We start from the raw sequence: 59,591 nt of genomic DNA, 5'->3' as shown, positions 1-59,591 counted from the left end.
AACTGTGATCGATGTGGACGAGAGCAAGATGGAGCCCCCAAAGCATTTCACATGAGACCTGTTAGGATCGCCCATGAGCCTTTCTCCTGTTTGAACAAAGTAGACCCTCAGGGAAACTCTTCCATTCCCTAACCCCCTCCCTTCCATTCTTTTCTTAGCAATCCGAACCTGACTATATCCTTCTGTTCCATAGACGCTGGAGTCTGGGTGTGTGTCTCTGTCTTTCCCGATGGCCTCTATCTCTGCTTTGCGTGGCAGTTCCGGGTGTTGGTAGGTAGAGCGTATGCCCTCATTTCTGTGAATCATGATGAGGGTAAAGCCGTTATTACCCTGAGTCCCTCCAATCACCTCCCCCCACCCCCCAGAATCTGCTGAGTTCCCGAAACTGCTCCCTTCTGCTCCGTCTTCATTATTGTCTAGGTTGAGACTTCCTTTGAAGTAGAACCCAACCACCAGGAATGTATCTTTTATAAAGTATATTCCTTTTAATTTTGAATTAAGTCGCTCATGTATTAGTAAACCTTTTGATTCTGAAGAATGACTGGCCTCCCAGACCATAGTAATCATTAATCCAGTAAACCGGATGTTGTTTGATTTACAAACAACTCCCCCACTCCAGAGAGTGTTTAGTAACTTCTAAACTAAAGGCTCATTCATCTCTTGCTTAGGTTTGGGACAGAAAGACACTTCTGTGGCTTTTTTGGTTTTGCACCCAGTGGGGCCGAGGGCCTCAGGTGCGTAATCAGGGTTTACGTTCATTCATTCATCCAACAAACATTTTTGAGCATCTACCACGTGCCACGCCCTGGCTCTCCCCACCTTGGCCTGAACCCACGAGCAGTGCTCAGGGACAGCAGTGAGAAGTTGAGTTGGTTAGAAGGACGCAAGTCACAGTGGAGCATGGGGCGGAGACCACCTGGCTGGACAGCTGTCTTCTCTTACCTCCCAGCTGCCCATAAAGCCACGAGCTCTGGAACGCACACCTTACACTTCCAGGGGTGGGGGGGGGGGTCGAGGGAGGGTTTCTTAAAGTGCTGTTTACAAACCTGGAGTTTATAAACCTGAAGTTCTGCCTTCTAGGGTCAAAACTGAAATCTCTGCTTTGGGTGGAACCAATCCGGTAAACCTTTTCAGTGTTGTAGCTAGAAGGCACATACCTGCTGTTCCAGGAATCCCTAAGGGAAAGTCATGTGAATGCAAATGTTTCTGAGATGTTACACATGGATCTCTTGTTTGTGTGCTTTTTTTTTTAGTGTTTTTATTCCTTTTCCCTTTGGGGGGAAGGGCGAGTGGGGTCAGTGGTGGTGTTGGTTCACTGGGCATGTCACAGGGAAAGTCAGAGAACTTGACCATGCTGGTTTCCTTCAGGGTAGGGGTAGTCGTGACACATGAGCCCGCAGGGACTGTGCGCAATCCGGGTGTTTTGCTTACTGATTGAAAGGCCAACTTCGGGAAACACTGAATTAGCTCTGCAGAGAGTATTACGATGGTAAAGGGATCTGGTTTCGCTGGCTGGGAGTGGGAGATAGGGAGTGCAAAACATGTCAGTCAGGGATGCCAACTGAGTAAAACAAAGAAGCCCTCCTCCCTGGCAGCAGGCCAGAGGCTGAGGGGAGACCCGGACAGAAGGGAGTCTCCTGCGACACCAGGAGTAGAGATAAACTGCTCCCCAGTGTCTGCCTAATGCTCACAATCACCTTTTGTTATTCTCAAACCTTGTCTTGAGAAGGGAGATGAAGGAGCCATAGCACAAGACTATAGTACCCAAGAGAGCGACTGCTACAGAGACAAGAGGCCCAGGGGCCGCTGGAGGGAGTCCGTCAGAAGCAAGCAGACCAGCGGGGGTTCCAGGTCCATGTCCTCCGGAAAACCCTGGGAGGGAACTGGGTCTCCTGCAGTCACGCAGGAGGGGAGCTTGGTCAAAAAAATGAGATTTTATTTTATTATTTTTTTATGGAAATGTATGCACTTTTAATTAAAAATTTTTTTTAGTTCAAGTATAATTAACATACAGCATTACGGTCATTTCAGGTGTACAATATAATGATTCAGCAATTCTCTACATGACTCTGTGCTCGTTATAAGTGTGCTCTTAACCCCCACCAACTATTTCACCCATCCCCCCCACCTCCCCTCTGTCAACCCCCAGTTTGTTCTCTGTACTTAAGAGTCTGGCTTTTGTTTGTCTTTTTTTCTTCTTCTTTGTTTGTTTCTTAAATTCCACATATGAATGAAATCCTGTGGTATTTATCTTTCTCTGACTTATTTCACTTAGCCTTATACCTTCTAGATCCATCCATGTTGTTGCAAATGGCAGGATTTCATCCTTTTTTATGGATAATTAGTATTCCTCACCTATGGGTGGACACTTCGGCTGCTTCCATAATTTGGCTATTGTAAATAATGCTGCAATAAACATAAGGGTGCATGTATTCCCTTTTTTTTTTGAGAGAGAGAAAGAGTGCAATTGTGGGGGAAGGGGCAGAGGGAGAGAGAGAATTTTAAGCAGGCTCCACATAGTGCAGGGCTCCATCTCACGACATTGAGATCATGACCTGATCCAAAATCAAGAGTCAGACGCAGGTTGCCTGGGTGGCTCAGTTAAGCATCTGCCTTTGGCTCAGGTCACCATCCCAGGGTCCTGAGATTGAGCCCTGGATAGGGAAGCCTGCTTCTCCCTCTCCTTCTGCCCCTCCCCCCACTCATGCTCTCTCTCAATCTGCATTCTCTCCCTCTCAAATTAAAAAAAAAAAAAGAGTCTGACACTTAACTGACTGAGCCACCCAGGTGCCCCACATGTATCCCTTTGAATTAGTGTTTTTGGGTTTTGGGGGGGTAAATACCCAGTAGTTGAATTACTGGATGATATGGCAATTCTATTTTAAATTTTTTAATGAAGTTTTAAAATTTTAATTCCAGTATAGACAACATCCAGTGTTATTTTAGTTTTGGGTATACAATATAGTGAGTCAACAGTTCTATACATGACTCAGAGCTCACAATGATAAGGGCACCCCTTCATCCCCATCCCCTATTTCACCCATCCTCCACCCACCTCCCCTCTGGTAACCACCGGTTTGTTCTCTACGGTTAAGAGTCTCTTGGTTTGTCTCTCTCTGTCTCTCTCCTTTGCTCATTTGTTTTGTTTCTTAAATTCCACATATGAGTGAAATCCTATGGTATTTGTCTTTGTCTGACGGACTTATTTCACTTACTATAATACTCTCTAGCTCCATCCCTGTCATCGCAAATGGTAAGATTTCATTCTTTTTTATGGCTTATTTTTTAATTTTTTGAGCAAACTCCATCCTCTTTTCCACAGCGGCCGCAGCAGCTCGCATTCCCACCAACAGGGCACAAGGGCCAAAAAAGCAAGATCTTAGAGGGAAGGCTGCTTTCTGAATCTGTGGGACTTGAATGCTCATGCCACACATGTGGTCCGGCCCAACATGAGGGCAGTGGGAGCAGAACGCTCTGCCTTCTGACGATCATAGACCATTCTGACCTGCACGCTGTTCCTACCGAAACTTCTTTTGTCACTTGAGCAAAACAGTAAATGGCCATACAAACTCGGGGAAAGCTCTGTAAGCCATGCAAGGTTCTGTTCTCTCGAACGGTCTCCTCCCAGCGTGGTTGAGACCACCTGTCAGTTAGGCAGAGCCTGGGAATAGAAGACAACTGTTTGGGGGCACCTGGGTGGCTCAGTCGTTAAGCGTCTGCCTCCGGCTCAGGTCATGGTCCCAGGGTCCTGGGATCGAGCCCCGCATCGGGCTCCCTGCTCCGCGGGAAGCCTGTTTCTCCCTCTCCCTCTCCCCCTGCTTGTGATCCTGCTCTCACTGTGTCTCTTTCTGTCAAATAAATAAATAAAATCTTTAAAAAAAAAAAAAAAGAAGACAACTGTTCGTGGACCTCACGGCTGCTTCTTGGCACAGAGGAAGTGGTTTGGGTTTGGTTTGGTTTTGCTGGATTATGGTGGGTATTTTTTTTTTTAATATTTTGCTGACTCAGATTATTCAGTTTGCTAGGTTAAATATAAAAGATTAATTTTTATGTTTGCTTTCAGACGTATTGCTTAAAGTTCACCCCCAAAGTTAAGGCATATCTGAGTCTGTAGCCACGTGGGGGATGCTTTGGGAATGAATACATTCGGGTACTTGCGCTTCTGCTTCAAAAGAAAGGTTTTCGAGAAAATCAGCGGAGGCCACAACAGGCTTCGTTCACCTTTGCCCGAACCCACGAGCAGGGGCCAGGGTGGCAGTGAGGAGTTCTGAGTTAAAAAGACAAGGCTACTGCGGCCCCCATGTCATAGCAGCAGAACCCTCTCTCCAGGCACGATGTCATCGAGCTGCCTGTGTCTGCACGGGATAAACCTGGAGCAGCTCTGGGTGAGGCGAGGCCCAGGGGGCAGCAGGGGGCTGGGGGTGGAGGGCGGCGTCTGCTGGACGGGAAGCCTCTCAGAGGAGCTCTGCCAACTGTTGATAAGAATGCAATACTACCGACTAACAACAATAGTAATAGTGACATTCACGGAGCGTGCACCCCGCTCTAGGCGCTGTTTTAAATGCTTTAGGACCTCCCTTGACCCCGTGCTCCATGTGTTTCTTACCTTCACCGCAGACTCTGTGGCCCCTGAAACAGCTGCTCCCGCTCGACACGCTTGATCCAGGGCTTTAAGTGGGTAAATGTTTATAGCAGTAATATCTCCACTTGGTGAAATAAGAACTTTGAGATCAAGAGCTGCTTTATTTTATTTTTTTTAAGAGCTTCTTGATAATGAACCCCTAGTTAGGGGAAGAGAGTATTTAAGGCTCAAAGATGCATAATGATGACAATGTGCAGGGCCAAAGACCGCATCATCCGCGGGGCCCACCAAGCAAAGGCAGAGTCTGTACATAATCCTGACAGCGGCCCGCGGCTGGTAGGTGAGTAGGAGTAGAGATTGGTGGGGAGGATGAATTTTTGAAGCTGATCTGTACCACCTTTGGGATGGAAGTGCTCTGCAGGATCTCACACTGAGCTGTGTTTATCCACATGCAGTAACGACTCATAGAACCAAAGCAATAAGGTGTGTCCTCTTTACGGGAGGTGGAGAAAAGCTCAGTCTGGGGAGGGACGAGGGAGTCACAGGACATCAGAATCTCTTTGGTAGGAATCAGCCTTTCAGGATTGATGTGGCAGAGAGCATCAACTCGACTACTACTCTGCAAGGCTGGGCTCAGGAGGGGTGGGGTGGGGGAGGCTCACTCAGTCTTGTCCGTCAAGAACATATACCCACACTCCAAGCATGAGGACCCTGGCAGTTACATAATATTAAGAAAAGTGTAGAGGGGCGCCTGGGAGGCTCAGTTGGTTAAGCGACTGCCTTCGGCTCAGGTCATGATCCTGGAGTCCCGGGATCGAGTCCCGCATCAGGCTCCCTGCTCATCGGGAAGCCTGCTTCTCCCTCTCCCACTCCCCCTGCTTGTGTTCCCTCTCTCACTGTGTCTCTCTCTGTCAAATAAATAAATAAATAAAATCTTTAAAAAAAAAAGTGTAGAAAGATGCATATGTATCGTGATCTGTCATCCTCCAAATATGGGGAAATAATCTGGGAGAAACTTCTTGAAGTCTTTTTCTCTAGATATTCCCAGAGCTGCAAGTAGACCTGTCTTAGGGCTCTCTTAGTTGCAAAGGATGGAAAACTCAACAAAATAGCATAAGCAAAGTGAGGAATTTGCTGGTTTAAGTGACTGTCAAATCCTGGAGTAAATGAGGACAGCTGGATTTAGGGCTTCATGACATTGGCTTTAAAGTAACGTGATGGGCCGTTTTCTCCAGAACCATGTGATTATTGTGGATTAGGAAGTGAAGGACTCAGATAGCCAGAAAGAGCAAATAACCGCAGTAGATCCTTGCTTGTTTTCTTCCGGTGGGACCCAGAACATGCTCTGATGCCCAAAAGCTGATCGGTCGGTCCAGACTCATGGCTGGTCTTCCTTAGAGGAGCTTCATATGTAGTGAGACACATGGGTAAACACTTAGGTTACTCCATTAAAAATGTGTGTTTGGGGTCTACAGTTTTTGCGGCTTCAGTTCAATGCTGCATTGTAGAGAATCTACTGTTGCAGATCAGGCTCCCTGGGATGCAGACTCTGAGGCAGAGGTTTGCCCACTACGGGAAGATGAGGCAGCAGGACCAGACAGACAGTTCAGCCGTGATGCAGCCACAGCAAAGGCCTGAGCCAGCCTCTGGGGAGCTGGGGAGCTGGGGAGCTGCAACGGCCTTGCAGGGTTGTCCTTTAATATAGGGCCTCTCTATTTATTCGCTGGTGGTTGCAGGCTGTGAAGGACGAGGGGAGAGGGTCTCAGTTGGGAGCTGCCAACCGTCAACAGTCCTAGCAGTGGGAAAGTGGGAAATTCATCCTTCAGACTTGAAGACCGTGGCAAGTGGACAGGACACCACAGATGTAGGCCACCCACTGCAGTTTCTACCACACTTAACATTTTCTGGGCGCCCTGATGGTTTCTGGGGAGTCAACGATAAAAAGGCCCCCCCCCCAGAAGTTCAGCGAGTGGAGAATTGCCTGCCCCCTGCATTTGCTATCAATGCGATTCTGCTGGCAAATAGGAAAACGACTTCTGTTTGGGGGATGTTTGGATTTTACTCAACAGCGGTGTCAGAGTCGCAGATGAGATCTCCTCTAAAGCCAAGGAACTAGGCTCTGCGAAAATGTAACTTCGAAAAAATAGAACTTTCCGTCTGTTTAGATTGCCAGTTCTGCTGTTGGCACGCATCGGTACTCAGTCATTTAGTGTTCAAACCGAGGCATTTCCCAGTATTTTCTTTCTTTTGCCCACGGATGATACCTAAGTGACACGGAAGAGGGTGGAGTCCGGTCTATTTCCTCTCCCCCATTGCTTGCACCTGCTGCCGGTGAACTCTTCCAGCCGCGGTGCGACTGTCGCCGGCACCTTGTGGAGCAACCTGTGGGTCCTTCATTTCCCATAGGTGCAGTTCACACCACTGTCCACAGGGGGCACCCTCCTCAAGACTCTGAAACTCCTTCCAGCCATCACGTCGCTCCAGCTGTTCTCTTGGCTTATTTGCCGCCGCCGCAGGCCAGAGGAGACTTGGGTCTGTCATCACACCCTTCCTGGCGTGCAGCCATCCATACTTGCTGCTTCCTTACCTTTGTGGCAGGGGAACATCTAGAGTGTTGTCAAGTGACAAAAGTCTCTGCTGGGAATCATGCACGAGTTCTTCTATTCTCAGTTCCCCTATTCTGGGGAGGGGGAGGGGGGCGCAGAACCTAGCATATTTGTCACCCGGAATAGGTCATATTTTAAGCCCTTCATCCTCTATATGGCAAAATAATTTTCAGTAATAATCATGAAATAAGCAAATAATATTCATAGCCAGAATAGACAGGGAAAAAAAATTTTAATTGAATTTCGAATATATAACCAAGCAAGTTAAACAATTGAATAAAATAAAACAACTAATACAAAGTACCACTAATACAATGCACCTCCTTATACCTTTGCTCAATAGTTTTTATTCTACCTTGTATTTTGAACTTGATCCTTTGGTTACTGCCTGATATGATATTTTATATAAATAACTGTCCAGTAAGTAAATTGAAATAAAACCCACACACAACAAAATAGAAACATCAGCAAAAGATACAATAGAAGCAACCTCTATTGTTCCACTTAAATAACATTTTGTTTTCTTAATTTGTTCTTTAGTTTTAAAAGAGGTAAGCACTTAAAAAAATGTGAGTTCCAGGGCGCCTGGGTGGCTCAGTTGGTTAAGCGACTGCTTTCGACTCAGGTCATGATCCTGGAGTCCCGGGATCAAGTCCCGCATCGGGCTCCCTGCTCGGCAGGGAGCCTGCTTCTCCCTCTGACCCTCCCCCTACAGAGACTACAGAGATGTCTCTCTCATTCTCTCTGTCTCAAATAAATAAATAAAATCTTTTAAAAAAAAATGTGAGTTCCAAGTGGAAAATATTCTTCAAATTCAGTAAAATATTTCATTACATAAAATGAAATGTTCACCTGCCAGACAAAAATGTGACATCTATCTCACAGTTGGCATTGTTTTACTGGTGTAAATTTTAAACACAGATAAGACTCCAGGTGGTCACAGAAAATTACATAATTTAAGTAATTCAAGTTCAAGTTCATTATCTTTCCAATCACTACGCTTTCATCATTTATTTGAACCCACTATGGAAAGGCAGGAACACATCGCACCACAGGGATTGAAGATATGCTAGTGCCCAAAGTGAGCTGGTATGATTCTGAATCCTTAAGAACTTCTTCTTGAAAGGAATGAGCGTGGCTGAGTCCACAGATACCTGGAATCAACTGTAGAGCGGTCAGTGCTCCAAGTCAATGTCCATGTGGATACAGTATCTGTTAAGTGATAAGTAACAAAACTGAGCTAACTTTAAGCCTACATATATATATTATTAAAACTTAGCAGTAATCACATCAATTGTTTTGAACTTGGACCGACAAAGTATTCTTTGGGCGGGTAGGAAGAGTTTATCACTTATGTTATTTAAAATTGTTGATGCATGGTGATAATAAAACAGAGATTGACTTAGTAAGTTTTATTGATTGTTTTCAAATTCTCTCCATGAATGCACCTCCTTATACCCTCGACTTCCTGCTAAGCGAGAGATCGTTCTATTTTGGATGGTGGGACATGTACTCTGACCAGAATTCTTGATGAGCTCCTACTCTCCTGTTGCTTCCTCTCAGACAGTCCTCCCCCAGCTCAGAAGGTCTTTAGCTAGTCTTTGGGTTGAAGGGATGGTATCGAGGACAGGACTAGCTAAATAAGTTGTTTCCCTAACTCTTTCTTATACTTGGACAAAGATTTCTGAACCCAAAGTAAATAATTTGCTGGTTTATCTTAACACGTTCCCTCCCATGACATGATAACTCATGTCTAGTTTAATGACCCATTTCTAGCTGCTTGACCTGAAAAGAAAGGCCTTAGGGAGGATGATCATAAAAGCAAAACTGAGGCACTTTTAGTAGTAAAAGTGGATGCTGAATAATTATGCCAAAATAACAGGTGTGAGCTGGACAAACCAGGATGCACGATCACTCTAGTGCATGCGTGAAGATGTCAACGGAAGAGTGGTGTGTGTGTGTGTGTGTGTGTGTAGAAAAAATAAAACATGAGTTGTTAGTTAAAAATATTATCTTGTTTTGCATAAAAATATAACATATAACACTGCTAAATACTCCAGGCCTTTTAAATACATTTTTGGTGACATAGTTCTAGCATTCCATGTATTATTATTTTTTATTTTTAAAAAGATTTATTTATTTTAGAGAGTACAGGGGGGAGGGACAGAGGGAGAGGGAGATAGAATCTCAAGCAGACTCCCTGCTGAGCATGGAGCCCGATGCAGGGCTCAATCCCACCCCTGAGATCATGACCTAAGCTAAAATCAAGAGTTGGTTGTTCAACTGACTACACTACCCAGACACCCCTTAAAGTCTTTATCTAGTAAGTTCATCCTTTGGGCTTCCTTAGGGATGGTTTTTGTTGGTTTATATTATTCCTTTGAATGGGTCATACTTTCCTGTTTCTTTGTGTTTCTTGTTCTTTTTTTGCTGCAAACTTAACATTTGAATCTTAACATAGTTAACACCGGAAGTCAGATTTTCTGCCTTTTCCGGGGCCAGTGCTTAAAAAAACCCAAAAAACTGTTACAGGGTGTTTCTGTGATAGAGATCAGCTCAAGATGAAATCTTAAGGTCTTTTGGTTCTTTTCTGAGCCTGAACTTTACCTGAGCATGAGTGGTGATGTCTAGATTTCCCTGTATATGTGATTGCTTTTCTTAGAATAAGATTTAAAACAATTTTTTAAAGTAATCTCTACAGCCAACATGCGGCTTGAACTTACAACCCCAAGATCAAGAGTCGCACACTCTACTGACCGAGCCAGCTGGGAACCCCTATGTGGTTGCTTTCAATTGTCCTAGTTCCTAAATGTATAGCTCCCAAAAGGGAAAAATGGTGGGGGTGGGGGGGAGAAAAAAGGAACAACAGGTGCTCTCTCTATATATCTCTTGCGAGCTGCTTCAGCCTGTGGGGTCTGTGGTGATGGCAGCCTGCCTCTATGTATGCACCTCTGTGATCAGACGTAGCAATTGAACACAGATCCTTGATATCTGAAGGACAAGGTCCTTTTTGCCCACCCTGGTTCCCCATAGCCTGTTCTAGGAATGTGGGCATGGCTACCTACCGGGGTGGGTGTTCCGGATGGTAGCCAATGTTGTGCTAGTGGCTGAAATTGACTAAAATGAAAGACAATTTATCAGCCAAGACTTCATTTGGAAGCTATAAGCTTTGAATAGACTCTGTATATTTTTTATAGATATTATTTATTTATTTGAGAGAGAGAGAGAATGAGTGGTGGGGAGGGGCAGAGGGAGGGAGAGAGAGAAAGAAGCAGACTCCCCGCCGAGCAGGAAGCGGGATGTGGGGCTACATCCCTGGACCAGGAGATCATGACCTGAGCCAGTACTTCTGTTGTCCAGATGAAAAGATGGATTCCAGGTGCTTTCTACTCTCCCATCTTCCATGATGTCACTTCCTACGTAATTCTTTTTCAATCTTTGTACCACTGACAAATGCCCATGTAGAACTCTGGGATACTCTCCTCTGGAAACCTCAGAATCCGTGGACTGGCCACCACCCTTCAAGGTGAACAACTATAGGTTCTGCCTGTTCCTTCTCACAATAGGACCTCAAACATTTCATTAGGAGGAGGGATGTGGCTGGATAAGCCAATAATATTAGGGATGATTTCTTTGCAATTTCCTTTGTGTCTTCCCCACATTCTTACGGTTTATCTATCTGCTTTTTTTGTTTTGTTTTGTCTCTTGGAGGGCATTTTGCAGATGAAAGATAGAAGAAGCTTGTTAAGACCAGTTGACTTTGCTTTGAAAACTTAAGTACCCAAGTAAAACTAGAGGTTCTCTGGAAGAGATAATGAGAGAGAGGAAAGAAGTTGAGTGTTTGGGGAGGGTGGAAAGTGGGACAGGGTCTGCAGGTTGTGGGGGGCAAGGATTCAGTCCTGAGGTCTGGTAACACCCCAGGGAAGCAGCAGGCCCATAACAGAGCAGCTGCTTAGGTAGAGGGGGCAGCCAGACCGGAAGCCCCCATTTCCAGTGCCTCATGTGGTGGTGAATGTCAATGTTGTAGCAACCAAGTGTGTCCAAGGCCAGTAGTAACCTGGTGGTCTTTTTGAACAGATAACTAATAATCCCTGACTTTTTCACACCCCATCACTGTGGTACCACACCTGTCCATGGGATATAGAATAGTTCTGGTAGGGATGGGTCATAAAAACAATCCACAAAACTAACTGACCTGTGATTTACTGCCAACTTGGAGGAAATGGGGACTTAAATTAAAATTATGTTGCCCTAGAGAAAATAAAACTACAAGACTACACGTCTACTTGTGCATTGAGCTATATACCATTCAAATCTCTGTTTAGGCCTATATTTTTATTGCATCTTCATCTGGGGAGTGTTTACCCCACTGCTTGGTAGTTACTACGTGATCCACAAATGGCTGCCGAATTAGTGAAGACTCATTTCAAAGTGCTCGATAATGACAGCAAATTGTGTTTTTAGCAGCCTTCCAGCAGGAACTATTTTATAATTCTGCTATTGATTCATGAATTTCTATTTAACTGCACTCTCACCAGCCTTGACAATGAGCACACTTTAATTTTTGGTCTTTTGAAGATAAAAGTTGATACTCCATTTTAGTTTATATGTCTTTAATTTCCAGCGGGTTTATATGGTTTTCCATAAATGTATTAGCCATGTGGGCTTTTTGCTTTTGAAAATTTAATGTTCCGCCTTTTACCCATTTTCTATTAAACTACTTATAGTCTTTTCGGGGGGTAGATATTAAAGGTGTATTTTGAAAATTGTTTATTTTGTCATCTGCTTTTTTATTTTTGACATGATATTTTGAAATTTTACATACTGCTTGTTTAAACTTTGAATACAGAAAATTACAAAGAAGAAAGTAACAATCAAAAGTCCATGAATAAAAGTTAATTGTCTTGGGCTCCTGGGTGGCTCAGATGGTTAAGCGTCTGCCTTCGGCTCAGGTCATGATCCCAGAGTGCTGGGATCAAGTCCCGCATAGGGCTCCCTGCTCAGCCGGGAGCCTGCGTCTCCCTCTCCCTCTGCCTCTCTCCCTGCTCATGCTCTCTCTCTCTCTGTAACTCTGTGTCTCAAATGAATAAATAAAATCTTAAAAAAGAAAGTTAATTGTCTTTTTATCACTTTGGTGAATATTTTTCTGATTTTCTCTGATAAGTTGTTAAGCTTTTGTCCAAAAGAGACTTTAAATGTGTATTATTCGAACTGACCTCTCTTTAAATTTCTGGCATTTGCTTTACTATTCAGAACATTTTTTATTCCAGGGGCACCTGGGTGGCTCAATCGTTAAGCGTCTGCCTTCCGCTCAGGTCATGATCCCAGGGTCCTGGGATCGAGCCCCGCATCGGGCTCCCTGCTCCACGGGAAGCTTGCTTCTGTCCCTCTCCCACTTCCCCTGCTTGTGTTCCCTCTCTCGCTGTGTCTCTCTCTATCAAATAAATAAAATCTTAAAAAAAAAAAAGAACATTTTTTATTCCAAGATTTTGTAGCCAAGTTTTTTTAAAAAGATTTATTTATTTATTTGAGAGAGAGAGAGAGCAGGGAGCAGGGGCAGAGGGAGAAAGATAGAGTCCCAAACAGACCCGGAGCTAAGCAGGTAGCCCGACGCTGTGTCCATCTCGTGACTCTGAGATCATGACCTGAGCCGAAGGCAGATGCTTAACCAACTGAGCCACCCTCAAATTCTTCTAAAAGTATGTGTTTTTTCATTGTAATTACTATTAATTGGGAGAAGAATTGTTATTTTTAGTCCTATTCAACCTTCCCATCCAGAAGCGCACTAGTTATCTACAATTATAAAAATATTCTGTCTTTTTAAAATATTATGGTTTTCTTCACCTTTCTTATTGTGATTAATTATAGGTATTTTATACTTAGTAATTTAGTACCATAAATGTAAAAAAATCATTTTTTCCATTTTTATTTATTTATATTACAAATTTTTCCAGTATTTGGGAGTTATCTGTTTTCTCCTTTATTTTTCTCTTGAATCAGCTCCTAGAATTCTTTAAAACTATGTCACTTTAATGGAAATATCTTTCTGCTTTGCTTTTCTTGGGCCTCTTTCCTGGTAAAAATCCAATGAGACCAACAAACAAGTACAAAAATTAGAGGACATCAAATCAGCATATATGTCCTGCATTCTTTAGAACAAGCTGATTCTTGACCCACCAGGTTCGATAAAAACCATGACCCCTACCCCAAGGGTTTGAGTAAATTTTGTGAAGAAAAAGACCAGGCCCCCAGGGCAGGATCTGCAAAGGCAGCTTCCATAGTTTCATCTCTCACCTTTGGACGCCAAGGGATCTGGATGCCAAAGGGATTTGGGAGAGGCAGGGGCAGTATACAAAAGTTTAAAAATCCTTTCCAATTCTTGATCATTTAAAAATGTCTTTAAAAAAAAAAAGCCTACATTTACCACTCTTTACCCTCTTTTCTCAACAGTTGCATTCCCAGCAGAAACCAGCCAGTCTGGATCTCACGGGCAGCCCAACGGGACTCTTCCCCTGAGATGCACGGTCATCTGTGGGAGGGGCTCCTGTCCTCTCCCTGATTCTGCTCAGATTCTTCAGTGACCAGGGCAGTCCTCAGACCTCGTGGTGTTTGATTTTATATGTCAACCTGGCTAGGCTGTGGTGTTCAGATGTTTGATCAAACACCAATCTAGATGTTTCTGTGAAGGTAGTTTTTAGATATTATTAATAAATAAATCAGTAGATTTTGGGTAAAGCACATTACCCTCCATAACGTGTGTGTGGGGGGTGGAGGTGGGGTGGAGAGCTCATCCAGTCCGTTGAAGGCCTTAAAGGAAAGAGACAGGCCCCCCCAGAGGAAGAAGGAACTCGGCTTCCAGATTGCCTTCAGCCTGAGAAACTCGTCTCTTCCTTCAAATCCTCCCTGGATCTCCACGCTGCTGCCCGTTCACAGATTTCAAATGTGCCAGCCTCCACAATCTCGTGAGCCAATTCCTTAAAATAAATGTCTCTTTGTATATGTACATATCCTACTGGTTCTGTTTCCCTGGAAAATCAGAATCAGATTAATACAGGCCCACAGGAATCAGCAGTCCCAGAGAGCTGACTGCACTCCCCGAGCTGGAGGCTGCTAGGATCGGAGGGATGCGAGCCTGGTGTTTGGATCTGTGAGTGTTCGTGAAACACCTTCAAGGTGTGTTTGTCACCCTAAGGCACCCAATTTTGGCCTCTTCACCACTAAACTTATGGTGCAGGCTGGGAAGAGGTAGTCTGTGTGACCTAGGGAGCTGCAGGGGAGTCTGAGGTCAGTGTGAGGATGGATGAGGCTGTAACCAAACCAAAGGCATTGGCCACATGGAATAGTCTGGGTCCGAGACTGGGGGCAGTGGGCTCAACTCATTGTGTTTTGTCTTCTTCATCACAGATCTAGAGCACACAGCTCTCCTAATGGGCAGCCAGAGGGTTTACTCACTCCTTTTCCACATCCTGGATGGAGTTGAGCAGAGGCTGAATCCTGGTTCCAGCAAGGAGTTGAACAACAAGACCAGCGAGGATGGGGAAGGCTCCATACACAATCCAGGGCAGGTAGGGAGAATACACGGTTAGGATCATCAAGAGGGGAGTCCAATATTAGCAGCAATTCCCAGGATTCTGTGGCTGTTGTTCTTGGGGTACAAACGATAATACAAAATATATAGTGAATATCCACACATATAATTTGTGGTTTATTATTTTGCTCTGGTTATGGGAGATGGCACATCAGCATGTTTAGACACATGGGAGGCTGATGACATCCTCTTGCTTTGAAAATCTCTCTTATTTGCTAACGATTTTTTTCTTTTAATTGTGCATTAAGACACAATTTGATCATTAAGAAAATACTGTTAACCATGACATCTACCCTTTGTGTGATCCAGAAGATCACATGAGATGTTACATTAAATGATTTAATCCAGTGCCTGGCAAAAACTCAGCTTTCAATAAAATTTAGGCATCATTTTTGTTATTATCATTACTATTATAATTGATGCTTTTGACAACCAACTCGTCTTGGTTCTCTTCTCCCCAGTAAGTGTCAATTCACTGGGAAATGTCTGTTTTGATCCTGAAAGAGCATCATGAGATTTATACCTGATTATGGTGGGCATGAGTTCACTTCCATGAGTGGAAACAGTGGTGACAGGGGCAGGAGAAACTCCTCCTACCCAAAGCTTCCGAACCCCCTTGTAGAGTCTGCATTTCTGGAGAGAAGAAGACCAGTGAGACCCAAAACATCTGAGCTGAAAATCAGAATCCATCAAATTACAAGTAAAAAGGACCTTTTTTGGAGATGATTTTGTGCTTTTAAAATACACTGTAGAGAAAGTGCACAGAGGCAGAGCATGTGTGGTGGCTAACCTGCTGAGAAGTATGACTGACCTACATAATCTGCCTTGCGGTGAATAAAAGGCTCTGAGTTATTTCATCCACTCCTCCTGTGTATCTGAGATTTGCCAGAAAAGGAGGGAGGGGAAGCTGAGTCCAGCAGGAGCTGCTTTCATTTATTTTGTCCCGTGTCTCCTCTGTCCTTTGCGTGCAATGTAGGACTGCCGTGTGAGCAGTGACTGAGGGTGAAAGACTCCTTCGTGTCTTCCAGAGTTTAAAACCTAGGAGCTTACACAATGTCGACATGGGACTAGTATTGCAGAAGAGAATAATAAAATAGCAACTCCTGGGAGCTTGGGTGGCTCAGTCGTTTGAGCGTCTGACTCTCCTGATTTCGGCTCAGGTCACGATCTCAGGGTCTTGAGATCGAGTCCCACAATGGGCTCTGTGCTGGGCGTGGAGCCTGGCTAAGATTCTCTCTCTCACTCTCCTTCTGTCTCCCCCCCTGCTCCGGCCCCGCCGCTCTCTCTCACTCTCTAAAAAAATAAAAAAGAGTGTTACAGCATTGGAGTGGGCTCTGTTATAAGACAGCAAACTTGCACCATTGCTGACATTCCATATGAGATGTGGAGCCACCGATCTGGGATCCTATAAAATACACAACTGTGCTGGGAGTTAGGTGGAGCCTGGGGACCACCTTGGTTGCCCCATTCATTACATATAATCATTCCGTTTAGTAAAAGAGATCTAAGAGAGCCTCTTAACGACTTAATGCCTTGTTCCTACTGTTTACTCCTCTCCTTGAAGACAAGGAATTTTTATTTTCTTACTGTCAGGACGACATTCCTAAACCAGAGCTGCAGTTATGGCAACCTGATAGAACGCATGTGAGTGGTTATGTACATACCAGAGAGTAAATGTTGGCTGAAGCTATAGGAATAAAAAAAGAGCCCAGACAGAGGAAGTGTTCTCATGTGGGATGCAATGACAAGGTCCAGATCCTCCATGCTTACTATATAAAGTGTTACCAGCCAAATACAAGTGATCAGTTGATGTCCTAGAGAACCTGCCAGCAAGAGGTGACACCAGTTTCCGGATACTTCCAGGATGTGATGCAGGCAATCACATATCTGAGCTGACATTTGCTCACCTCTGGTTCTCTTCCCGGCAATGTAATGGCAGAAACTGTGCTCACCCCCAGACCGGTTTCAGGAAATCCTTGGAACACCATCCTCCCTTTCCTTCTGGCTTCAGATCAGTGATCCATACAACCTCCTTTCTCACCTCAGGGCACATATGTGATGGCTAGAATGGAGATTCCCAGCAGGAACATAAAAATCATCCAGCTCATATGATCCAGCAATTGCACTACTGGGTATTTACCCCAAAGATACAAAAGTAGGGATCCGAAGGGGTACGTGCACCCCGATGTTTATAGCAGCAATGTCCACAATAGCCAAACTGTGGAAAGAGCCAAGATGTCCATCGACAGATGAATGGATAAAGAAGATGTGGTATATATATACAATGGAATATTATGCAGCCATCAAAAGGAATGAGATCTTGCCACTTGCAACAACATGGATGGAACTGGAGGGTATTATGTTGAGCGAAATAAGTCAAACAGAGAAAGACATGTATCATATGACCTCACCGATATGAGGAATTCTTAATTGCAGGAAATAAACTGAGGGTTGCTGGAGTTGGGGGTGGGGTGGGAGGGATGGGGTGACTGGGTGATAGACACTGGGGCGGGTATGTGCTCTGGTAAGCGCTGTGAATTGTGCAAGACTGTTGAATCTCAGATCTGTACCTCTGAAACAAATAATGCAATATATGTTAAGAAAAAAAAAAAGAAGAAGAAGAAGAAGATAGCAGGAGGGGAAGAATGAAGAGGGGATATCGGAGGGGTAGACAAACCATGAGAGACGATGGACTCTGAGAAACAAACTGAGGGTTCTAGAGGGGAGGGGGGTGGGAGGATGGGTTAGCCTGGTGATGGGTATTGAGGAGGGCACGTTCTGCATGGAGCACTGGGTGTTATGCACAAACAATGAATCATGGAACACTTCATCTAAAACTAATGATGTAATGTATGGGGATTAACATAAGAATAAAAAAATTTAAAAAAAAAATCATCCGGCTCACTCGGCCCAGGCGATTCATTGCCAAAAATCCAGTACAGTTGCCTGGAAGGTTGGCAAAGCCAAAGAGAATCTGGAACAGGAAAATAATGTCCCCCCACATGCTAGAGGTGGAGAGTCAGGCCGTAAGCGAGTATGAGAGTTGTGAGTCTGTGGTGAACAAAAGAGGAAAGACAGATGTCATAAGGTTTAGATTCTCTGTCCTAAAAATGATTATTTGAGCTAGGAAGCCAGGGTTGGTGTTAAAATACAAAGGCATGGTCTGATTTGTAGAATATTCGTGTTGACTATATCTTATTTTCTGTATTTTGGAAACTCTGGCATTTTGGGCCTTGATCCTGGAGAGACTGCCTCCCCCAGGGGTAGCTAATTCATAGAGAGAGCAAATGACTCCCCTGTAAGTCCACCTTTGATACACAAACCACCAACCCAGAGCCCATGCTCCAACCATCTCCTTTATCAAGCTCACACATCATGCCAATATTCCCTCTCCCCTAAACCATCCCAGGGCCAGGTTCTGGACAACTAGGGGCCACTGTTATGGCCCAGAGCCCACCAGAATTATTCAAACCATCCAATCCTAACCTTACTTGGGGACTTACCCTCTCCTGTTCCCACCAAAACTGCAATAAAGGTGCTAGGCCATGCTTTCTCCTCTCTGCCTCCTGAATGACCCTGGTGCTCTCCACATGGCCCTGTCTGGCATGTCATGCCTTCTTTTTCTAGGGACCTGTGAGCATAAGCTTCCTTCATGATAATCATTTCCAAGTGTGCATGTCTTGCCATACCTGATTAAAACATAATCTCTGGGTACATTTTAAACACAGTTTCTTCACAAAGTAATGATTTAAAAGTTATCATAAAATAACGGTATGATCATGGAGGCTATAATTGTTAAGTTTATTGGGGGGGGTGGGGAGTTTTGTTGTGGAGGATACATAGTGGGACCTTCTAGAGTTTTAGAGTTTTTTCCTAAACTTTATCTGGGTAATGGTTATATATTCACATATGGAAATATTAATTGAGCCGCACTTTACTGTTTATAATTTTACCTCAGTTGAAATGAAAACAAATAAGTAAAGGAACTTAAAGCAAGTTCTGTCCATGATTGAAGATCTCAGTATCATCTCCAGTGATGAGCCTCGTAGGGCCATATGATAAAACTCCTCACTGTACAATTGATTTTGTGTTGGTCTTTTCATAACCTGTTTGCTACTTCCCAACAACAATTATCTTTGTGGCTTCCTCAGATTTTATTTCAAATCTGTCTCTAGAGCATGTTGTATCCTCTGAAATAAGAAACAGAAAAATATCTCCAATATTTTAACATTCCCCATGTACTGTGCGAAGCCTACCTCACAAAGGACAGGGCACAGATCCCTTTAGGCAGGTTGGGTATGTGGACCGAGTCACACACAGAAGGTTTTATCTGTCTTGCCTCCAGCTCCTCTTGCATCTCACAACCTTCAACAACAACAGCAAGAAATCGCTCAGTTTTCACAAAATGTAGGCATCATGAGGTCCATAATGGAGGACAAGATAGATGGCTTATTTTTCTGTATACTGGAAAATACAGCCATTAAAGATGCCTTGATAATGTAAAAGTGCTATGAAAGGTGAATTGGAGGGTTAGAGGGGACTGAGGGAAATTATGTAGTGACAATGACATTTTAATGCGAGACTCAGTTGGGCTGTAGGGCCTCAGAAGGGGTGTGTTGGCTAGAGATTCAGATTAGGATGGGGACTAAATGAAGAGTAACTAAGATTATAGTCCAATGCTTCATTATATCAGATGGGCATGACAGTTCTGGCAACCGAGCTTGGTCCTCAGTCGGCTGCTCTTAGTTAAAAAAAATAAATAAATAGTTTATTTCAGGAAGGAGGATAATTTCCTGAGAGTCCATATTTTGGTTCTTGGGTTTACCTCTTTCAGAGAAATCTTGGCATGCTGTGCTCCACAAATGAGATGGCTAGAATTAAATCTGAGAATGAGATCAGGGGAGAGCTTGGTGTAGTATGATTTACACCCAGATTTTATAACCTGGCCTTATACGACGGCTCTGCAACATGCTAGGTATATACCTTGAGGAAAGTAACAGGACATCTCTAAGCCTCAACTTCCTCATCACTAAAAATATGAATAAGAAGGGATGCAAGAATGGTTTCATATTCCCAAATCAATCAGCATGATACATCACTTTAACAAAGTGAAGGATAAAAACCATATGATCATCTCAGTAGATGCAGAAAAAGCATTTGACAAAATTTAACATTCATTCATGATAAAAACTCTCAGCAAACAAATCCACAGCTAACATCTGTTGCATTTCTGTATACTAATAATGAAGTAGCAGAAAGAGATATTTAAAAAACAATCCATTTACAATTGCACAAAAAGAATAAAATACCTTGGAACAAATTTTTTTTAAAGATTTATTTATTTATTTATTTGAGAGAGAGAGAGCACATGAGAGGGGGGAGGGTCAGAGGGAGAAGCAGACTCCCTGCTGAGCAGGGAGCCCGATGCGGGACTCGATCCAGGGACTCCAGGATCATGACCTGAGCTGAAGGCAGTCGCTCAACCAACTGAGCCACCCAGGCGCCCTACCTTGGAACAAATTTAACAAAGGAAGTGAAAAACCTATACTCTGAAGTCTATAGGACACTGATGAAAGAAATTGAGGAAGACACAAATGGAAAGCTGTATCATGCTCATGGATTGGAAGAATTAATATTGTTAAAATGTCCATACTACCCAAAGCAATTAACAGATTCAATACAATCCCTGTAAAAATACCATTTTTCACAGAACTAGAACAAATAATCCTAAAATCTGTATGGAACCACAAAAGGCCTCGAATAGCCAAAGCAATCTTGAGAAAGAAGAACAAAACTGGAGGTAACACAATCTCAGATTTTAAGATATATTACAAAGATGTAATAATCAAAACAGTATAGCACAAAAATAGACACATAGATCAAAAGAACAGAATAGAGAGCTAGAAATAAACCCATGCTTGTCTGGTGAATTAATCTATGACAGATGAAGCAAGAATATACAGTGGGGAAAAGACAGTCTTTTCAATAAATGGTGTTGGGAAAATATATAAAGAACTCATACAACTTAACAAAAAAGCCCCCAAATAATCCAATTAAAAACGGACAGAAGACATGAACAGACATTTCTCCAAAGAAGACATCCAGATGGCCAACAGACACATGACAAGATGCTCAACACCACTCATCACCAGGGAAATGCAAATCAAAATCACAGTGAGATATCAGCTCATACCATTCAGAATGGCTAGTACCAAAAAGATAAGAAATAACAAGTGTTGGTGAGGCTGTAGAGAAAACAGAACCCCATGCAATCTCGGTGGGAATGTAAACTGGTGTCACCACTGTGGGGGACCGTGTGTAGTTTCCTCAAAAAACTAAAAATAGAAATACTATATGATTCAATAATTCCACTACTGGGTATTTATCCAAAGAAAGCAAAAACACTAATTTGAAAAAATATATGCACTCCTATGCTCATTGAAGCATTATTTACAACAGGCAAGATATGGAAGCAGCCCAAGTGTCCACTGATACATGAATGGATAAAGAAGATGTGGTATATATGAATATTGGAATATTACATATTTCCAGAGATAGAACAAAACCTGCCACAGGTAGACACTCACTACATATACCATAAATGAAAGTGTGTGGATGAATGAACAAATAGGAAACCTCCTTATGCTCTCTTCTACGTGGTCACTAATTCTTCCTTCTACTGGCTTTACTGTTCTGAAAAATGGCCGCCATGACATTAGTTGGAAAGGCATGGATTAGTTTTTATTACTTTTCCTTACACAGAGTGAGACCAATATATACTCTTTTTTTTTTTTAAGATTTTATTTATTTATTTGACAGAGAGAGAGCACAAGTAGGCAGAGTGGCAGGCAGAGGGAGAGGGAGAAGCAGGCTTTCTGCTGAGCAGGGAGTCCGACGTGGGGCCGATCCCAGGACCCCAGGATCACGACCTGAGCCAAAAGCAGCCACCCAGGCGCCCAACCAATATATACTCTTTAGAATTGTTAATACTCAGTGCTTCCTGCCTCCATTGAGCAAAATATGTGTTCAATACTTTTAGCAACAGCGTATTCCCTTCTAATGTTAACCCAAACAATGTTGATACCCTTTGAGAACCAGGAAAGTGAGCTCGGAAGACCTGTGATCTTACCTTCCATTCCCCTTATGGATACTAACTAATATAGATGTCAGGTTATGTCTTCCCCATATCCCTATCCAGCTCCCTTCCTCCTCACGCCATGGCATTCTTTCTTCCATTCCTGTGTGCAGCTTTCCTAAGTTTCTTTAAGGCCCCTCAGGTTGGTTGGTGATAATCAGCCACTGAACAGACTCTGTCACCCACCTGATCAAAGAAGACAGCGGTGCAGCCAATTCTCACGTGCCCATTTTTCACGTATTCTTTGTCTTGAGATGTGGAGGTGCTCAGAACATACCACTCCAAATATACTGCTCTGGCCTACTGATTATTTTGAGCTGAAGGCACGTGAGAAACAGCAGATGCAGGAAGAGCTCCAACCTCTGTCTTTCTACCTGAAAGTAGGTCATGAAATTTCCCATGACAAAGATGTCCTTTCTGTGCCAGGAAGAGAAGAGATTCTTATCGTAGAAACTGGGAGTTGATGCCAAAAAGGACCTGTAAAAACTTACTGAAATAACTCGTAATAAAATAACTTTTCCCCTTAGTTTTCCCATATATTTTCTACTCACTGTCTCACAAATTACTGCCCCCAGGTCCAGCCCCTTTGTTTTTTTTTTACTTTTTAAAAAAGATTTTATTTATTTGAGAGAGAGAGCGCCCGTATGCGTGTGTAGGAGGTAGTGGTGGGAGGGCCAAGGAGGAGAATGTCAAGAGTCAATGTCAAGAGAGTGTTCGCTGAGCACAGAGCTTGACACAGGGCTCGATCCCACGACCCCACGATCATAACCTGAGCTGAAATCGAGTCGGATGCTCAACCAACTGAGCCACCCAGGCACCCCACAAACTTATCATTTTGCATATGCACTTCTGGGGTGAATAGAAGAGTATGTGGCAGGTCAACAGTATTGCTAAAAACAACAAGACAAGTTAGGAAAAATACAAAAGGCAAAAGAACGATGGAAGCAACCAGAAACAGGGAGGCTGGGACTCTGGAGGGTAGAGATGGCAGGTAAGCTAAGATTTGCCCCTGTGGGCATTTGCCGATTCTTGGGTTTGTGCAAGAAGTTGCTAAATCCAGGCTTCGCAACCAGGCGCCGAGAAACCAAGAGCCTGACCACCTCTGTGCGCGAAGCTCACTTCCTCTCAAGTCGAAGGGGAAAAGAGTGAGCCTAGGATTTTGCCCAGTGACCAGCACACAGTGGGTCTTCAACTAGAGTTTGAATCCATGCCTCCCGGACCTGTTTGCAAAAGAGAGCCCCCCTCCCTACCCCCCATTTCTTTTAGTTCCTCTCGGTTCCAAACTTTGTAGCTTTTTCTGGAACAAATACGCATAATTTGGTTTTCTTCTCCCTCCCTCATTTTCTTCCTTCCTTCCTTCCTTCCTTTTTTTTTTTCTTTTTTGGTTAAGTTAAAATGAATTAAAGATTCATGTTGTATAGAGGAGTATTTTGAGAATTTCACAATATCCCCAGGAGATAATTGGTGTCTCCCCAGGGAATCACCAGGCGCAGGCTGGGAATGATGGTGTAAATCACTTGAGTGCCAACAGCAGCTTTAATTAAGTTTTTCCAGAATCAGATGCTTATTTCACTGAAAAGTGCTGGGCTTTGTTGACAAGTGACACATAACATTTCATTCTCCAGGGATTTTTTTTTAACTTTTTTATTTTTTATTTTATTTTTTTAAATTTTATTATGTTATGTTAGTCACCATGCAATACATCACTGGTTTTTGATGTGGTGATCCATGATCCATTGTTTTCGTATAACACCAGTGCTCCATGCATTATGTGCCCTCCTTAATACCCATCACCTGGCTAACCAATCCCCCCTCCCCCCTCCCCTCTAAAACCCTGTTTGTTTCTCAGAGTCCATAGTCTCTCATGCTTCATCTCTCCCTCCAATCCCCCCCATTTTTCCCTTCCTTCTCCTAATGTCCTCCATGCTATTCCTTATGTTCCACAAATAAGTGAAACCATATGATAATTGACTTTCTCTGCTTGACTTATTTCACTTAGCATAATCTCCTCCAGTCCCATCCATGTTGATGTAAAAGTTGGGTATTCATCTTTTCTGATGGCTGAGTAATATTCCATTGTATATATGGACCACATCTTCTTTATCCATTTATCTGTTGAAGGTCATCTCGGCTCTTTCCACAGTTTGGCTATTGCAGACATTGATGCTATGAACATTAGGGTGCATTAGGCCCTTCTTTTCACTACATCTATGTCTTTGGGGTAAATACCCAGGAGTGTAATTGCTGGGTCATAGGGTAGCTCTATTTTTAACTTTTTGAGGAACCTCCATACTGTTTTCCAAAGTGGCTGTACCAACTTGCATTCCCACCAACAGTGTAAGAGGGCTCCCCTTTCTCCACAACCTCTCCAACATTTGTTGCTTCTTTCCCTGTCCATTTTTGCCATTCTAACTGGTGTAAGGTGGTATCTCAGTGTGGTTTTGATTTAGATTTCCCTGATGGCTAATGATGATGAATATTTTTTCATGTGTCTGTTAGCCATTTGTATGTCTTCTTCAGAGAAGTGTCTTTTCATCTCTTCTGCCCACTTTTTGACTTGATTATTTGTTTTTAGGGTGTTGAGTTTGAGAAGTTCTTTATAGATCTTGGATACCAGCCCTTTATCTATAGTGTCATTTGCAAATATCTTCTCCCATTCTGTGGGTTGCCTCTTTGTTTTGTTGACTGTTTCCTTTGCTGTGCAGAAGCTTTTTATCTTGATCAAGTCCCAAAAGTTCATTTTTGCTTTTGTTTCACTAGCTTTTGGAGATGTATCTTGAAAGAAGTTGCTGTGGCGGATGTCAAAGAGGTTACTGCCTATGTTCTCCTCTAGGATTTTGATGGATTCCTGTCTCACATTGAGGTCTTTCATCCACTTTGAGTTTATCTTTGTAAATGGTGTTAGAGAATGGTCGAGTTTCATTCTTCTGCATGTGGCTGTCCAATTTTCCCAGCACCATTTATTGAAGAGACTGTCTTTTTTCCATTGCATGTTTTTTCCTGCTTTGTCAAAGATTATTTGACCATCGAGTTGAGGGTCCATATCTGGGTTCTCTATTCTGTTCCATTGGTCTATATGTCTGTTTTTGTGCCAGTACCATGCTGTCGTGGTGATCACTGATTTGTAATATAGCTTGAAATCGCGCAACGTGATGCCCCCAGCTTTGTTTTTCTTTTTCAACATCTCCTTGGCGATTCGGGGTCTTTTCTGATTCCATACAAATTTTAGGATTGTTTGTTCCAGCACTTTGAAAAATGTCATTGGAATTTTGATCGGGATCAGCCCCTTTGTTTTGTCTCATCGCCACAATTTACTGTGTGTTTGTATGTGTGAGTGTGTAGTCAAAAGGTATATAAGCCTTTAGAGCTATTGGCTTTTTTGAATCTTCATTTTCCTTTGTTTTTTCTTTCCTTTTTTCCTTTCCTCTTCTTCCTTTTTTCTTTCTTGTTTTTCCCATTTTCCTTCTGAAGACTCCCGTGTACCTGTAAAAATATTACATAAATTTGTATGTATTTCTCCTGCTAATCTCTCTTATGTCAGTTTAATTCTCAAGCCATCCACGGAACCTAAAAGTGTAGAAGGAAGTTTTCTTCCCCAGCAGATAGATGCCTTTCCTCTCCCATCTAATAACCACCACTCTTCAGTTATACTGGAAAATATTTAATCTACTTCTTGTACCATAAGTAGGAAATTATGAGGATGATCCCTCTGTGCAGTGCATCTTGGAATACAGACTTGGAGTTATATTGGCTCCCCTTTTCTTCAGGGGAGGTGCCAATTTTAGCAAAAATAAGTACAGTGTGCCTAGTTAAATTGTATTCAAATGAACAGTGAATAATTTTAGTTAAGCTATGTTCTATGCAATACTTTGGGCATACTTATACTAAAATATTATTTGTTATATATCAGAAATTTGAATTTTTAATGGGACATCTTGTATTTTATCCAGGTAGCACATAAAAATACAGAACCTCAAATAAGTAGAAATGTCACACAAGCAAAGAAATTTTTTCAGAGTAACTATGTGCCATGAAACATTTGAGATATAATTATTATTAAAAAATTCATTGTCTGAAATTCAAATTTAATTTAGTGTCCAAAGATACTACCTGGCAACTCTGTCTGTTCAGCTTTTCAAATCACACAGATTAGTAAAGCACATGCTCAAAGGTTGACCAAAAACCAAAAAGAATCCACATACCCTGATCCCATGCACTTTTCATTCCAAAATCCTCTAAGACTAAGAGAGAGCTTATTCCTTAAAGACAGAAAGATGACAGATAATGACACAGAAACAACCAGCTGGAAAGTACACCAGCCTCGAATGACAAAAGCCAGACCTCGTAAGATTAAATGTCTGAAAATACTGATACAGATTACCAGAGTCACTCCCAGGGCTTGGAATCGGGGCACTGTCCATTCTACAACTGAAATAAAACACAAACAGGATTTGAAGTTCAAACAAAGGCGGGATGTCAAAGTCAGAGTCAAGGCTTGGAAAGTGTACAAGGCCAAAAGTGTTGACTTACTGAGCATAACACTGTTTGCAAAGACAGTCATGAGAGAAAGTCTAGCCAAGAACTGCAGTGAGCAGGAAATGAGGAAGGCGAGCTGGTGGAAACACTTGTTTTGTGTCTTAACATGTGATCTATACTGGAGAGCATTCCATCTGTGCTTGAGAAGAATGTGTTTTCTGCTGCTGTTGTTGGGATGTTCTCCATATGTCTATAGAACACTTAGGTCCATTTAGTATAAAGTATACTCTAAGTTTATTATTTCCTTATTCATTTTCTATCTGGATGATCAATCCATTGTTGAAAATGGGGTATATAAGGGGTGCCTGGGTGGCTCAGTCATTAAGCATCTGCCTTCGGCTCAGGTCATGATCCCAGGGTCCTGGGATCGATCCTCACATCGGGCTCCCTGCTCAGCGGGAAACTTGCTTCTCCCTCTCCCACTCCCCCTGCTTGTGTTCCCTCTCTCACTGTGTCTCTCTCTGTCAAACAAATAAATAAAATCTTAAAAAAAAGAAAATGAGTGTATTTAAATCCCCTACTATTATTATATTGTTGTCTACTTCTCCCTTTATATCTGTTAGTATTTGCTTAAGATATTTAGGTACTATGATGATTGGTGCATATTTTTTTCCTAGTTTTATTGAGATATAATTGACATACAGCACTGTATAAGTTTAAGGTATATAGCTAAAGACTTGAATTACAAATATTGTGAAATGATTACCACAAAAATTTATTTAACAGCAATCATTACATACAGATACAAAAAGAAAAAAAATTTTTTCTTGTGATGAGAACTTTTAGGATCTATTTTCTTAGCAACTTTCAAATATATCATATAGCAATGTTAACCATAGTCATCCTGTTGTACGTATTTATTCCTCAGTACTTATTTATCCTATAACTGGAAATTGTTTCGTTTGACCACCTCCATCCAATCCCTCTCACTGCTCCTCATCTGGTAACCACAAATTTGATTTCTTTTTCTATGGGTGTCTTTTTTTGTTTTGTTTTGTTTTGTTTTGTTTAGCACCCACATTATGTGATATCATACAGTATTTGTCTTTCCCTGTCTGACTTATTTCACTCAACATAATGCTCTCAACGTCCATTTATGTTGTTACAAATGGCAGGGTTTCCTTCTTTTTTCTGGCTGAATGGTATTCCATTCAACTTGTTTAACCGTTCATCCATCAATAGACACTTAGGTTGTTCCCATGTTTTGACTATTATAAATAATGCTTCAATAAACATGGGGGTACAGATACCTCTTCAACATAGTGGTTTTGTTTCCTTCAGATATATACCCAGAAGTAGAATTTTTGGATCATGTGGTAGTTTTATTTTTAATTTTTTGAGGACTCTCTTTTGCCTCTCCATATAAACTTTAGAATTATTTGATATTTACAAAATAATTTGGATAGATTTTGATTTTGATGCATTGGATCTATAGATCGAGTTGGGAAGACTGACATCTTGAGAGTCCTTTTAAAATTGTGTAGGAATAGGGAAGGGCTTTTGTTACAGATATTATGCAGTCTCCAGTAAACAGTTTTTAGTCTGTGACAGTGAGCATGGCTCATTATTTCCTTCTCTTTACCCAATTATTTATTGTTTCTATGATCCTAAAGGAGGTTTGGCAGATAATAATCTGGATGAAATTGTTTATGACTCAAGGTCAGTGTCTCAGATTAGGGTTCATAATAAAATTTTTAATCATCATCAAAAGGCTTGAATGCATTGCTAATGATTTCTTTCTCCAAACTCTGATACGTAGCCTCTTTCCAGTCAAGAATATATAGAGTGACCATAAAGTTTTCATCCTCAGTGGGATACTTTTGACATCAAAAGAGGGTGTTATTAATTATTAGGCAAATAATTAGGCAAATACGATTACTGGTCTCTCGGGGAATAAAGGAATTTGGACTATTGCACTAGCTATGCAGAGAAAGGATTCAAGGAACCGATGCTGCGTAGGTTTGTCTAGGCTCAGACTAGTGTTTAATTGGCACAAAACTGTGATCACTAAGGTAATTGTCTGAGTCCCAGAAGCCCATGTCCATTCCCTGAGTCACCCTCACCAGTGTGTTTTAAAACTTGTTTCTACAAGGGCACCAGCATGGGTCTTGTCCCAGCAATGGAGTGAAGGTGGGGTCTGGCTTGTTTGAGAGATTTAAACCATGAAATTTTTAATTGCTTTGTTTATATCTAAACATTTAGATATTCAATAATTTAAAGAAATGAGAAAAGTATGAGACTGCACATCTTTGAATGTTGGGTGAAAGGGATGTATTCTGCTGCTGTTGAGTGGCATGTTCTAGTCTACCAAGTCCATTTGTTGTAGAGTGTGGTTCAATTCCAATATTTTCTTGTTGATTTTCTGTCTGGCTGATCTATCTATTGCTGATAGTGGGTTATTGAAATCTTCTGTAGTTATTGTATTGTTGTCTGTTTCTCCCTTAAGATCTGTTATTAATTGCTTAATATATTTCAATGCTTAGGTGTTGGAGCATATATATTTATGATTATTATATCTTCTTGATGTATTGATCCCTTTGATATCATATAATAATGTTTTTTTAGTCTTTTTTTACCTTTTTGGCTTGAAGTCTATTTTGTCTGATGTAAGTGTGGCTATACCTGTCTTCTCATTTCCACTTGCTCGGAATATCATCTTCCACACTTTCATTCTCCTGCAGGCAGTATATATTAGGGTATTATTTTTTTTAATCCATTCAGCCACTCTGTGCCTTTTGATTTGTGAGTTCAATCCATTTCATCTAGGGTAATTATCAATAGTTAAGAATTTACTATTGCCATTTCATCTTTTCCTTTCTGGTTATTTTGTTTCTCCCTTGTTTCTTTTTCTTGTTTTTGTCTATTTTAGTAAGTTGGTGGTTTTCCATGGTGATTTGCTCCGTCTCCCCTTCTATTTATGTTTTGTGTCTCTGCTCTAGATTTTTGCTTTGTGGTTACCACGAGGTCTACATAAAACATCTCATAAAATAATCCTTTTTCTGCTGATAGCAATTTATCTTCATTCACTTATCAAGTTTCCTTCCTTTTTTATATTTTTGATATCATGATCATGTCTTTTTTGTTTGAGGGGGTGAGGGGCAGAGGGAGAAAGGGAATCTTAAGCAGGTTCCATGCCCATCACGGAGCCCAACGCTGGGTTCAGTCTCATGACCCTAAGATCACCAACAGAGCCAAAACCAAGAGTCTGATGCTTAACCAACTGAGCGACCCAGGTGCCCCTCTTTTCCTCTTTGTATCCAAGGTTCCCAGCATACTGCTTGGTAACTGTTATATACTGAATAAATGATTGCTGAATTAATTAAAGATTTTTAGCGCTCTTTATAATGACACCATCCAGTGTTTTAAGCAGTTCTATAGCATGTGTTATTTTATAATCCTGCCATCAATTAACAAATTTCTATTTACAGATCTTTGGTCTTTTGGAAATAAAAGTTGGTATTTTATTTTAGTTTGAATGTCTTTAAATTCCAGTGGTTTTGTACAGTTTTGCATTATTATAAGACTTTTTTCTTTTGAAAATTATATGTTCCTGCCTTTTGACTATTTAATATTGAATTATGTATTCTTTTCATGAGTATTTATTAGATACACATATTAATATAGAGCCATTTTGAAAATTTTTAATTTGTCTTTTGCAATTTTTTTAGGGGAGGCAAAAGGAGAGGGAGAATCTTAAGTAGGCTCCACACCTAGCTTGGAGCCCAATGCAGGGCTCTATCTCACAACCCTGAGATCATGACCTGAGCTGAAATCAAGAGCCAGACACTTAACCGACTGAGTCACCCAGGTGCCCCTGCGATTTATTTTTGACGAATCCTTATAATATTTTAAAATCTTGCATTATCCTTTTTAAACTTAGAACACAGAGACTTATAAAAAAAGAAAATAAAAATCTCATAAAGGTACACTTCTAAAGGTTAACAGCTTTTATCATTTTTATGAATATTATTCTAGATTTCTCCTATTTCTCCTCTCTCTAGAGTTGGTCCAAGAGAGGTTTTAAATAAGTAGTCCAATCTACCTCTACTTACATAACTGGCATTTGCTTTACTATGCAGAACACTTTTGTAATCCCAAGATTTTGTAGCCAGGTTTTGTATTGAATAACATGGTTTAATTGTTCTATATATCTTTTTAATTACATGGAGTATTTTTTTGGTTTAGAGAATTAAGTTAAATTATTAGGCATTTATTTATAAAGTCAGTTAATGGTACTTATTATGTAATCATTTATTTCAACCAGTGATTTATGATGCCCTAATTATTAAACTTTAAGTGTCAAACATGCTACCATATCATTCTGGACTTCTTTGGATTTGTAAATGCATCTGCTATTCATGTTTTAAACCTATTGCCTCTCATTCCAGCATATGCTGCCCCAAAAACCTGCCCCACCCTCCCTCCATGAGCCTCATTTTTTTGAATAATTTTGTCTATCACTAATTTGTAGATACATTTGGAACTCTTTTTTGAGTTGTCCCAAAAGAATGGAGTTTTCCATTGTAATTACTCCATCAATTACTCTGCCAATTAATTGGGGCAGAATCAAAGTTTTTAAATACTATTCTACCTTTCTATCCAGAAACATGCTAGAGATCTACAATTTTACAAATATTTTACTATGATTCCTTTTAAAATGTTATGACTTTTAATGTATAGAATTGTCAAATCACTATGTGGTGTAACTGAAACTAATATAACATTGTATATCAATGAGACTTCAGGAATAAAAAAATATTTTTTTCATTTATTTATTTAATTGACAGAGAGAGAGACACAGTGAGAGAGGGAACACAAGCAGGGGGAGTGGGAGAGGGAGAAGCAGGCTCCCCGCCGAGCAGGGAGCCCGATGTAGAGCTCAATTCCAGGACCCTGGGATCATGACCTGAGCTGAAGGCAGTCGCTTAACCGACTGAGCCACCCAGGTGCCCCAATAAAAAAATATTTTTAAGTATTACGACTTTTCTCAAACTTCTCATTATGATTAATTGTAGATATTTCATAGTCACTTAGTACTGCAATTGTAAATAGGATCCATGATTCCATTATATCTTTATTTTATTTATTTTACAGATCTTTCCAATATCTGGGGATGATCCTGATTTTCCTTCCTCTATCTTGCTCTTTGATTAGCAGTTCGTTCTTGGAACTCCTTAAAACTGTGTCACTTTCATGAAGGTATCTTCCTTCTTTGCTTGTCTTGGGGCTTCTCTCCTGGTAAAAATACAATGAGACCAAAAAACAAGCACAAAAATGAGAAGACGTCAAATCAACATGTATGTCCTGCATTCTTTAGAGCAAATGGATTCTTGACCCCTGCCCCAAGAATCTGAGTAAATTCTGGGAAGGCAGCTTCCATAGTTTCAACTCCCACTCTCACCTTTGGAGGCCAAGGGATCTGGATGCCCAAGGGATTTGGAAGAGGCAAAGGCAGTATACAAAAGTTTAAAAATCCTTTCCAATTCTTGATCATTTAAAAATGCCTTTTTTTTTTTTCTTTTTGAGTAGACTCCATGCTCAGCATGGAGCCCAATGCGGGGCTTAAACTCATGACCCTGAGATCAAGACCTGAGCTGAGATGGAGAGTCGGATATTTAACTGACTAAACCACCCAGGCAGCCCCCCTTTTTCTTTCTTTTCTTCTTTCCTTCCTTCCTTCCTTTTTTTTTTTTTTTTTGGTAGGCTCCATGCCCAAAAAATACCTGTATTTTAAATTGGGTATTCTTCAGTATACCAAAAGGATAAGCAAACCCAAAAAGAAATAGGTATCACATGTGCTATATCTCAAAATATGTTTTCGAGAGCATCTGAAATTTTGTTTGTACATGTGTCTTGGTCATTTATGAAGCTACTATGATCTATAAATCAAGAAAATTCATGGTCTTACCATTTTTAAAAACTCAAAAATTAAGACATCTGTAAGAAAATTTCAAAGTTAGACATTACCACGTATATGAAAGAACAAAGAAAACAAACTCTTTCTAACACTCTTAATATACTAGAGAAATTGTTTTACTCAACTCTGTTTTCCATTTAACCTTAAAGGTGAAAGACTTTGGTTCAACTTCATAACATAACAACTGTTAAAGTGAAAATGTCAAGTAAAAGAGAAGCCTTCCATCTGAAAAAAGCCTGAACAATTATGCCTTCAACTTTTAAAGGTTTTAAACCTGCCCAGAAATCCACCTCCGTATGTGAAGTTTCCCTCTGCCTCCTCTTCTGATTAAGCTTGTTATTTGTTTGAATGCACCAGCATTCAAGATAATAAAATTTCTTGTTCTGTGTAAAACAAACAAACAAACCTATATTTACTCCTCCTTTCCCTCTTTTCTCAACAGTTGCATTCCCAGCGGAAACCAGCCAGTCTGGATCTCACGGGCAGCCCAATGGGACTCTTCCCCTGAGATGCATGGTCATCTGTGGGAGGGGCTCCTGTTCTCTCCCTGATCCCGTTCAGATTCTTCAGTGACCAGGGCAGTCCTCAGACACTCTGGGGAGCTACTCCCCAGGTGAGGGCTGCCAGGGTCTGAGGGATGAGAGTCTGGTGTCTGGATCTGTGTGTGTCTGTGAAATACCTTCAGGGTGTGTTTGTCACCCTTAGGCACCTAATTTTGGTCCCTGCACCACTAACTTACTAATGCAGGCAGGGCAGAGCCAGTCTGTGTGACCTGGGGAGCCGTGGGGGAGTCGGAGGTCAGTGTGAGGAGAGTTGAGGCTGTAGCTAAACCAAAGGCACTGACCACATGGCATGTGTCTAAGTCTAAATCTTTCTCTGGGAGGGGCAGTTGGCTGGCTCGGTTGGTAGGGCAGGTGACTTGGTCTTGGGGTCATGAGTTCAAGCCGCACATTGGGCATATAACTCACTTAAAAAAAATTCATAGAGGTGCCTGGGTGGCTCAGTCATTAAGCGTCTGCCTTCAGCTCAGGTCATGATCTTGGAGTCCTGGGATCGAGCCCCACGTCGGGCTCCTGGCTCAGCAGGGTGTCTGCTTCTCTCTCTCCCTCTGCCTCTCTTCCTGCTTGTGCTCTCTCTCTCTCTCTCTCTCTCTCAAATGAATAAATAAAACATTTTTTAAAAATCCATAAATCTTGGGCGCCTGGGTGGCTCAGTCGTTAAGCGTCTGCCTTTGGCTCAGGTCATGATCCCAGGGTCCTGGGATCGAGTCCCACATCGGGCTCCCTGCTCAGCGGGAAGCTTGCTTCTCCCTCTCCCACTCCCCCTGCTTGTGTTCCTGCTCTCGCTGTCTCTCTCTGTCAAATAAATAAATAAAATCTTAAAAAAAAAATTCATAAATCTTTCCCAGGGGACAGTGATCCTGAATGGTGTCTTGCCTTCTCATCACAGATCTAGAGCACACAGCTCCCTTAAGGAGCAGCCAGAGGGTTTACTCACTCTTTTTCCACATCCTGGATGGAGTCAGGCAGAGGCTGATTCCTAGTTTCAGGAAGGAGGAGAACAACAAGACCAGAGAGGATGGGGAAGACTCCATACATGATCCAGGGCAGGTGGGGAGAATACACGGTTAGGATCATCAAGAGGGGAGCCAGGGCCGCTCCAATATTACCAGCAATTCCCAGGATTCCTGTGGCTGTTGCCCTTGGGGTACAAACAGTACAAAAATAATTTGGTATAAATCCACGCAGGTAATTTGTGATTTATTATTTTGCTTTGATTATAGAAGATATCACAACAGTGTTTAGTTAGATACATGAAGGTTGACAATATACTCTTACATTTCAAATATGCCCTTTTATTTGCTGGCAATTTTTTTCAAGTGTGCAAGTGCACTAAGACATACTTTCATTATTTAAAAAATACTCTTATCCATAGCATCTACCATTGAGTGGTTCTATAGATTATGTGAGGTGATATGTTAAAAAAAGAACACAGTGCTTTGCCAAAGTCAGATTTTAACAAATTTTGGCTGTAATTTTTGTTACTATTAATACTATTATAATTGATGCTTTTGATAACTCATCAGTGTTCTTCCCACTATGAATGTTAATTAGCTGGGAAAGGCCTATTTTGACCCTGCTAGAGCTCCCATGTGATTTGTACCTGATTATGGTGGGGATTAGTTCATTTCCATGGGCAGAAGAACACATGATTGCAGCAGAAGAAGCTCCTACTCCCAAAGTTGACAAAGTAACACGCAGGGTCTGCATTTCTGGAGAGGAAGACAGTGAGATTCACCATCCACCAAATTACAAGTGAAGAAGACACAGTTGGAGATGTTTGCATGTGTTAAATACATTGTAGAGAAAGTGCAGAGAGGCAGAGAATGTATAGTGACTAGTGGCTGAGCTTACTGTTACAGCTTAAACAGAATAAAAAACCCGAGTCATTTTATTACCTCTCCCTTACACATCAGAAATTTGCCAAAGACTGAGAGGGGAATGTGAGTTTGCTTTCATTTATTTTGTCCAGTGTCTCCTCTGCCTTTCATGTATAAAGTAAGACTCCATATGAACAATTACCAAGGGATGTAAAACTCATCGATGTCCTTGAGAAGTTTAAAACCTGGATGCATACATGAAATTGACTTGGGGCTAGTACTGTGGCAGAGAGTAATAAAACCATTGTCTATGGATAAGTAGCTTGATCTACAGTAATATTTGAAGATTGAAGAATAAAGACCTGTATTACAGGAACAATTGTTGGACTTTGGAAACCTCTGAAAGGAAATCTGAGTCCGTTTTCTACTCAATAAAAAAAAAAAAAAAAAATCTCACGAGAGCGTTACAACATTGGAATACGCTCCGCGGTAAAGAAGCAAACATCATTGCTGACATCCAAGATGAGGGCAGAGCTACCAATCTGGGATCCTGTAAGATACACAGCTATGCTGGGAGTTAGGCGAAGCCCAGGACCACCTCAGTTCTCCTATCCATTACATAGGATCATTTAATTTAGTAAAACTGATTCTAAGAGAGGCTTTAACTGCTCACTCCTTGTTCCAACTGCATACTTCTTTGCTTGAAGACAAGATATTTTTATTTTCTTGAAATCAAAAAGTCTTCCCTAAACCACAATTGCAATTATGGTGACCTAATACAAGACACACAAGTGGATATATGTAGACATCAGGCAGTAAATTGTCACTGAAGCTGTAGTAATAAGAAAGAAACCAGAGAGAGGAAATGAGGGTATTGTGTTCTCATATGAGATACAATTAATATATATTGGACAAAATACTGTCATTTACAGTTACAAGTGTGATTGGTCAAAGCCAAAAGGGCAAGTGATCAATTGCTCTCCTAGAGAAACTTTTAGAAAGATATGACACCAGATACTTCTCAGATGTGATGAGGATAGCCATGTCTGAACCAAATTTTACTGGGCTTTGACTCTTTCCCAGCTGCTTAATCGTAGAATCTGTCCTAAATCTTCAGATCAGTTTTGGGGGATCATTAGAACCATACTCTCCCTTCCCGTGTGTGAGCCCAGTCCCCAAGTCCCTGATACATTTCCTTTCTTCAACCTGTGCTCTTTTCTCACCTTCATGCAGAAATGTGGTGATCAGAATGGAGACTCCAAGTACAGACATGAAAATCATCTGGCTTACTCGACGGCCCATATGATTCAGTGCCAAAAGTGCAACGTAATTGGCGAGGAGGTTGACCATGCTAAAGAGAACCTGGGACAGGAAAACATTGTTCCCGATATGCTGGAGGTGGAGAATCAGGCCAAAAAAGGGCATGTAGGTTGCAAATCTGTGGTGAACAAAAGAAGAAAGAAAGATGTCATTACGTTTAGACCCTAGGTTCTACAAACAACAATCATAAATATTATCAGACAGGCAGCCAGTGGTTGGTGTTCCAGTACAAAAAGCATGGTCTGTTTTGTAGAATGTTCTACATGGTGATGATTTAAAAACTGTCATAAAATATTGCATAATAATGGAGGTCATAATGGTTACTTTTTTGGTGGGTGGGGTTATTGTTCTTAAGAATACATAATGAGGGGGGTGCCTGGATGGCTCATTCAGTTAAGCATCTGCCTTCGGCTCAGGTCATGATCCTGGAGTCCCAGGATCGAGCCCAGCATCAGGCTCCATACTCAGCGGGGAGTCTGCTTCTCCTTCTGCTCCTCACCCTGTTTGTGCTCTCTCTCTCTCAAATAAATAAATAAAATATTTTTTTAAAAAAGAATACATAATGAGGTCCTCTAGGGTTTTAGAATTTTTTCTATATCCAGATTTGGGTGACGGTTGCATATTTACATATGCAAATATTCATTTAGCTGTATACATTGGTACACTTAAAATTTTTTTTTAAATTTATTTAAGTGATCTCTACACCCAAGGTGGGGCTCAAACTCACAACCCTAAGATCGAGAGTCACATGCTCTTCTGACTGAGCCAGCCAGGCACCCCAAATGTTTGTAATTTTATCTCAATCGAAGTGGAAACAAATAAGTGAAGAAACTTAAAGCTAAAATCTCTACTGTGATTGAAGTTCACAGCCTCCATTTCCAGATGCTGAGCCTGGTAAGGTGACATAATAAACAAAACTCATTGCACAATTAGTTCTGGGTCAGTCTTTCTGTAACTAAAAAAAGCAATTATCTTTCTGTCTTCCTTATGTTTTATCTCCAAATCTGTCCCTACAACATGTTGTATCCTTTGATAGGATTAGATTCATGCCTCCACTACTTTAATATTCTTTTTTTTTTTAAGATTTTATTTATTTATTTGAGAGAGAGAATGAGAGAGAGAGCATGAGAGGGGGGAGGGTCAGAGGGAGAAGCAGACTCCCTGCTGAGCAGGGAGCCCGATGCGGGACTCGATCCAGGGACTCCAGGATCATGACCTGAGCCGAAGGCAGTCGCTTAACCAACTGAGCCACCCAGGCGCCCAGCCACTACTTTAATATTCTTTATGCATAGTGTGAAGCCTACCTCACAAAGGACAATAAACAGATCCTTCTGCGCAGGGTGGGTGTGTGGAACAAGTCAGTTATGGAAGGTTTTTTCTGTGCTATCTCCAGCTCCTCCTGCATGGTGGATCTCAAAACCTTCAAAAACAACCGCAACAAGAAACTGTTCAGTTGTCACACAATGTGAGCATTGGGAGGTCCCCCACAGGGGACAAGCTGGACCACTTGTTGTTATATTTAGTAGGAAATTGAGACAGCAAAAATGCACTGACATGTGAAAGGTGAATTAGGGAGTTAAAGGAGCCTTAGGAAAATTATGTAGCAACAAAGACTTTTTAAACACAAGATCTGAGTGGGCTGCAGGGCATCCAAAAGGGTGTACATGTTAGATATTCAGATCAGGAAGAAAATCAAATGTGAATTACTTGGATTAAGGTCCAAAGCTCCATTTATGCTAGATGGACATGAAAGACCTAGAAGTTAAGCTTGGTTCCCAGCCAGCCATCCTTTGCAAAGAAACTGTTTATCTCAGGAAAAATGACATTTCCTGAGAGCCTTTATTTTGGTTCTTCATTCAGTCTCTTTGAGGGGAATCCTGGCATATTGTGCCTCCATGAAGGAGGTGCCTAGAATTAAATCTGAGGATGAAACCAGGGCAGGAACTTGATGTAGAATAATTTATACCCAAATTGGTTATAATCTGGGGTTACTTGATGGTCCTGCAACATGCTAGGTGTATACCTTGCAGAAGGTGATTAAGTATTTCTAAACCCCAATTTCCCTGTCGAAGAAGAAGAAGAAGAAGGAGAAGGAGAAGGAGAAGGAAGAGGAGGAGGAGGAGATGGAGAGGGAGAAGAGATAGGTAGCGAAAAATAATAGCACCTTTTTCATAAAGACTTTCTAGCCATACATGAGGTTGCAAATACATAGATGGAATTATATCCAGCACACCTTGGATACTTACTTATTAATTATTCCAATAATATTGACTTAATTCTCATCCCCCCTCTACAAGTGAAACAATATCATGAAGTCCATTGGAAAAATTCCATGAGGAAGGGACTTTAGAGAAATGTAAGGTCACCTAAGTGAGGACCTACCAGATCAAGAATATCCTTTGCAGTTGCAGAGCTAGCTCAAGTAGCAAAATCCTGGACTTAAGCTTTTGGAAGAGAAAAGTCAAGATAGCATCTCCTTCCTGCAACTAACACCAGAAACCCATGACCACAGGCCATTGTCATAGGCAGTATTCTAAGAATGGGCTCCAAGAATACCTTAAACTTGGACCAGATGAGGGCTGCCATGCCTGTGAGACTGGCCTCAAATCACATCCAATATCAGAGTAAAAGTTTGGGAGATGATGAGGTTATTTCACACTGGCCATTCATTTTTGGTGAGCAGAGATGTGAGTTGCATTTCCAGAAGAATTTAGGGAGGTGATGCCAGGTCATTTATGGGAACTCAAGGAGCTCCTCCTACCTGGTAAAATTCTTATTCACGGAAGAGGAGACCTATATTCAAATGGGAGCCTGCTGGGTCTTTGTTTTTTAAAATGCATCTTTTCCTCTGATTGTTCTTTGCTAATAGAAAAACAAAACAAAACAAAAACTATTTGTGCCAATCATAACACCATGTTGGGGTGAAAAACATGGAACAGCTGGTTGGTGTCCTGGAATTAGCATGTACAAATTCACAACAGCCCTTTGTTAAATTTTTAGGTAGTTTGTAAAGCAGCTGCCATGATGTTGGTGGCTTTTATTGACAATGGTGGTGGTATTCATACTACAAAAATTGATAATCACTACAAATTTGAGATCTATGGCTTTTTTCACTTCTTGTAATGTTAGGTATTAAACATTTACCAGCACACCACTGGCATGGCCCCTCTGCCATCATTTGGACTGCTCTCAATTGCAAATTTAATCATATCCCTGCTTGATTTAAACATGGCTAGTTCTACCTTAACCTGTAAGGCCTATTTCAAATGTAACTACATTCAAGTAGCATTCAGTTCCTGCACATCTGCAATCCAGGCTATGTCTTCCTCTTGCCATTCACATTCTACCCTTGCTTTACTTCAAAGAGGCTTTATCAAGCCCACAACCTGGCCCGTCTGTTCATGAACCTGGAAGTGGACCCACCTGCAGACCCTGGCAAATGGTCCACACATCCATGGACCCAGACAGCAAGTCCACTGATGAACCCTGCTAAATGGCCTACCCAGAATCTCCAGCCATGGTGACTGGTGAAGGGCATTTCCTGCCAAAAGCAGACTGTAAAGACTGGAAGAGGCGACTGCTTCTTCAAATGCACAAACACCCTGGGTGATGGGTATTAAGGAGGGCATGTGTTGTGAGGAGCACTGGGTGTTATATGCAACTGATGAATCATTGAACACTACATCAAAAACTAATGTTGGCTAATTGAAAAAAAATGTATAAACACCATACAAGGCTCTAAGGAATTGTGGCGGGGGCGGGGGGGGAGGGAGAAAAAAACTGATAGAAGAGTTAGGTTTTTTTTAAAGGATGAACAAAATTGACAAAGTTTTAGCTAGACTGGCCATGAAAAAAAGAGAAAGACTCAAATAAATAAAATCGGATATGAAAGAAAAGACATTACAACTGATGCCACAGAAATAAAAAAAGATCACAAAGGACTATAACAAACAATTATATGCCACCAAAGCGGACAACCTAGAAGAAATAGATAAATTCCTAGAAACATACACACTACCAAAACTGAATCAAGAAGAAATAGAAAACCTGAAGAAACCAATTACAAATGAGGAGATTGAAACAGTAATCAAAAGTATCCCAGAGGAGATATTTGCAAGAGACATATCTGATAAAGTGTTGGTATCCAATCTATAAAGAACTTATTAAACTCAACACCCAAAAAACAAATAATCCAGTTAAGAAATGGGCAGAAGATATGAATAGACATTTTCCAAAGATGACATCCATATGGCTAACAGACACATGAAAAGGTAAATTATTGAACACTACATCAGAAACTAATAATGTACTATATGTTGGCTAATTGAATTTAAATTAAAAAACATTACAGGCAGCTCCTCCCCCCAAAAAAGGAAAGGTGTTCAACATCACTCATCATCAAGGAAATACAAATCAAAACCACAATGAGATATCACCTCATACCTGTCAGAATGGCTAAAATTAATAACACAGAAAACAACAGGTGTTGGTGAGGATGTGGAGAAAGAGGAACTCTCTTACACTGTTGGTGGGAATGTAAACTGTTGCAGCCACTCTGGAGAACAGTATGGTTGTTCCTCAAAAAGCTAAAAATAGAACTACCCTATGATCCAGCAATTGCACTACTAGGTATTTACCCAAAGGATACAAAAATACACATTCAAAGGAGTACATGCAGCCCGATGTTTATAGCAGCATTACCAAAAATAGCCAAACTATGGAAAGAGCCCAAATGCTCATCAACTGATGAATGGATAAAGATGTGGTATATATATACAATTAACTACTCAGCCATCAAAAAGAATGAATTCTTGCCATTTGCAATGACGTGGATGGAGCTAGAGTGTATTATGTTAAGGAAAATAAGTCAGTCAAAGAAAGACAAATCCTATATGATTTCACTCATATGTGGAATTTAAGAAACAAAATGGATGGACATTTGGGAGGAGGAAAAGAGAGAGAGAGGGAAACAAATCATGAGAGACTTTTTTTTAATTTTTAATTTTTTAAAGATTTTATTTATTTATTTGACAGAGAGAGACATAGCGAGAGAGGGAACACAAGCGGGGGGAGTGGGAGAGGAAGCGGGCTTCCCCCCAAGCAGGGAGCCTGATGTGGGGCTTGATCCCAGGACTCTGGGGCCATGACCTGAGCTGAAGGCAGACACTTAATGACTGAGCCACCCAGGCGCCCCAATCATGAGAGACTCTTAACTATAGAGAACAAACAGGGTTGATGGAGGGAAGTGGGTGGGAGATGGGATAGGTGGGCAATAGGTATTAAGGAGAGCACGTGTTATGATGAGCACTGGGTGTTTTATGTAAATGGGGAACCACTGAACTCTTCTCCTGAAACCAATATTGAACTGTATATCAACTAACTAGAATTTTTTTTAAAAAGTAGCCCAGAAATAAAAGCCTAACACCAGATGGCTTCACAGGTGAATTCTACCAAACATTTAAATTATGAACACTGATCCTTTCACTTTTCCAAAAAAATAAATAGGAAATACTAACAAATTTGTTTTATGAGTGCAGTATGACTCTGATACCAAAGTCAGACAAAGACACCATAAGAAAAGAAAACTATAGGCCAATATCCCCGATGAACAAAGGTGAAAAAACCATCAACAACATATTAGTAAACCAACTTCAAGAGCACACTGCACACCATGACTCAGTGGGATTTATTCCTGGGATGAAAGGATAATTCAACACAAGTAAATTTTTAAAAACGTGATACACCACATTAACAGAATGAAGGTTAGAAACCGTATGATCATCTCAATAGATGTAAAAAAGAATCTGACACAATTCAACACACATCCATGATTCAAAAAACTCTCAAGAAATAAGGTATTGAAGGAACTTACCTTAAAGGTCATATATGAAAAGCCCACCACTAACATTATACTCAATGATGGAAAACTGAAAGCCTTTCCTCTAAGATCTGGAACTAGACAAGAATGCCACTTTAATTCAACAGAGGATTCAGAAGTCCTAGCCAGAGCAATTAGATAAGAAAAAGAAGGTATCCAAATCAGAAAGGAAGAAGTAAAATTATCTCTGTTGGCAGATGACATGATCTTTCATGTAAAAAACCCTAAAGACACCTCCAAAATTTTGTTAGAAACAATAAATGAATTCAGTAAAGTTTCAGGATATCAGATCAAAATATAAAAATCAGTTGCATTTCTATATACCAGCAACAGACTATCTGAAAATGAAATTAAGAAAACAATCTTGTTCAGGGCACCTGGGTGGCTCAGTCAGTTAAGCATCCAACTCTTAATCTCAGCTTAGGTCTTGATCTCAGGGTCGTGAGTTCAGGCCCCACATTGGGCTCCACCCTGGGTGTGGTACTTTAAAAAAATCCTGTTTGCCCAACAGACATGTGAAAAAGTGCTCAACATCGCTTGGCATCAGGGAAATCCAAATCAAAACCTCAATGAGATACCACCTCACACCAGTCAGAATGGCTAAAATTAACAAATCAGGAAATGACAGATGTTGGTGGGGATGAGGAGAAAGGGGAACCTTCCTACACTGTTGGTGGGAATGCAAGCTGGTGCTGCCACTCTGGAAAACAGTATGGAGGTTCCTCAAAAAGTTGAAGATAGAGCTACCGTATGACCCAGCAATTGTACTACTGGGTATTTACCCCAAAGATATAAATGTAGGGATCCAAAGGGGTATGTGCACCCCGATGTTTATAGCAACAATGTCCACAATAGCCAAACTATGGAAAGAGCCAAGATGTCCAGTGACAGATGAATGGATAAAGAAGATGTGGTATATATATACAATGGAATATTATGCAGCCATCAAAAGGAATGAAATCTTGCCATTTACAACGACATGGCTGGAACTAGAGGGTGTTATGCTGAGCGAAATAAGTCAATCAGAGAAAGACATGTATCATATGACCTCACTGATACGAGGAATTCTTAATCTCAGGAAACAAACTGAGGATTGCTGGAGTGGTGGGGAGTGGGAGGGATGGGGTGGCTGGGTGATGGATATTGGGGAGGGTATGTGCTATGGTGAGTGCTGTGAATTGTGTAAGACTGATGAATCACAGACCTGTACCTCTGAAACAAATAATACATTATATGTTAAAAAGAAGAAGAAGAAGAAGGTAGCAGGAAGGGAAAAATGAAGGGGGGGAATCAGAGGGGGAGACAAACCATGAGAGACTATGGACTTTAAGAAACAAATTGAGGGTTTTAGAGGGGATAGGAGTGGGGGAATGGGTTAGCCCAGTGATAGGTATTAAGGAAGGCACGTATTGCATGGAGAACTGGGTGTTATATGCAAATAATGAATCATGGAACACTACATCAAAACTAATGATGTAATGTATAGTGACTAACATAACATAATAAAATAAAATTAATTTAAAAAACATAAAAAAGAGCATGTGAAATATAAAGGGTTAAGCCCTACAACTCTGCCAAATGGCAGGGGAGCTATTGGAACTCTCACCAGGTCAGAGGAGTTGGAAAGCAGCAGGGTTTACATTTCCTTACCACCTTGATAGTGCAGATGGGAGCAGGGTCCAAGCACCATAGCCAGTCGATTGCCTCAGTGAGCCCACACTAGCCCCAGTTATCCCACCAAGGTGGCCCAATGTGGTGCACACCGTGACATCCCTGGCCAATGCTCACTATAGCTCCAGCTCTCTCGCCTATATGACACAGGTGCAAAGCACCTTGGAACACTTCAGGCCAGCACCACTTTGTTTCCAGATGACTTGCCAGGGAATCCCTAGTGTAAAGCACCACAGGACCTCCCAACCTGAACCCACCTTTGTCCCAGATGACTTGCCAGGGCATCTCCTGTGTGGAGTGCCCTGGGATGCCTCCTCACCTGGACTGCACCCACCTCAGCTCCAACCACCCTGCCATAGTGTCCCCTGTACAGAGTGCCCTGGGACGCCCTAGCTTGCACCCACTTCAGCTTCAGCTGTCCTGCCAAGGTCCTCTCTGTGCAGAGAGAACTGAGAACACTCCAGCTTGTGCCCACTTAAGACTCAGCTGTCCTACTAGGGTGCCTTCTGCACGGAGAGCCCCAGGAACCCTAGGTTTGCACTCACTTCAGCTTCAGCTGTCCTGCCAGGGAGCCCTCTGCATGGAGAGCCCTGGGACCACCCTGGCCCATGCCCACTTCAACTCTAGGCATCCCACCATGATAGCCCCAGCCCAGAGTGCCCTAGAACCCCTAGCCCACACCAGCCACAGGTCTAGCCAGCCAGCACAAGTCACCAGACACACACAGTCTACACAGGGGATAATCATACACAGGACGATTCCTTCAAGTTTAGGAGAAGTAGCTGTTCCACCTAGTTCATAAAAACAAACACAAAAAGCCAATAAAAATGAGAAGACAGAGGAACATGCTCCAAATGAAAGAACAAGACAAAAGCTCAGAAAAGGAGCTAAATGAAGTGGAAATAAGCAATCTACCTGGTAAGTTCAAAGTAATGGTCATAAAGATGCCCATGAGACTGGAGAGAAGAGTGGATGAACTCAGTGAGAACTTCGACAAAGAGATAGAAAATATAAAAAAATAACCAATCAGAGTTAAAGAATACAAGAACTGAAATTAAAAAGACACTAGAGGGAATAAACAATAGATTAGAGGATGCAGAAGAACATGTCAGTGATCTGGAAGACAGGGTAATGGAAAACACTCACGCTGAACAGCAAAAATAAAAAAGAATTTTTAAAAATGAGGATAGGTTATGGCTCTCTTGAATAACATCAAGCAAATGAACATTCACATTATAGGGACCCCAGAAGAAGAAGAAGAGAGAGGAAGGGGCAGAAAATGTATTTGAAGAAATAATAGCTGAGAAATTCCCTATCCTGGGGAAAGAAACACATATCCAAGTTTAGGAATCCAGAGAGCCCCAAATAAGATGAACCCAAGGAGTTCCACACCATGACACATAATAATTAAAATGCCAAAGATTAGAGATAAAGAGAGAATTTTAAAAGCAGCAAGAGGAGATTATGCTAAGTGAAATAAGCAGAGAAAGTCAATTATTGTGGTTTTCACTTATTTGTGGAACGTAAGGAATAACATGGAGGACATTAAGAGAAGGAAGGGAAAAATGAAGGGGGGGAAATCGAAGGGGAAGACGAACCATGAGAGGCTATGGACTCCGAGAAATAAACTAAGGGTTTTAGAGGGGAGGGGGGTGAAGGGATGGGTTAGCCCAGTGATGGGTATTAAGGAGGGCACGTATTGCATGGAGCACTGGGTGTTATATGCCAACAATGAATCATGGAACACGACATCAAAAACTAATGATGTAATGTATGGTGACTAGCATAACTAATAAAAAAATAAAATAAAATAAATTAAAAATAAATAAATAAAAGCAGCAAGAGAGAAGCTACTAGTTACATACCAGGGAAACCCCATAAGACTAGAGCTGATTTTTCAGCAGAAACTTTGCAGGCCAGAGGGGAGGGACATGATAGAGTCAAAGTTTTGAAAGGAAAAACAACCCCTACAACCAAGAATACTCTACCCAGCAAGATTACCATTCAGAAGGGAAGAAAAGATAGTTTCCCAGACAAACAAAAGTTTTAAAAGTTCATCCGCACTAGGGGCACCTGGGTGGCACAGTCAGTTAAGAGTCTGACTCTTGGTTTCAGCTCAGGTCGTGATCTCAGGGTTGTAAGATTGAGCCCTGTGTGAAGCTCTGTGCTTAGCACAGAGTCTGCTTGAGATTCTCTCTCCCTCTCCTTCTGCCCCCTCCCCACACATGTGCATGCACTCTCTCTCTAAAATCTATCAATTAATCAATCAGTCTTTTTTTTTTAAAGATTTTATTTATTTATTTGAGAGAGAGAATGAGAAAGAGAGAACACATGAGAGGGGATAGGGTCAGAGGACGAAGCAGACTCCCTGCCAAGCAGGGAGCCCGATGCGGGACTCGATCCAGGGACTCCAGGATCATGACCTGAGCCGAAGGCAGTTGCTTAACCAACTGAGCCACCCAGGCGCCCTAATCAATCAGTCTTAAAAAAAAGTTCATCACCATTAAACCGGCCTTGTGAGAAATGTTAAAGGGACTTCTTTAAGTGGAAAAGAAAAGGCCATAATTAGAGATGAGAAAATTCTGGAAGGAAAAAATTTAATGAGTAAAAGCAAACATACAGTAAATGTAGTAGAGCAATCACTTACAAAGCTAGTATGAAGATTAAAAGATAAAAATAATAAAATCAGTTATATGTAAAGAATTAGTTATGGGGGCTCACACAGTAATTAGATGTAAAATAGGGCAATATATACATAAAATGTGGAGAGGGGAAATAAAAAGGAAGTTCTTTTAGAATGCATTCAAACTTAAGTGATCATCAACTTAATATAGACTACTATATATTTAGGATGCTATATATGAACCTCATATAAACCTGTAATGGATACACAAAAAATAAAGAGAAAGAAGGCACAACATTAAAGAAAGCCATCTATTACAAGGAAAGAGAACAAAAGAAGAAGAAAGGAACAGAGAAGGACTACAAAACAACCAGAAAACAATTAACAAAATGGTAATAAGTACATATATATCAATAATTACTTTAAATGTAAATGATCTAAATGCTCCGATCAAAAGACATAGGGTAACAGAATGATTAAAAATAACAAGACCCATCCATATGCTGCTTACAAGAGACTCACTTCAGACCTAAAGAAACATACAGACTGAAAGTGAAAGGATAGAAAAAGATATTCCATGCAAATGGAAGCAAAAAAAAAAAAAAAAGTTGGAGTAGCAATACTTATATCAGACAAAACAGACTTTAAACTAAGACTGTAACAAGAGACAGAGAGGGCATTACCTAATGATAAAGGGAGAAGTTCAATAAGAGGATATAACACGGTTGGTGGGAATGTAAATTGGTGCAGAAAACACCATGGAGTTTCCTCACAAATTAAAAATAGAGGGGCACCTGGGTGGCTCAGTCACTTGAGTATCTGACTCTTGATTTCAGTTCAAGTCATGATTTCAGGGTCCTGGGGTTAAACCCCACATTTGGCTCCATGTTCAGCAGGGAGTCTGCTTGAGGATTTCCCTCCCTCTGCCTCTGCTCCCACCCCCCACTTGTGCTCACACTCTCTCTCTAAAATAAATAAATAAAATCTTTAAAAAATTAAAAATAGAAATACCATATGATCCAGTAATTCCACTACTAGATATTTACCCAAAGAAAACAAAAACACTAATTCAAAAAGATGTATGCACCCCTATGTTTATTGTAGCATTATTTACAATAGCCATGATATGGAAGCAACATAATGTCCACTGATAGATGAATGGATAAAAGATGTGGTATGTGTATAATATATATGTATGTATATGATGTATATTTATAACGGAATGTTACTCAGCCATAAAAATAGAATGAGATTTTGCCATTTGTGACAATCTGGATGGACCTAGAGGATATTATGCTAAGTGAAATAAGTCAGACAAAGACAAATACCATACATTTTCACTTACATGTGGAATCTAAAAAGCAAAACAAAAAGGAGAAATAGATCCAATAAATACAGAAAATAAACTGACGGTTGTCAGAGGTATAGGCTTCCATTTATGGAATGAATAAGTCATGAATTAGAGAAGTACAGCATGAAGAATATAGTCAATGGTGGTGTACTAGCATTGTATGGGGACAGTAGCTACACTTGTGAGCACAGCATAACGTATAGAGCTGTTGATTCACTATGTTGTATACCTGAAACTAATGTAATATTGTGTGTCAACTATTTCTCAATGAAAGAAAGAAAAAGCAAGCACTGATAAATGATTGACTACTACATCTGAAATTAATGATGTACTACATATTGGCTAATTGAATTTAAAAAAAGAAAGAAAAGGCAATCCTAAAATTCATATGGAAACACAGAAGGCCCTTAACAATCAAAGAATTTTTGAACAGAAACAAAGCTGGAGGCGTCACATCTTTTGATGTCAGAATATATTACAAAGATACAGTATGGTACTAGTATAAAAACAGACATGCAGCCCAATGGAGCAGAATAACAATAAACTCAGCATACACAGTCACTTGATATTGGACAGTGGTGCCACGAATTCATATTAGTGGGGACAGGATAGTGTCTTCCATGAATGGTGTTGTGGAAAACTGGATATTGACATGTAAAAGAATGAAACTGGAAACACCTTACGATGTACACAAAAATCAACTCACAAAGTCTTAAAAACTAAGATATAAGATCTGAAACAAAGAAGCAGAGAACAGAATGGTATTCGCCAGATGCTGGAGTGTGTGGGAAATGGGGTCATATTTGTCAAAGAGTACGAAGTTTCACTTATGTGAGGTCAATCTGTTCTAGGGATCCACTGTATAGCATAGTGTCTATAGTTACAATATCGTACTATATATTGAAAATTTGCTATTAGTAGGTCTTCTATTGAGTGTTATCACAAAAATAATGAATAAAAAGGGCAGGAGAAAGTTTTAGGAGATGATGGATATGTTTATTGCATGGGTTGTGGTACTGATGTTTGGATGTGTACTTATCAGATTCGTCAACTTTTATATATTAAATATGTACAGCTCTTTGTTAATCATACCTCAATAAAGTTGGGGTTTTTTAGATTTTATTTAAATTCAAGTTAGTTAACATATATTGTATTATTAGTTTCAGGAGTAGAATTTTGTGATTCATCACTTGCATAAAGTTGTTTTAAGAAAAATCCTTCAGATGTGCCATTGAACATGTTTCCAGAGATGTTTTATTGCTTCTCTTTGACTGTCTAGACCCTAATCTTCTCCTTTTCCAATTAAACGGGAAAGATGATGTTTCCTTGTCTCTCTGAGAATCCTTTCCATCCCCCTTTCATTGCAAACAGAAAAGTTAAAGTTAAGCCCCAAAGAATTATAAACAGGATCTTGAGATATTTGCACACATATGTTCACTGCAGCACTATTCACAATAGCCAACCCATGGAAACAAACTAAATGTCCATCAGTGGATGAATGGGTAAAGAAAATGTGGCATATACATACACAGAATATGATTCATCCATAAACAGAGGAAATCCTGCTAGAGGCTACAACAGATGAATCTCAAGGACATTTTGTTAAATGAAATAAGGCAGTCACAGAAGGACAAATACCTCACAATTCCACTTATATGAAATATATAAAATATTGAAATAATAAAACAATAAATAGAATGGTGGTTACCAGGGACCAGGGAGAAGGAATATGGGAGATTGCTGTTCAATGGGTATCGAGTTTTAATCATGCAAGATGAAAAAGTTTTAGAATCATTGTACTTACAGTTAACAATACTGTATCATACAGTTAAAAATTTAAGAAGCTGGATTTCATAATATGTGTTAATTTTAAGATGTCTTGATTTTTCTCTTATTAATACTAAAGTTCCTTGAAACACAGAATTCTGACCCTTACTGCTATTCAGGATCAAGCATCATGACTAGCACATTATAATTTTTTGATAAATAATGTATATGTTCATGACATGATGAATGGTTTACTTAATGATCCACAGCAATATCTGCCTTCCAGACCCAGGGTGGGGGAAAAAAAAGACTTCTCTGAGGCATTTCCACTCAGCCATGCTCTTGGAACTTGTAATAAGTAGAATTTAAACTCCACAAAGCAGAGATTTGGACTATTGTGGCCAATGCCAAATCTCCTGGAGAGAGCAGAAGGGGCCCAGGGAAGCACGCAGTAAATACCGATAATGAAAGAGTGTATGACCAACTTAACATGCTCTAGTCTGCATGGTCACTAAGCCTCCCTTCTACTGGTCTTACTATCCTCAAAAAAGGCCGTCAGAATATGAATGTAAAGAAATGGCTTCATTTGGGTTACTTTCTCTAACAAATACACAATCTTTATGATTGTAAACACTAAGAGCTCTCTGCTCCTGTTGAGTAAAAATATCTGTGTTCAGTTCCCAGCAACAGGATATTCTCTCTTTATATTAACTCAGACAATATGGATGGCCGCTGAGACCAGGACAATGAGGTAAGAAGACCCGAAGCCAGACCCGTGTCCCCACCCTTTATTCACTTTATGGACACCAACCAGTGCCTAGGTCAGGTCACCGGTTCCCTACATCCCATAACCCACTCCCATTCCTGTTCACCTCTATGGTGAGGGCTTCTCCAGCATTCTTCCTTCCATTCCTATGTGCAGCTTTTCTCAGTGCCTTTAAGCCCTCCTCGAATTTGTTGGTGATAACCAGCCACCGAGCAGACTCTACCAGCCACCTGATCAAAGAAGACAGAGGTGCAGCCAAGTCTCTCATGTGTCCATACTCTTTGTCCTGAAATGCCTCTCCCTTCCCATCTAATACCTACCTCTTGTTCTGTTATACCAGAAAACACAAACTTACATTCTCTTGTACCGTGACTAAAAAACTGGGAGGATGGCCTCTCTGTGCAGTACATTTTCACCACTGGCAATATAGAGCGGGAGTCATATTGCCCCCTCACTCTTATTCTGGGGAATATCTTCAGGTTTGGCAAATAGAAATAGTGTCTAGTTAAATCTGAATTTAGATGAACAGTGAATATGAGTAATTGTTGAGTATAACCATCTCCCATGCGGTATTTTGGACCTACTTACACTGAGAAGTATTTGTTGTTTGTTTGAAATTTTACTTGAATGAGACACCCTGTATTCTATCAGGCTAGTAAGTAAAAATAGAGAACTCTCAGATAAATAGAAATTTCATATAAACTATGAAAAATTTTTAGTGTAGCTATGCTCCATGCAATATTTGGAATATTATACAAAAAAAAATTGTTTACCTGAAATTCAAACTGAACTGAGTGTCCTTGATATTATCTGGTAACCCCACCTGTTCAGCTTCGTGAAGCGTACAAAGGACACTTATTAGGAGAGCATGTGCTCAAGTTCTTAACTAAGAACCAAACAGAATTCTTAGGACCTGATTCCATGTATCTTGCATCCCAGGATCCTCTAAGACAAAGGAAAAAAGAAAGCTTTTACCTTGAGAAAAGAAAGGAGACAAATAACGGTACAGAAACCACCAGCTGCAGGGTGTGCCAGTCTGGAATGGCAAAAGCCAGTCCTCCCAGGATCATCTGTCCTACACAAGCAGTACAGACTGCCACTGTTATTCCCATGGCTTGGCATCGGGGCACTGTCCATTCTATGCCTGAAAGAAAACACGAACAGGATTTTGACTTCAGAGTAGGAATCTCAAAGTCAAAGTCAAGGCTTGGAAAATGTCAGAGATGCGAAGTGTTTACTTACACAGCATAATAGTATTTGTCATGATGTTCGTGGTAGAGCAGCCAGCCAGGAAACGTAGCACGCAGTAAATGACGAAGGTGGGAGCAAAGCCCACGCAGGTGTCAGCAACGGCCAGCTGCAGGAGGCACCACCTGAGAATTAACTTCCTCCCAAACCTGAGGAACGGGAACCGGTTAGATGGGGGAATAAGAACGACCGGATGGGAAAATTAACAAAAGAAGGTACACTTTGAAATTTAGCATGGGTTTTAGTAAGTGAAACTTTGCCCTTGAAACTTTAAAGAATCAACAGCTAGTCAACAGGAGATCTTCCCAGAAGCAACCCACCTGTTTGTAAATAGAGACTGAGTATAACGAAACTTCTTCCCCATTCTGTTACCAGATCTTTGAGACCAACTGAAGCCATATGAGACCAGTTGCAATACTGGAAATTTTAACACATCACACGTGTCCCTTGTACTAACACAAGCACTTAACACAGTGGAGTCTGTGCCGTGTCTAGAACACGAGGGAGCTGCTATGGACTGTGTCCCCTGCCCCCACCCCAATTCATATATTGAAGATCTAATACCCAGTGAAATGGTATTTGGAGATGGGCTTTGAGGGAGCTAATTAGGTTTCGATGAGGTCATGAGAATGGGGTCCTTATGATGGGGTTATGCCCTTATGAGAAGAGAGATTGCTCTCCTCTTCCTGCCATGTGAGGCTATATAGCAAGAAGGCAGCTGCCTTGAAGTCACGAAGACAGCTCTCACCAGGACCCAAATCTCTCTGCACCTAGATCTTGGACCTCCCAGCTTCCAGAACTTGAAAAAATAAATTTCTGTTGTTTAAGCCACCTGGTCTCTGGTGTTTCGTTGTGGTAGCCTGAGCTGACTAAGACAAGATCTAAATCTGTACTTGGTACTCTAGGACCACACAGGTCATGGATAAACTACATGAAAGGAATATCCAAGGAGCAATACAGCAAAGTTGCTGATGGGTTGCATTAGAGGCCCTCTTTGCTATGTCTGGCTTTATAGGCCTTGAACAACATGTTTCCCTAAAATAATAAGTGAACAACTCAGAGAACTTAGAATGAGTTCTCAGAGGAAAGGATTAGGTGAGATGAGCATAAAGAAACAGAGAAGGAGAAGGTATTTTAATTTTATTTTTTAAAAGATTTTATTTATTTATGGGGCACCTGGGTGGCTCAGTTGGTGAAGCGTCTGCCTTCGGCTCAGGTCATGATCTCAGGGTCCTGGGACGGAGCCCCGCATTGGGCTCCCTGCTCAGCGGGAAGCCTGCTTCTCCCTCACCCACTCCCCCTGCTTGTGTTCCCTCTCTCACTGTCTCTCTCTGTGTCAAATAAATAAGTAAATAAATAAAATCTTTAAAAAAAAATAAAAGATTGTATTTATTTGAGAGAGAGAGAGTGAGCACGAGAGAGAGAGAGAGTGGCAAGCAGAGGGGAAGGGAGAAGCAGACTCCCCACTGAGCAGGGAGCCTGACAAGGTATTTTTAAAAAGGAAGGAGAATTCTGTGTTTCACAGTTGTCTGGGAGAGAGGGCCTTTCTCTGGACAACGTGGATGACTCTGTGCTGATTCTGTATGACCAGCAGTGGACAAAACAGAGGGATTGGAAAAAAAAACCTGCAATCCTTGCTATGCTTGCAGAATATTTCCATTATAACGCAGTGTTAAGTCTTTTATAGTCTGAGTATTTATATTACATACATTTGTATTTCCATTTAAAATGGAATAAAATCTATGTAAAGAAACGCTATGATTAATGAAATGATGTAATGACTATTATTGGAAAGTCTGGTCAGTCAAAATGAAAAGCAGCTGTATTAAAGATATATCAGGTAGTGATATCTAGGGGTGCCTGAGTGGCTCAGTCGGTTAAGTGTCTGCCTTTGGCTCAGGTCATGATCCCAGGGTCCTGGGATTGAGCCCCAAGTCGGGCTCCCCGCTCAGCAGGGAGTCTGCTTTTCCCTCTCCCCCTGCTCATGATATCTCTCAAATAAATAAACAAAATAGAAATCTTTAAAATGTAGTGATATTTAGAGCGGCAGGCATTTGGTAACAATCTGGTTGTCCATCACTGAAAAATGGATGAAGAGCATCGTCATGGATCTTCACTGAGGAGCACTATGCAGCAATTAGAAGAATGAACTAGAAGTACACGTAGGAATGTGTATAGACCTCAAAAAACATAGCATTGAGTGTACAAAAGAAAAAGAATGAGATAATAACACATTTACATACATATGTGAATTAAAATATATGTAAACCAAACAATGTCATTTATTTTGAAAAACATATGAATTTAAAGAAATATAGTTAATGCATTATAATGACCCCTATTGGGAAGAAGGAAATGGGATTGGGGCATAAGGAAAAAATGAAACATATACATAGATACATGAAAGGAATTCATGGCCAAACTAATGAGGACTCTGTCTCATGAAATGAGTATAACTCAACCATCTGTGGTTGATATCAAAGGAAAAGAAATTTGTGCTGGCAAAATATAAAAATTATTGTTTCATTAATTATTAATTGTGCACTTTGGCTGTATGTTCACCATTGCTTTTTTTTTTTCCAAATGCAGAGGAAGATGACTCTTCCCAGCCTTATATTTAAGTTAGAGTCACACGTCTGCATTCTGACCATGGGTTGCAGACAGAAGTGACCAAGGCCACTTCTAGCCCTGTCCATACAAGGTCCACTTGGGTCCTGCTCATTCTCTCTGACAACATGGCTGGAAACAAAAAACGTGCAGATGAAAAAGTCACACAATGGAAGATGCTCAGAGGATGGGGGCCATGTGACCCACACCACACTGTGAGGACAGTGAGAGTCATGATTTTATTAAAATCCCAATTTTGAATCTAGGGTTCTTACTGTAACTAGCTACCTTGGCTAACACAGTAATGTTTGAATGATTGTATTTGATGAAGATAACTAGAGAAGCTTTGTATGTTTTCTTTTTTGGTATAGGTTTCTCAAATTTATTTGAAAAAAATATTTGAGGGGCTTCTGGGTGGCTCAGTTGGTTAAGTGTCCCACTCTTGGTTTTGGCTCAGGTCATGATCTCAGAGTTGTGAGGCTGAGCCCCAAGTCAGGCTCTATGCTGGTGGTGGAGTCTGCTTAAGATTCTTTTTCTCCCTCTTCCTCTGCCCCTCCCCCCAAGACTGTCTAAAAAAAATTTTTTTTAATTGGAAAAGAAAACGTGATGTAGAACTGTAAACATATGCATAAAAAGAGGTTACAAAATTACATATACACTTTTACCAATTTTATTTAAAACATATATTTCTGATGTATGTGGCTCCCACTTCGGTGGACTTGTTCTTAGCGCTTTATTTTGAAAATTGTCAAACATGAAAGTTTAAATGAATACTGTAATGAACATTGCTATAAATCTCAAGTGGATTCACCACTAGATAGCATTTTGCTATATTTGCCTTATTTCTTTGCCTTGTGAACACACACGCACACACACCCCAAACACACACACCCCCACACAAATTCCTTTCTATTGAACCATCTGAATGACAGTTACAGACGACATGACACATCACTCCTAATTTTTTTAGCATGCATGTATAAAAAATATAAGTAGTTTCTAGGGGTGCCTGGCTCACTCAGTTGGTTAAGTGTCTGACTCTTGATTTTGGCTCAGCTCATGATCTCAGGTTCTTGAGGTCAAGCCCCGTGGCAGTCTCCGTACTCAGCGGGGAATCTGCTTCAGATTCTCTCTTTCCCTCTCCCTCTGCTCTTTCCCCCCCTCTCAAATAAATAAATGAAACTTTAGGATCTCCTTGCTTGGCCATATATTCCCCTTTAATGGGAGGGTCATGGGAAGATGGCGGCTTGGGTATTTATTAGCTGAGTGTAATAATGTGCTTTGAGGTACAAAAGTTTTTAATTTTTGATGAAGACCAGTCTATCTATCAATTTTTTCATCACTCATGCTTCTGGTGACATATCAAAGAATTCATTGCCAAACCCGAAGTCATATAGATTCACCCCCCCATTTTATTTTAAGAGTTTTATGGTTTTAGGGGCACCTGGGTGGCTCAGTCGTTAAGTGTCTGCCTTAGGCTCAGGTCATGATCCCAGGGTCCTGGGATCGAGCCCCGCATCAGGCTCCCTGCTCAGTGGAGAGTCTGCTTCTCCCTCTCCCACTCCCCCTGCTTGTGTTCCCTCTCTCGCTGTGTCTCTCTCTGTCAAATAAATAAATAAAATCTTTTTTTAAAAAAAAGAGTTTTATGGTTTTAGCTCTTGTATTTAAATCATTAACCCATTTTTGTTAATATTTATTATGGCTTTAGGTAAGGATCCAACTTTATTATTTTGCATGTGGATATCCAGTTGTCATGGTGCCCGTTGTGGAAAGGGCTATATTTTACCAGCTGAATGATCTTGGCACTCTTTTCAAAAAATGAATCAGTCGCAGAGATATGGTTTTATTTTTATTTCTGTAAGTGGGTGGTTCTGTGTTATGGAACTGTTAGAAATGGACACTCTGACTGGAAACACTTTTATAAGCTACATTTATGCCGTCATCCCTTCAGAGTTCACAGTTTTGAGCTAACATAACAGATGACGTTGTGCTGGTAGGTGGTAAGGGGAACCTGAATTCTCCATATCCCTCAGAGGAGACATCCCTGGAGCTGGCAATTGGCTGTCTAATTCAGAAGTGATACTGTCAAGCACAGGATACTCCAATTTCTAAACACCACAAATGGTGACGGCAGTTGTCATTAGATTAATTACATGGTTTAAAACGTACCTTCAAAGCGCTGTTTTTGCAAAAAAAAAAAAATCAAGGTCACTGGAAAAATGTTTTCTATACACCATCAAGACACATGGCTATGGACACAACAGGTGTAGTAGGGATGTTCACCCATCACACTTGGGAAACAGGGACATGGTGATCATGCTCTGGAAATCCATAAGCATTCAGTTCACAGCGTCCAGGAGGGACTGAACACGGCCCCCTGGCCAAAGTCTGCAACACTGTTTTACGTATTTGTGTCTTCAAATAGGCTGAATCTTATGTCATGAAACATCCTCTCTGTTCCCACAGGTAACTTTTCCCCATCTTCCTAAACCACGTGCTGTGTCACCTCCTCTCTAAACCCTGTTCTAAAATGTCCCCATGTCTGATGGAGATGCTGTTTCTATGCCCTTACATGGCACTCACAGCTGACAGAGCTTGCTATACTGACTGTGATCCCCCATGTGTTTCTAGATCCCTGGGGACCAAGGAAGCCCGGGACAGTGTAATTGACAATAGGTGTGTCTTACTGGAAGAATGATGTGTTGGTTCAACAAAATACCCCAGTGATCCAGAGACACTCACCTGTCTGATAAATGGCCAAATATTGTGCCTCCCACCAGCATTCCAGCCATGAATAAGAATTTGGCCATTGATTTCAGTGACTGAGATTCACATATCAGGTCCCACTGGAAGAGAAGGAAACCAGCAAAGGAGCGCAGCATAGTGGCTTATAAGCCCTCAGTGGAAACCTGACTGAAACAGCTTGAATGACACCAGTTTCTTTATATCGGGCCCCCTTCTTCCTCTACAGCTTCCTTTTTTTTTTTTTTTTTTTTTTTTGCATTAGCTGACCTTTATCATTCAAGTATCAGGTTAAATACAACTTCCTCTAGGAAGACTCATCTAAACCTGTTGGCTATATTAATGCCTTGTTTTATTTCATATGAAGTGATTCTCAACCTTGGCCACAGAATGCAATCATCTGAAAAGCTTTAAACATTTACTGATGGCAGAGTTTCACCGCAGATCTCTTATGGCTGCTCAGGGGTACAATCTGTGCTTGGAGGTTTTGATCAATATCTCGATGTTTCTCATTCGCAAGCATAACATTTTCAACACATTACATAAAATACTTGCTTAGACTTTGGTCTTCCTAAGAATAAAAGCCATATAATTGCAAGGTCACATCTACTTTTTAGTTCTTAGACTCATTAAATATGTAGATTAGTGGCATTTAATAAAGACATAAAGGATATTTGCTGAAATAATGAAGAATGAACACTTATACAGTGATTAAAGGCTTGAAGCATGTTCATTATTTGTGCTGCCTCTAAACCCCCAGAGTGTGTACTCACAAGAGGTAAATAGAGCCTCTTACCTTAGTCACGATGGTGGAAGGGAAGGAGCTTTGGTCGTACACCCAGCCGTCCACACACGGCTCCACGTCTGACTCACTCGTGTTGGGGAAGGTCCCATTCAGGTGCAGGAGCTGCCACTGGGGATGGATGAAGCGACGACATTTCTCTGGCCTCATGTTTGAGTCCAGTGGGATGGAGATTCTCAGGAGGGCATCTTGGCTGAGGATCTCAGTGCCGTTACCAGAGACAGTGTCATTGTCGAGGATGTGGACCCAGCAGCGGTGACCAGGGACGGCTGCCGTGAAGTTCTCCAACAAAATATGAGGGTACACCATGAGGTTGGAGAGACAAAGGAAAACCATCTGAAGGATCTGGAATTTCCCCAGGCCTCCAACTTGATCCAGGAGGTCCTGAAAGGCCATCGATGCTGAAAAAGTGATTGCCAGTGGAAGGCAAAATGACTTTATTTAGAAAAATTCAAAGAGAAAAAGGTCTCCATTCACTAAGTCACACCAAGCGTGTATTGGTTCTGACTCCACTTTTTCCTCAGTGGGCCCCGCTTCACCTCCACCAGGGCCACAGAAGCTGATTCTCCAAATTGTTTGAGGATCAGGTGGGTAGCCGTTTTCTTTAAAGTCCCAGAGAAGTATTTTGCTGAGATGCTTCCAGCAGTTGACAACCAGCACTGTTTAAAGGTGTACTTTGTGAAAATTCTTTTCGTCAGCAATGCCCTGAAGTGGCACTGGACTTTCATCCCCACATCTGTAAATAACATAAAATAAACCTGCTACATGAATCCCAGTTCTCTGCAGAATGTGTCACTTGTGAGACTCAAAAGGAAACCGTTTTTTTATTTTCCTGTGAAAAGTACTGAAAGTTTAGTGCTTGGCTTATGTAGTACTGAATTTTGATTAAAAGAGTTAATGAAAATAACTCTGAGTAAACGAAAGCAAGTGAAGTATGGTGCAATCCTTCCCTTGTGGAAAGTGACACTCTGCTTCACTTCAAATCATTCCACGAATTCACACTAAAAATAAGTTAACTCCAAATGTGGGCAGAGTGGTAGTGACAGAGGGTAGAGGCTAAGCCAGTGGTAAGCTCCTAAAGAGGTTGACTTCCACAGGCTTACTGATTCCTTCAGATAACATTTGTGAGGACTGTTTCTGTGCTAGGAATACAGCAGTGGATAAGACAAGGTCAAAGGGTCTTATCCTGCAGTGGGTGACAGAGGAACAGAAATAATGACATTATAAAAACTACACATGGCTAACGCACAATGGGCTATGGAGGAATTGAGAAAATACGGGAACAGTCATGCTTCTTGGTATTTACCCAAATAAGATGGAAACTTATGTCCACTCAAAACCCTGCACATGGATGTGTGTAGCAGCTTTCTTCATTACTGCCAAAATCTGGACACAATCGAGGTGTCCTTCAGTGGGCGAAGGGATAAATAAACTGTGGTCCATCCAGACAAGGGGATATCACCCTAAAAAAGAAGAAAAGAAAAAAAACGATCTATCAGGAGAGGAAAAGACATGGATGAGCCATCAGTGTAAATTACTAAATCAAAGAAGCCAATCTGAAAAGGCTACATGCTGTTCCTCAAAGGCCGTTACACTGTCTTGGAGAATCCGCCAGTGTTTTCTTTCTGCTCTTCGTGTGGCATAACCCCTGTTGCCCCAGCTTCACGTTTGAGAATTCTGTTTTGCTGCCATTTCAAATCTACCATTGAGACATTTGGTGGGTTTAGCACTTCAGCAACTGTATGTCCCAAGTCACGAGTTCTCTCTATTGACATAACCTCATAGACAAGTCATTGTTCTCATGCCTGTCCTTCGTTCTCAAACATATTTTGTGAACATATTTAATAGTGGCTTTGGAGTATTTTTTCTGCTAAGTCTAATATGTGGGAAAACTTGGAAACCATAATGATTACTTCATTTTAGAACATTTTCATCACCTCCCGAAAGAAACAGTTCTATTGACTATTAACATGCAATCCTGATTACCTGCACCCAAACTCTGGCAACAATGATACAATTTCTGCCTGGATGCGTGTGTCTCTTTTTGAAAGAAATCAATCTCCTTAGGGCCT

At 41.1% G+C, this 59,591-nt stretch overlaps 1 protein-coding gene across 1 annotated transcript; it reads right to left on the bottom strand.

The window, feature by feature from the left end:
- Nucleotides 1-31,554: 31,554 nt before the first annotated feature.
- On the bottom strand, nt 31,555-58,087 carry LOC118015632 (solute carrier family 22 member 9-like). The gene is made up of 10 exons (XM_035012377.1): nt 57,514-58,087; nt 56,718-56,821; nt 51,363-51,517; nt 51,096-51,264; nt 50,227-50,350; nt 37,369-37,484; nt 35,968-36,182; nt 34,528-34,636; nt 33,862-34,065; nt 31,555-31,682 (listed from the first exon to the last, which is right to left on the bottom strand). Exons 1-10 carry the CDS (start codon nt 57,913-57,915, stop codon nt 31,622-31,624), a joined length of 1,659 nt encoding a protein of 552 aa, XP_034868268.1. The 5' UTR covers nt 57,916-58,087; the 3' UTR covers nt 31,555-31,621.
- Between the last annotated feature and the right edge of the window lie 1,504 nt (nt 58,088-59,591).

The sequence above is a fragment of the Mirounga leonina genome, unplaced genomic scaffold, assembly GCF_011800145.1.
Source record: "Mirounga leonina isolate KUSES-001 unplaced genomic scaffold, KU_Mleo_1.0 Mir_166, whole genome shotgun sequence".
NCBI classification, from domain to species: domain Eukaryota; kingdom Metazoa; phylum Chordata; class Mammalia; order Carnivora; family Phocidae; genus Mirounga; species Mirounga leonina.
Note: the sequence above shows the minus strand (reverse complement) of the source record. Positions and strands in the feature narration are given on the sequence as shown.

Coding starts and splice junctions, on each gene's coding strand:
- LOC118015632 (XM_035012377.1), bottom strand. CDS start 57,915: ATGGCCTTTCAGGACCTCCTGGATCAAGTTGGAGGCCTGGGGAAATTC. Junction 51,518..56,717: donor TTTGGCCATTTATCAGACAG/GTGAGTGTCTCT, acceptor CCCGTTCCTCAG/GTTTGGGAGGAAGTTAATTC. Junction 36,183..37,368: donor TGTTTATTGTCCTTTGTGAG/GTAGGCTTCACA, acceptor TGTTCACCACAG/ATTTGCAACCTACATGCCCT.